General features: G+C 38.5%; 2 protein-coding genes across 2 annotated transcripts in view; both read right to left on the bottom strand.

The window, feature by feature from the left end:
* Positions 1-1,935, bottom strand: part of FAM162B (family with sequence similarity 162 member B) — an 8,632-nt gene extending 6,697 nt beyond the window's left edge. The window contains exons 1-2 of the mRNA XM_065911683.1: positions 1,133-1,935; positions 885-996 (exon numbers count right to left, since the gene is read on the bottom strand). Of these exons, the coding sequence (XP_065767755.1) occupies positions 885-996; positions 1,133-1,544 (524 nt within the window). The 5' untranslated portion in view covers positions 1,545-1,935. The remainder of the gene's footprint in view (positions 1-884; positions 997-1,132) is intronic.
* A 22,477-nt stretch (positions 1,936-24,412) lies between these two features.
* On the bottom strand, positions 24,413-45,999 carry GPRC6A (G protein-coupled receptor class C group 6 member A). The gene is given in 16 exon segments (XM_065911400.1): positions 24,413-24,761; positions 24,763-25,477; positions 26,293-26,416; positions 29,405-29,487; positions 29,490-29,576; positions 29,847-29,886; positions 37,548-37,702; positions 37,944-38,130; positions 40,506-40,543; positions 40,546-40,569; positions 41,392-41,431; positions 41,433-41,481; positions 41,483-41,596; positions 41,598-41,627; positions 44,263-44,460; positions 45,905-45,999. Coding segments are annotated over 16 exon segments (2,328 nt in total).
* Between the last annotated feature and the right edge of the window lie 26,090 nt (positions 46,000-72,089).

The raw sequence follows: 72,089 nt of genomic DNA, 5'->3' as shown, positions 1-72,089 counted from the left end.
AGTCTCACTTTTTTCTGAGATCAGTTTAAAAAGTGGTAAATTGGTTTTATCCTTAGTTTCCTTCCTTCCCCTTTTAACCACTCCCTTGTAAGGTGCAGGGAAGATTTCTGGGCTTTATGCATAAACTGAAGTTGTAGAAAAAAATGCTTTTTAAGGGTGACCTTTACTTTGTTTTTGTTTTCGTAAAAGATTACATTTATCCTGGAGTTGAAGTTGTCAGCTTAGGTTTTATCAAGGGAACGTCTGTCCTGAGTATGGGATGAGGAGGCCAGAGACACAGATGCGCCCTGGCTCCTAGTCCTAGAAAACCCACGCTCAGATAGCTGCAAAACCGCGTACACCAGGCATCTCCCGCCCCAGAAGAGGAGGTCACACGGATGTGGCTTCTTCCCAGAGACTCTCCGGCCACCCCACGAGTCATGATCCCTCCTTGGGTGGATCACGGAGCCGCAACTCCTCCCCTCCCCAGCCCAGGCCAGGGCCCCGCCGCCTCTCAGCCACCCGGCTGTATGCGAGGACCCTGGTTTTTGTTTGGCCTAAGGCCGCCACTGCCTCCCGGCCCCGGAGCTCGCCGAGGGCGGGTATCTGAGCGACGGTGGAAGCACCCACTGAACTTCGGGATTTCCACCCGATTTCAACAATCTCCCCACAAGCTTAGCTTGGCTCCCACAGTCCAGTGAAGGAGCTTGGCATTTGGCCGCACTAGGGGCGCGTGAGTAATTCCCTTAGAGTGGTAGGTGACACTGTGAAGACCAGTGTGGCTCTGCACACCTCTCCCGACCTCTGTGCGCGCAGGTCGGGAAGTGGGTGGACCCCGAGCCTTCCAGGCCTGGGGCGGACCCTCCAGGGCGCCCTCACCCCGGCCCGGCACGGGCCACACTTACGGAATCCGAGGCGGGATATCCTCCATCGCTTTGAAACGCCCGGTCCACAGCAAGATTCTTTTGTCGAATTGCGACGGCTTGTGCTCGGCGGGGACCCTATGGACCTTGCCGGCTGCGAAGGCGACAGGGACATACAGAGGGACGGAGAGACCGACTGCCCAGTGATCGGGGCGCGCTCACACCTCCACCCCCCTGCCTCAGCGCTCCAGGGACCCGTCCCTCCCGGGTCGTTCCCAGCCCCTGCTCACCAGAACCTGGGGGCTCCGAGCCGCCGGGGCTCCCGCCACTGGAGTATTGGGGGCGACCCCGGGGCCAGAGAGACGCGACCGGCCGCCGCTCGGCTTCTGGGGGCGCTCCCGGGGCGCAGCAGGGGATGCGCCCCAGGCGGAGGCGCAGGAGGCTCCCGACGGTGGCCAGCATGCTGCTGAGCTCTGATCCCGCGCCCTCAGCCCAGCCGGGGCCGGCGCTCCCGGGACCCCTGCCGCCCCGCCCCGCGCCGCTCCCAGGGGAGCCCCGGATGCGCAGCTGGAGTCTGACGTGCGCACCCTGGGCTCCGGGTCCCCGCCCCCCCCGGCGACCCCCGACCCGGGCGTCCCGACCCTGGGGCTGAGTCGGTCCCCCGGCGCGCCGCGGACGACTTTCCTCCCGAAGCAGCTCCATGCCTTTTAAAGGCAATTCTTGGTATTGAGTAGAAGCGTGTTTCCATCACACCTTTTTTTTTTTTTTTAATTTCACTGGTGCTTAAGAGAATAAATTTAACCTCTCTCTCCTCCAGGGAAAGCCAACAGTCAGGCCTTCAAGTGCAGGTCGTTTCAGATGTTTACCAAGTGAGTGTAAGGGCTTTCAACAAACTTTTGACTTTCCCATGAGGCGATTTTTTGAAGTTAGCTCTTCACCTCACCCTCCACTCCCATACTTTTCTCTTTTCCAGACAAAACAACCTCAGTTTCTACAGTTTTTGTCCACCTCTTCATTTCTTAGACTGCAAACTCTCCAGACACTCTTCAAAACGAGCTATTCTACATTTCTACCATCGTTCCCTCTCAAAAAGAGGGGAGAATCCTCTATTCTTTGGCATCTAAATGTGGATAGGAACTCAGAAAAAAGGGCTTGTAGGAAAACTGTCAAGTCTAAAGAAATATACTTTGTGTCCTCATATTCCCTGGTGGCTCAGAGGATAAAAAATCTGCCAGCTATGAGGAAAACCTGGGTTCCCTGGGTAGGGGAGATCCCCTGGAGAAGGGAATGGCAACCCACTCCAGTATTCTTGCCTGGAGAATTCCATGGATAAAGGAGCCTGGGAGGCTACAGTTCATGCGATCGCAAAGAGCCAGGCAGGACTGAGCGACTAACATAACAACACACAGGGACCACAGACCCCATCCAAGTTAAAGTGCTCCCCCGGAGGGAGCCCCAGGCCAGTCCACCCTCTCTTTTTCTGTCTCTGAGGTTTTTCTGAACCCAGACACTGAGCTATTTTTAGTTCGGTCTCCAGATACTTCTTTCCTTCCTAACTAGAAGTGTCCAGCGCTTGAGGGCAATATCTCTGTAACTCTGCATCTTTCACATAATGAAGATATTCATATCTCAATAAAGAAACATGCATTGAGAGATGTGATAATGCAAAGAACCATGAACTTTGCCGTCACACCAAGGTTTAAACCCCTAATTTGTGATTTAAGAGTTGCACAATTATTAGCAAATCATTTAAGTCATTCGTCTTGGTCTCATTTGTAAAATAAGAATGGCTTCCTTTCAAGTTCATTCATGCAACAACTATTAAAAAAAAAAAAAAACAAAAAACAACCTGTGCTATGCCAGCTACTCCTCAGAGCCGGCCATAGAGCAGTGAACAATGTCCAGTGAGGATTAGCATATGAACAGGGGGAAGAAAACAGGATGAGAAAAAGTAAGCAGACATGAGGTAGAATCTGTTTAGAGAGGATGGTTAAGGATACCCTTCTAAATGTCCCTGGCACATTAATAAACTTTCAAAGATGTTTCTTTCCCTTCACATTCTTTAACTAGTTCCCAAACACAAGCGCATTTTAATTCATGAAATCCCTTGTAGGGAACTGTAGGAGGCTATGAGCTCCCTGAGGGTATAGCCCAAACACTGGCTCTTAATAGATACTTAATTTTAATCTTACATAAATGAAAAAATTAATGTGAACCTTCAATAATAAAATGGACTGCATCTGGGCTAGTTTAAGAAGAGACTGGATACTTAGGACATGCTGCGTGATAAACAGAATGAATTCCTACCTGAAAAATTATGTTGCCATAGGTAATACTTGATGGTTGCAGGTATATGCCACTTGAAAATTCTCCCATTATTCAGATGTGTTGTTTCTTCCTTTATTATTTTATTTTTCTTCACGTCACTGAGAATATCCATAGAGCTAGAGAAAAACATCTCTGTGAATCAGCTGGTCATTAATAGTTCACCAAGAAATATTAAACTAGTTAAATAAGTTTATTTCCCTGGAGAGAACCAAATGTCAGGCATCGACACATGGTTTTCTATCTCAGGCTTCTCTAGCATTGCAGAACCACAGGGCAAGAGAATCATGGCTTATGTCATGAGAGAAAGAACAGTTTGCTTTCTCTTCTCTGGTCCTGATGGGATTAAAACACCACTTTTTGGCACTGTTCTCCATTTTTAAAAAGTTACAGCTGCATGAGAGATATTTTCTTTAGCTCTAGAATTGGGATAACCAAACAAAAACATAAACAAACAAACTCAGATCAACTCCCAGTAGAAAGACATGTCATTTGTATTTCTTTCTTTCTTTTAAACCAGAGCAGTTCATTTCTTCATTCCACAGATGTTCATTGAGTGTCTCCTGTGCACTGAATACTGTTCTGGGCTCTGAGGTCATGGCATAGCAGGTAAGCATACAGAATTTTTTGTTTCTTATAGAGCTTATTATTAATCCGTGGTGCTTTCAGTTTACTCATTCCATATAATATTATTTCTCAGTCCAATGGTTCATCTAACTTGCATGTACTGTTTTCAGTTTTGCTCCTTCAGAGCTTGTTTGGATTAGTATATGACACCACCCTGATGGCAGAAAGTGAAGAGGAACTAAAGAACCTCTTGATAAAAGTGAAAGAAGAGAGTGGAAAAAGTTGGCTTACAGCTCAACATTCAGAAAACTAAGATCATGGCATCTGGTCCCATCACTTCATGGGAAATAGATGGGGAAACAGTGGAAACAGTGTCAAACTTTATTTTTGGGGGGCTCCAAAATCACTGCAGATGGTGATTGCAGCCATGAAATTAAAAGACGCTTACTCCTTGGAAGCAAAGTTATGACCAACCTAAACAGCATATTAAAAAGCAGAGACATTACTTTGCCAACAAAGGTCCGTCTAGTCAGGGCTATGGTTTTTCCATTGGTCATGTATGGACGTGAGAGTTGGACTGTGAAGAAAGCTGAGCGCCGAAGAGTTGATGCTTTTGAACTGTGGTGTTGGAGAAGACTCTTGAGAGTCTCTTGGACTTCAAGGAGATGCAGCCAGTCCATCCTAAAGGAGATCAGTCCTGGGTGTTCATTGGAAGGACTGATGCTGAAGCTGAAGCTACAATACTTTGACCACCTGATGTGAAGAGTTAACTCATTGGAAAAGACCCTGATGCTGGGAGGAATTGGGGGCAGGAGGAGAAGTGGACGACAGAGGATGAGATGGCTGGATGGCATCACTGACTCAATGGACATGGGTTTGAATAAACTCCGGGAGCTGGTGATGGACAAGGAGGCCTGGCATGCTGCTGTTCATGGGGTCGTGAAGAGTCGGACACGACTGAGCAACTGAACTGAACTGATTTTCCCATTTCCTACAGTTAATTTACTTACTTCTGTTATAGATAGATATATAACTTTTAAGAGTAAAGTTATTACATAAAGTAAGTGGAAAGTGTGGGTAATTTTAAATTATTATCATTTTTTATTATTGAAAGCTAGTATGTGCTCAGTACTGGGCTAAGGCAGGAAATGCAAAGACTGCTGCAGTCCTGGAGAAGTTCCCAGCTTGGCTGAGACGGTAGTCCCTCATCAGGAAATGCCTTGCTCCCAAAGGAGGAGCTGGGAGGGACTTTAACTAATCTGTTTCCAATCCCCTACTGGTCCCTCTGTAGGGAAAGTTCTAAAGTGACAGTTTCCTGGATGACCCAGATTACAGTGGTCTCCAGTGGTTCAGGCAGCCTTCCCAAGTGGGTGGTCCAGGTAAGTGTCGGATTACCTGCTCTGTACTAAGTATATGCTGAGGACACCAGCCAAAGTTCAAAATGAGATCTCGAAAACCAAAAAGATATATGTACTTCTCTTCATGTGATTCCTTTTAATTCCCATGTTCATTGCTGCAGTTCAGTCCTTTATTCTCTGTCAATCATCTTATTGTAAGGACCTCCAAAGCATCTTCCCCATGTCTGGTCAGTTCCATCTCCAGTCCTTTCTCTGCCTAGTTGCCGGAAATAGTTTTCTAAAACATGGATGTTACTGTGTAAACCTTTCATGGTGCCAATTTCTTCCCTATTCCTTTTCTAATCCTGCTCCGCACATCCCGATCCCCAGACTACAAAAAGGACCTTGAAAAAACTTATAGCGAGGCAGGGAGGGCTCTTTTAAAGTCTTCTGCTTTGATATTTTGCATAGTTTGATTCAAATCTATGCCCTTGTCATATCCCTAGACATTTAAAATGTCACTAAGCCCAGGTAGGTAGATTACATTGAATTACTCTGTGCTAATAGTGATGCACAACAGCAATCAAGTAACATCATGGTTTAGTTCCGGCTTACATAGCTGGGTAGGCACGATACTCATCAGCGCACGGCTGAGTTCTGACTGGCTGAGTTGCTTAGTCCCATTGTTCTAAACATTAGTCTGAGAAATACATTCAGAAGAAATCAGGCTGCATTAGCTGCTTTTGCACCAATCAAAGCCTTTTATATTTTCAGTAATACCTAGCTTGTATTTTTTTCCAGAAATAGCAAATTTGAGATATAAGCATATTTATGAAGTACTATTTATCCAAACTGTCCCCTAGGACAGTGAAGAGGCATCTGTAGTGATCATGTCTCTCACTTTCTTTGGCTGAAAGGTTATTTTTGTAGCCTACTTGAATGTCTCTAAAGACGGAGGTTCATGACATTGTACAGGAGACAGGGATCAAGACCATCCCTGTGGAAAAGAGATGCAAAAAGACAAAAAGGCTGTCTGAGGAGGCCTTACAAATAGCTGTGAAAAGAAGAGAAGCAAAAAGCAAAGGAGAAAAGGGAAGATATTCCCATTTGAATGCAGAGTTCCAAAGAATAGCCAGGAGAGATGAGAAAGCCTTCCTCAGCAATCAATGCAAAGAAATAGAGGAAAACAACAGAATAGGAAAGACTAGCGATCTCTTCAAGAAAATTAGAGATAGCAAGGGAAAATTTCAGGCAAAGATGGGTTCAGTAAAGGACAGAAATGGTATGGACCTAACAGAAGCGAAGATATAAAGAAGAGGTGGCAAGAATACACAGAAGAACTGTACAAAAAAGATCTTCACGACCCAGATAATCATGATGGTGTGATCACTCACCTAGAGCCAGACATCCTGGAATGTGAAGTCAAGTGGGCCTTAGAAAGCATCACTACGAACAAAGCTAGTGGAGGTGATGGAATTCTAGTTGAGCTATTTCAAATCCTAAAAGATGATGCTGTGAAAGTGCTGCACTCAGTATGCCAGCAAATTTGGAAAACTCAGCAGTGGCCACATGCCAGGAGACATTATGGAAGGTCCCACCCTTGACGAGGTCATGAAGAAAGTACCGGGAAGGCAAGGCCATCTGGGATCCCATGCATGATGAGGTCATGAAGAAAATACCTGACAGGCAAGGCCGTCTAGGATAAGGGACCCTCCAGATTGGCCTCGGCCTCTACCCCACTCTGTATCCTCCCCACTTTTCTGCTGTTGTTCTAGTTTGCCCTGCTGCGAATTCTTGTGTTGCCTGCTGAGAGCTCTCCTGCTCCTCTTTCACTGAATAAAGAACAACTTAAAACCCTAACTAATAAATCTCCTGGACGGTGGTACCCTATGAAGGGGCCGGGGATGAAGGAAATGCTTCAATTCAATCCCTTTTGCTGGCATTCTGGCTTGTTTGATAAATGTGTGCTCTCGTTGCAAAAAATGCTCATGATTGTTCTAAATATCCTAAGCACAGCACGCTAACAAAAGAAACTATTAAGCATAGGCCCATTCACAGGGTGAGAAAAGCTCCACAAATGTTATAGCCACAAATGTGCCTAATAGAAAATACTTCAGATAGAGATTAGCTGGCAACTTCTTGCAGGTGGTTAACTTTTAGACTAAGAGCCTGTTTTGTGCTATATCTGCTGTTTTTGCAATCCTTTGCATTTCTGTTCTGTAAAAATGTAATCCTATCTAGTCACCATGGAGATGACATCTAATAGAAAGAAAATAGATTAACCACAAAATAGACAGGGTCGGCTACTGAAGTTGCTTAAAGTTGCACCAGGTGCAAGCCATAAATTGTCAACAGGCCTGAAGGCTAAAAGATATTACACATAGAGATTAACCATAAAAAAGGCCCTAATAGGCACAGAGCCCTTTCGGGGGTGAAGAAGCCCTATTAGAGAATACAAAAAATATTGTTTTAAAAGTGGTTATTAGATCAACGTTTGATTGATGTTAATGTGCTGAGGTTGTGCAGTGGAAACTATTGTTAATATAGTTGGAGATCTAGAAAAATAAGAGTTTAGCCCTAGTGTAAAAACAATAAGATAATTGCTAATTTTAACCAGGAGTGCTAAACAGGGGCTCCCTCACTAGAGCCGCAGAGTCTTTGTGTGTTAAACTTTTTAGATAAACTTAGCCGAAAACTTCTGCAAAAAGACTGACTTTTATGTTAACAGGATTGTATTTCTATTATGTTGCGACTTGCTGTACCATGAGACTGCCACTTTTCTGTTTTCTGCTAACCTCAAGGCCAGAAAATAATGTACAAAAAATCTATGGGAAAAGACGCTCATAAACAAAAATATACAGAGTATACCTGGTTTCGTGAAGGACAAGCTGATGTAATGTTAAACTAAGTCTGTGTGCTTATCTGCCCCTTAGAAATGTACCGACTTAGGGTATAAAGGCGATGGTGAAAAATAAAGCAACTGCCAGACTCTGCTGCATATCCTGGTCTGGTCTCTCTCTCTCTCTCTCTTTCTCTCTCTCTCTCCCTCCCTCGCAGTCTTGGCCCTATCAAGGCCGGTCCTATGTGTCTTCTCTCGCCGATGCCATTCATTCTGACGGTTCCCCTGGATCCTGCTGGGGCTGGACCCCGGCAGCCACAGAACTGGAAAAGCTCAGTCTTCATTCCAATCCCTAAGAAAGGCAATCCCAAAGAATGCTCAAACTACCGCACAATTGCACTCATCTCACACGCTAGTAAAGTAATGCTCAAAATTCTCCAAGCCAGGCTTCAGCAATACGTGAACTGTGAACTTCCAGATGTTCAAGCTGGTTTCAGAAAAGGCAGAGGAACCAGAGATCAAACTGACAACATCTGCTGGATCATCGAAAAAGCAAGAGAGTTCTAGAAAAGTATCTATTTCTGCTTTATTGGCTACGCCAAAGCTTTTGACTGTGTGGATCACAATAAACTGTGGAAAATTCTGAAAGAGATGGGAATACAAGAACACCTGACCTGCCTCTTGAGAAACCTGTATGCAGGTCAGGAAGCAACAGTTAGAACTGGGCATGGAACAACAGACTGGTTCCCAATAGGAAAAGGAGTACATCAAGGCTGTATATTGTCACCCTGCTTATTTAACTTATATGCAGAGTACATCATGAGAAACGCTGGGCTGGAAGAAGCACAAGCTGGAATCAAGATTGCCAGAAAAATTATCAATAACCTCAGATACACAGATGACACCACTTTATGGCAGAAAGTGAAGAGGAACTAAAAAGCCTCTTGATGAAAGTGAAAGAGGAGAGTGAAAAAGTTGACTTAAAGCTTAACATTCAGAAAACTAAGATCATGGCATCTGGTCCCATCACCTCATGGGAAATAGATGGGGAGACAGTGGAAACAGTGTCAGACTTTATTTTTTGGAGCTCTAAAATCACTGCAGATGGTGACTGCAGCCATGAAATTAAAAGACACTTATTCCTTGGAAGGAAAGGTATGACCAACCTAGACAGCATATTAAAAAGCAGAAACATTACTTTGCCAACAAAGGTCCGTCTGGTCAGGGCTATGGTTTTTCCAGTGGTCATGTATGGATGTGAGAGTTGGACTGTGAAAAAAGCTGAGCGCCGAAAAATTGTTGCTTTTGAACTATGGTGTTGGAGAAGACTCTTGAGAGTCCCTTGGACTGCAAGGAGATGCAGCCAGTCCATCCTAAAGGAGATCAGTTCCTGGGTGTTCACTGGAAGGACTGATGCTGAAGCTGAAGCTACAATACTTTGATCACCTGATGCGAAGAGCTGACTCATTGGAAAAGACCCTGATGCTGGGAAAGATTGAGGGCAGGAGGAGAAGAGAACGACAAGATGAGATGGTTGGATGGCATCACCGACTCAATGGACACGGGTTTGGGTGGACTCTGGGAGCTGGTGATGGACAGGGAGGCCTGGCGTGCTGTGATTCATGGGGTTGCAAAGAGTTGGACACGACTGAGTGACTGAACAGAACTGAAAGACACATAAATGTCAGATTGTATATAGTTGCTAATCATTTTTGGCAGAGCAGCCTCTGGCACCCATGATCAATTTCAAACTCCAAAATTCCTAGTAACAATATTTTATAACAAAAATGAGGATTTTATGGCCCCCAACCCTGAATTTGCTACAGACTTCACTCCTTTGAGGCATAGTCATGCCTTTATGTGGTTCAAATCTGTATCTTGCAAAAGACATTTATAATGACTTGCTAGTACTTCTCCAGCTCCGGGTCCCTCATCACCCTCCTCACACATGAATAATAGGAAAGTGGTCTTGCAAAAGTAATGATGTCCACTATAAATGTATGATATAATACCTTACTTAAACAGTTATAATTGAAGTTTTTTTTTTTTCATAATCATGATGTGAATGATGCCATCTCACGTTCTCTTAAGACAACCGCCTCTTTCCCCACATGCATGTATTCAGTTCTTCAGCTTCTCCCAGCTGCTTTTCTCTCTCTTGGTTCATGTGATCATATTTTCTAGGAAATGGGGAATTGACCTATTTGAATGTTTTCCCTGTTCAGGGGTAAATAGATCAGCTTATCAGAATAATTTTCTTTTTGCTTTTCTGAACCTTTTTTCTTGGGACTACTTATACCAATTTCTAATTTCCATTGTGAAGTCTAATAATATCTAGGCATAGCTAATTAAAAGGGTAGAGTCTCAAGTGTGTTTTTTTTCATATTTCTCCTTGCACCACCATCTACAAATTCACACTAAATTATTATTTACTATTTATGATTGTGATAATGAAGATTAACAACAGAATTTGTTAAAGGTAATTGACAGGGCACTAATATTGCAAGTCATTTAAATTATCAGAGCTCTCCTACAAGAAAGCTAGGTTAAAAAAAATCAAAATCTAGGGAAATATTTTAAGGTCAAAACTAAATGGCCCAGGATTCAGAATGTTATATAGGTTAAAAATCAGCTATTATTTGTTTAGTATTCCTTCATTCTTTCACTCAACCAAAAAGTAGAGATTAAACATCTATTCTCAAAAGCTTAATACTACTAAATATCCAAGAGTTAACCCTACTAGACAATCCAAAAATAAAACATTAATAATATTTAAAAAGCTATCTCCTTGAATACCTACTTGTTATTGGAATTCCCATGTGTATTTTGACTAAATGGCAGTTCTAAAACAAAAAAAAATTATGACACTGACAGGCTGAAACGTATTGATTCAATAACAAAGTTTTGTTTAGATCATGAAAAAAAAAAGTTAAACAGGAACAGAGACAGAGGTACCTGAATGTTAAATACTCTTTACTTCTATTACAAACATCATGTTCTGAATTTGAATTGTTTCCTGGCTTCCTCTAGTAGTCATCTAAAATCTTGAAAACTGGTTCATAAAAAGCTAGACTGCTCTAAGAGGCCATTAAAACACTTACTAGTTGTGTAAGCATTTTATTTTATTTAAAAATTGAGTTATAAGGCCAGAAGGGAGTGACATGATATATTTAAAGTACTTAAAGGGGGGGAAAACTATAATCCTATGATCTAGGATACTTTACCCAGGAAGGTTGTAATTCAGAATTGAAGGGGAGAGAAAGCTTCTCAGGCAGAAAAAACTAAGTGTTCATCAATCCTAAACCAACTTTATAGAAGTGTTAAAAAGAGCTTCTTCAAATGAAAAAAGAAAGACTACAACAAGAAATGCTGAGTGAATGAATAAATGATGGGAAAGTTTTAAAAATTTTTGTGAAGATTTTGTTCATATGTGTTATAGTTTGACTTTTTAGGAAACAAAGCAATTTCTATAACCAGTTTTCTCCAAAGAAAAAAATGTTAAAAAGTTGAAAATAAGGGATTATTGCCCTGACAAAATGATAAATTGCAATTTTTTTGAGTCAATTTTAAAGCAAATTCTTTGCTCCTAAGGATATATCTTTACGTTACCACTTCTTAAATACTTTATTTGGTAAACTAACAAAATACGTATTTTCATTTAATGCTTGTTAGTATTGAATGAAACAAACATAAATATAAGTGTTTATCACGAAGTGGTTCTAAAATCATTCCATGAGGGTCCTAGTTCCCATTATGCTATTGACCATAAATAAGCAGTAAAAATGTGACTGCCCACTAGGTGGCAGCAGAATTCCAAATTGTTTTGAGAATAAACGTGTGGCTCATAAACGTGTCCTCGCTCAGTTGTGTCCGACTCTTTGTGACCCCATGGACTGTAGCCTACGAGGCTCCTCCAAGCAAGAGTACTGGAGTGGGTTGCCATTTCCTCCTCCAAGGAATACACACCTACAAAATAAAGTCTTCTTAAATTCTCATGATAGGTATGAAAAGGATGAGTTCTGTCCCTGCCCTCAGCTAGCTCACAATCTGCATTCTGCAGCTGTATATGTACTTTCTGGGGTTTTTTTTTTTTTACCCCTTTTCCCTTTTTGTAGCTAAAAATTCTAAATACAGACTATTCTCAAATATCAGAAAAGAAACTGAGTTTACTGTAGGCTTTTTTTGCCAGTGTGGATTCTGAGCAACCAAGTGGTTATGTGAGGTGCCTGGAAGCAAATTATAAGATTTGTGTGCCATGAACCCAGCCCCCAAAGGTTAATCGAATAGACATTTTTTGATAGCTTTTCCATTAAAAATGTATTTGGTTTCAGGCATTGCTTTTTTTCATGATTTTTCTCAGCCTCCAGACAATTAAACTAGCATTTATGATTAGAAAGCAGCTGTGCTTTAGGGCATTCAGTTCACGGTTATTATATTTACTTTTATAGTCTACTTTTGCTCTAACTAGTGGCAGTAGAATTGCAAGTTGATGGGAACAATCTCATTCTTTTCATCTGTATATTTCATTGTATTCCATTACATTATTTAACTACATTATATATTATTAAAGTCCTATTAAAGGTAACATAAAATTGTCCATATTCTCACATCCCAAACACAAATATTTTCTGTTTCTTATGCTTCCTTAAAGTACTGTGCTCAGTCACTTAGTCATACCTGGCTCTTTGTAACCCCATGGACCATAGCCTGCCAGGCTCCACCAATCATGGGATTCTCCAGGCAAGAATATTGGAGTGGGTTGCCATTTTCTTCCTCTAGGACATCTTCCTAACCCAGGGATTGAAACCGTTTCTCTTATGTCTCCTGCATCAGCAGGAAGATCTACATTTATACACAGTTCTAATTACAGTATCCATTATATCTAAAATTTTTCACTTACTAGATGATAAATCATTTCCATTTTGCAGCCTAATCTTTATCTTTTTATGCAGCATCTTAAAATTTAGCTATAAAGATATATTATAATTTATTTTAATTTATGTGGTAGACATAGGTTGTTTCTAACTTTCAGTTCAGTTTAGTTCAGTCACTCAGTCATGTCCGACTCTTTGCGACCCCATGAACCGCAGCACGCCAGGCCTCCCTGTCCATCACCAACTCCCAGAGTCCACCCAGACCCATGTCCATTGAGTCGGTGATGCCATCCAACCATCTCATCTTGTCGTTCCCTTCTCCTGCCCTCAATCTTTCCCAGCATCAGGGTCTTTTCCAATGAGTCAGCTCTTCACATCAGGTGGCCAAAGTATTGGAGTTTCAGCTTCAACATCAGTCCTTCCAATGAACACCCAGGACTGATCTCCTTTAGGGTGGACTGGTTGGATCTCCTTGCAGTCCAAGGGACTCTCAAGAGTCTTCTCCAACACCACAGTTCAAAAGAATCAATTCTTCGGCGCTCAGCTTTCTTTATAGTCCAACCCTCACATCCATACATGACCACTGGAAAAACCATAGCCTTGACTAGAGGGACCTTTGTTGACAAAATAATGTCTCTGCTTTTTAATATGCTGTCTAGGTTGGTCATAACTTTCCTTCCAAGGAGTGTCTTAATTTCATGGCTGCAGTCACCATCTGCAGTGATTTTGGAGCCCCAGAAATCTGGACGGTAGATGGACACTGGATGGCGGTAGGCCGAGGCTTTCCCACCCACTGAAAGTCAGTGACAGGTTTCTAACTTTACCTGTTGTAATTAGTTATAGAATATATGTTGTCCTGGATAGGCTTTAGTTCAGATATTTTGTAGAATTCTATCTGTAAATATGTACTCTCATATTTTTCAAAATGTATTCTGAATTTGATTCCCAGCACCTGTCAAGAATCATGTAAATGTGTGTGTGTGTGTGTGTGTGCGCGCGTGTGTGTACGTGTGCACCAAGAGTTTTACTCTGGGAAGTTGACTTAAGGAAACAGTTCACACAAACAAAAATGTCCAAGTAATACAATGTTATGATATTTCTTCAGACTTTACTTAAGTTCTGGGAATGTTATCATGACTTTATTTTTTGTAAGTAATGCTTTACCTTTTTTTTCACTTTTCTATAACCAAATAATTGACAGAGAGTCCATTCAAGGTGTAAGTTTTAGATCTAAATCAATTTTCTCTAAACTGCTCTTCAATATCCCTCTCTGTCTATTATATAATAATCACTTCCTTAGAATTATGTGATTCTCATTTAACTGCCTGCTTAACTGTAATATACAAATGGGTTAATTTGAATTTTAAAGTTCTAATTTACTTACGCTTGTTTTTGTTTCAATATTTCATCATTTAATTATTGTTACTTTATCTGGAAGCACAACTGACTCCTGGTACTTCTCCCACCTTTATCATTCTTATTCTCTTTTAGAATATTCTCTGCCGTTTATTTTCCATTTTTATTATACAAAATAGCTTTTTATGATTTTCATTGCAATAACATGAAAAAAGTGAATGGGATAAATTGAGAAATTATTTTTATTAAAATTTTTATTCTGAAATAAAGCATGCTTATTGTAATGAAAATTCATACGGTAATAAAGCATAACAAATGAAAGTCTACTCGACCAAGTATTCTTTAGGGAAAACTAGTGTTTTCAGTTAGATTCTTATCTTTCCAATCTTTATATATATTATATATGCAAAAAATTTACTATTCTGCAACTGATTTTCAACATTCAGAATGGGAGGCAGGACTTTTAATACCTGTTCATATAAACTTACTTCACTTTTTCAAGTGGCTGAACAGTCATTTATTGAACAGACGTACCATTATTTATTTAGTGAATTCTTTATAGACATTTAACTTATTTGAAGTTTAAAAAAATTTGGTTTTGGTATTAAAAAAATTGAAGTTTTTAAAATAAATTTATCCTTATATGGTTTTTTACAAGGAATATCTTGTCAATAAGTATATTTCTGTGTAGTTGAGAGTTTATCTCTGAGGTATGAATGTTCTAGTGGGAGAATTGTTAAGTCAGAAACTGTTTTTTAATTGTGATAGATACTGACAAATTGACCTTCAAAAAGTTGTCCTGAATTACTGTTTCATCTACAGTATATAATAATTCCTATTTCCAAACTAGTAAATTTAACACGATTTGAAGGTTCCAAGTATCTTTTCCTGGTTGAGTAAACACTGTGTTCAACACACACTTTCCTCTTGTTCTGTATCTGGTTTTGATTGACTCACTGGAGAAACAGGTTTATGATTCTAACCTGATACTTGGATGTCTGTAAGGTCATTTAATGTATCCCCTTAAAAGTTTAAACATTTTTAGGTCAAAGGCATGAAAAAAGTGTTGATACACAACTCTGGAAAACTTTTCTGCTTGTAGTTTGCAGAATACATGGATTTGTATGGTCTAGCAGCAAGTTGGAGTGTCTGAATTCACATCAGTTTGGACACTAAATAGCTGTAGACTTCAGGCAAGATGCTTGATCTTACTGTTCCATGATTTTCTCCTTGGTAATAGTTACCAACTTCACAAGATTGTTGTGAAAATCAGTAATAACAGTGATGAGGATAGTAATAATATTTTTGAATAGTGATTTGTAGCTTTCAAAACGCATTAATGGTGCATTATCTCTTTAGATCTTTATTTATGCTGTGCTCTGCTTAGTCACTCAGTCTTGTCCACTCTCTGCAACCCCATGGATTGTAGCCCACCAGGCTCCTTTGTCCATGGTGGCTCTCCAGGCAAGAATACTGGAGTGGGTAGCCATGCCCTCCTCCAGGGGATCTTCCCGACCCAGGGATCGAACCCAGGTCTCCCACACTGAAGGCGGATTCTTTACCATCTGAGCCACCACGAAAGCCCCAAAATACTGGAATGGGTAGCCTATCCCTTCTCCAGGGGAACTTACCAACCCAGGGATCGAACCAGGGTCTCCTGAACTGTAGGCAGAGTCTTTACCAGCTGAGCTGCCAGGAAAGATCTTTATAGTAACCCTGTATGGCAGGTGGAACTTGCATTTTTATCATCATTTTCTCACATAAGAAAAGTAAGGCACAGTGTCAAGGAATGTTTCTTTGAGAAGCTAATCTTACTACACAAAGGTAATATCAAGGGCAAGGACACTTACATAAATATTCCTAGCAAAGAGTTTCAGGGGCTCCTGTGTGTGTGTGGCCTTTCTTCGAGTGTTCCTAAGGATGTTTACTATGAGCAGACCAGTCTGTGACCAACAGTTCTCCTTCTGCTTTTCCCACCAAAACTCTTTGAATATAGCTATGGAGAAAAGTTTAACTACTAGAAAATAGAAATATGTGTGTGTGATTTATAAACATGTACGTGATAAAAGCACTATGAATTATTAGACAGCCATTGCTTTTGTATAGCAATTCACTCACCTATGCCCAAATGGAAATAGAATAGGCAAGTTTCCTCTTGTTTCTTCCACCACTGGAAGCCTTGCTTCTGCATCTAATTTGCGCCTTCTGTTTTCTCAGCTTCCACTAGAGCTTCATTACAAGCACTGATTTGCAGCCTTGCACACACTAGGTTATTAGGAATAGCCCCAGAGCATAATATACAGTGGCTCTTAGAGGAGAACCAGAAAAGGGCCCTCTCTCAGGTGGCTTTGCAGAATGATTTGTCATCTTCTTCCCCATCCTGGAGGACGTGTATGTAAATGTGCATTTTTATTTCTTTCTGAGGAGTAGGAGCAGATACTTGAAAGAAAAGAAAGTCTTGACATTAACAGATTCATGAGCTAGAGTTCCAAAATTTGGCTTATACTTTTAAAATCTACTGATCCAGTAAATGCTTTTATACTCCCCTTGATTCAAATCTTAAAGTTCATTATGAGTGGAATGATTAATTTTTCTCCCTAACTTGAACTGTGTCACTAATAAATAATTCTCTTGGAATATTATATTTCCTATGAAATCAGACTTCTAGTTCAATGTGTATTTCTCACTTGGGTTGTAAACACATTCTATGATTTAGCTGCATTATTTAGCTCTTTTTCCAGGAAAGATTAGCCTATGAGCATATATCTGATACTGCTTTATTTGGGGATACAGATGGGAAATAAGTAAGCAAGATTAGAGATAAATAATTATAGAATAGGTTTGAAGAGTGGCCCGCTTATTTTTTCAATTGATTCCCAGATATAGCTATTGAGAGTCTTCTAGGTGGCACAAATTCTTGATACCAAAGTCGATGAGATAATATCCTTGTGCTGAAGGAATTCACATATTAATCTAGTCAGAGCTATAGAATTTTAGATTGGAAAGGGAAGTTTGAAATCAATTTATTCCATGTCTTGCATTTTACAGATGAGAACATGTAACCAGTTATGTGAAACACAAGTGTTTTAGTCATGATTCTTTAGTTTCTATTAGTAGACATCCAAGAAAAATAAACTGAAGAAAACAGGAAATTTTATTTGCTTTCTTAGCCCATAATCTAAAGAGAGTTCAGCTTTAGGTACTGCTATATCAAGGTGTTCAAATGTTGGTCTTCCTCTCCTCTTCTTCCCCTCTACCTGCTTCCCACTTCTGTATCACTTTTCATTTTGAACTCATTTTCTTCTGTCTCAAACAAGTTTCCTTCATGTGACGGGAAAGGTGAAGGGTGATAGCCCAATCGTTCACAAACTGAAGTCAAGGAGGGCCTTTCTGTCTCCTTCCCAGGGCAGAGAGGACCCAGGACTCTGGTGGCTGGCTCAGTCAAGATGCTTTCCAGCCTTGCAGTGCCCCAGGATTGACAGTCCTTTCAGTGTCACATGGAGTAGACAGCTCCTCAAAGAATTATGAAAAGGGATGGAGACTTGGAACACAGCAGATGCAGAAGGAGCTGAGACCAGAAAACAAGCGTTGGAGACTATGAACTTCCCAACAGGACCGCAGGTTATGCCTGCCGAGGGCGCTGGTGTCCACTTCCCTTGTCTGCCAAGATGCCCAGAGCTAAGTTTAGCACAAAAGCAATCCCTACTCCTAGCTTCAGTTTCAGCTATTATTTGCCTTTCTAGAATGCCTTTCTATCATTTGCCTTCTAGAATGTTTATTTTAAGAATTCTATTCTATGTATTTTCCTTTAAAAAAAATACACTTCAGATCTCTTTTTGGAAATAGGTGGTTGCAAATATAATAAATAACTCGCACCCTTCAACACTTCACTTGTGCTTTTTACCGACATGGGCATCTCTTACTATCAGTTCTTATGTCTATCCAGTGGAATGTAAGGACTAATATCCTGGATTCCATTAGTTTTATGTTGGTAACATGCAGAATTTGACCTCCAGGTTTTGTTTATCGAAAGTATTTACAATTGATAGCTCTTTAGAAGGGAAATAATCTAACAGACCCACTGGTTAACTACTGACTAGATTTCACACTGTCAGCTTGTACATCTTACAGTCCTGCCTTCTATTTCTAACAAGCAAGAAACAGATCAAGTTCACATATTTATGGATGTGATTTGCAAAAATGAGAAGATCTTTGATTAATTTGTTTTAGGTCTGGCATTCTCAAAATTTTATTTTCCTATAATCTGATTTTAGCTGGAAACATAATACCAGGTACCAGAAAAATTATATAAGAGCAGAAATTATGAAATGCAAGAAATGTCAATTGAGATTTTCCTCCAAATAGCTCTTAATGTATACATCTGTTTGTGTGTTTTGTCTTCCAGTACTTGACATTGATTTTGTAGTTGGCCACTCATTAAAGCAGACAAGCAGCCCATACATGAATTTATTAGGCTGTTTGTGTTTCTTGCATATTCTCTAAGCATAAGTAATTCAGGGCTGAAAAAGCAGTGCCAGGGTGTTGGGGACCAAGTCTTCCTCAGACTTGTTGCTTTACCGTCTTCAACTTGCAGATTCTATCTCATGGTCTGAGATCATGGCTCCATTGCTGCATAGAAGTAGCAAGAAGGGAAAAGAACATGGGAGAGTGCATATCCTTCCCTTTTAATGTCACAAGGGAAGTGTCACTTACTTCCATGTTTCATTGCTCACATGCTTATTCTCCACCTTATTTTAAGCCATCTTTTGAAGGTTATGCAATTCATTGTTTTTTGCTCTGTGTCTAATTTTGTTGACCATGGCAGTGAAGGGCCTATCTGAAGATTTGGTTTAAAGATAGCTCAAGAACTGTGGAGAAAGTTGGGAACACAAACATTGAGTTATTGTGCTGACCAAAATGTAAGGAAAATTGGTGAGAACATTAAAATTGCTCATTTAACATTTATTGAATGCCAGTTTCAGAGGTGGCCTTATACCAAACCCAGAGTGCACAATTACACTTGGACCTTGCTCTTGAGATCCTCACAACCTGGGCTGATAGGCTTCCGATTTCATCCTGCCAATAAAAGTGGTGGTACCATGTGTATTATTTCCCCACCCCTGCATTTTAGCAATAAAATATATTAGTGTGTCTCCACAAATAGAGTAAGGAGATGATTATATGGGTCCTTTTTTGAGTGTTCATTTGCTTATTTTTATTTTCTTAGTAGTAGTAGTATTAGTCACTCAGTCATGTCCAACTCTTTCCAACCCCAAAGACTGTAGCCCACCCGGCTCCCCTGTCCATGGGATTCTCCAGGCTAGAATACTGGAGTGGGTAGCCATTCCCTTCTCTAGGGGAATCTTCCCAACCCAGGGATCAAACCCAGGTCTCTTGCATTGCAGGCAGATTCTTTACAGTCCGAGCTACCAGGGAAGAAATACTAAATTTATTTTCTCATTTTTATAATATTTGTATTCTGTCTTTATAATAAAAAATAAGCCTTTTATGACAAAATAGTAAGAAAATCATTGAATTTATACCCAGTTGAATTCTGAAACCTCAAAAGTTAACAGAAAAATGAAAGGTACAATAGTCATTCATTTAGTTGTTCATTTTACATGGAAGCAAGGAGGTAGCTTTGGGTTTAAAGGATTCAGAACTTAATTTCATGGGTTGAATAGCATTTTCTAGTGGAATAACTGTTGAAAGCTTTGTAACTGTAGTAAAACTCACAACTCCTCGGAAACAATATTTCTTTTATCGTTCTGTTGGCACAACAGTGCTGAGATTTCTGTTTTGTGTGATTACACTTAAGAATCTGAAAGCAAAAAAAAAAAAAATAATAAAAAAAAAAAAAAAAAAAAGAATCTGAAAGCATTCCCACAGCTTTGTTCCCATGTCAGTAGGAGAAACTGTGTTCATGTCAACAGTGTGTTCATGTCAACTGTGTTCATGTCAACAATGAGTCAATGAAATGACAAACAGAATACTCATTTCTTAACACTTTCAAGTACATCAGAATATTTAATACCTTTAACAATTTTATGAGATATTATCACCATATTGTATGTAAATACACTTAAGCTAAGCAGTCACCTAGGATTAATATCTTTGTTCTTTTCATTTGCTTATTTATTTATTTATCTTAATGTTTAGTCCATACTGAGATAAAACTGTGGAAGATCTTGCTTAGCAAGGTGGAGGAATTTAATTCTGAAGGCAATAGGAGGTTATTCAGTTTTCTGAATAGGAAAATGATAATATTGGAATAAACTTGTTAGAGGTTGATCTGTAATGAGGTATTCTGTGTATCAGAAGGAGAATCTTGGGGTAGGTAGCTAGTATGGAATTTTCCAACAAGAGAGAGATAAAGTCATAAGGGCTTAAATTGTGATGACGACAGCAGGAATAGCAGAGAGGAAAGGTCAGCTGAAAGAGCTCTTTCTAAAGAAGAATTGATTGCAAAATGATGAAAACACTAGAACATAAACTCCTCAAGAGGTGAGAACTTGTTTGTCTTTTATCATTTCTATTTTCCCCTTGCATAGAATGGTATGCTTGTGTATAGTAAAACATTTGATAAATGTTAGTAGAATAAATTAGAATAAAAACAGATGAATGCAATAAAATGTAATATGTGCTTTGACAGAAGCAGAAAGTCTTGGTAGAAGAGGAGATGGTTGAGTTGTATCTGATGGACCAGTGAGGAGGACAGAGGGGTGGAGAAGACAATAAGGCAGCGTGAAGAGGTGGGCTCTGAGCTGTGGGAACAGACAATCTCCAGCAGTTGGCCATTTCCCAAGGAAAGGCAGTAGACATTACCTACATGTTGGAGCTGGACTTGTAGAATTTGAGCATCTGGATAAGGAGTTTTGACTAACTGCAGTAAAGCAAAGAGGTTTTTAATATAGAAATGTGTGTATCAGAAATGATTGAAAGGTTTAGTGAGTCCTTCTCTATGTTTAGAATAAAACATTGAGAGACCAGAGTCAATTTGAAGGCTATTGCAATAATCTATGTAAGAAGTGATGAAGGTCTAGGTTAAGGAACTAAGGACAGGGGTAGAGATCTTGGGGCAAGATTTTGAAAAAATGCAGGAATTAGAAAATAAAAGACAGGAACTTCCCTGGCTGTCCAGTGGTTAAGACTTTGCCTTCTGGTGTCTCAGACAGTAAAGAATCTGCCTGCAATGCAGGAGACCCGGGTTCAATCCCTGAGCCAGGATGATTCCCCTGGAGAAGGGAACGACAACCCACTCCTGTATTCTTGCCTGAAGAATTCCATGGACAGAAGAGCCTGGTGGATCACCCTCCATGGGGTGGCAACGAGTCGGGCACAATTGAGCAGCTGACACTTACTTACTTCCTATGTAGGGTGTGTGCGTTTGTCTTTGGTCGTGGAGATAATATTCCCACCTGCTTCACAGCCAAAAAACCAAAACATAAAACAGAAACGATATTGTAACAAATTCAATAAAGACTTAAAAAATACATAGATGATGGATTAAAAATGGAGAAGAATGAAGGAAATAGTGAAGTTAAAGGTGACGAGGATGAATTCCAGGGTTCCACCTAGTCCAGTGGTGGTACAACAGGCTGAGAAATGGAAAACAGGAGGAGGACGAGTTAGGAGAAGGAAATAATGGGATAATAAATAAATAAATAATAATAAATTTTAGGCATACTGACTTTGAAGTGTTAGAGTGACAAACCGGTACTTTGATTAGAGAATGACCTGGACTAGAGAGTTTGGCGAGTTATCTGTATCAAAGTTAAGACATGAAGATGGATAATATTGTAGTGAGAAAGGCTGTTGAAAGAAGCGAGATTCATACTGAGGGAGGAACTCTGGGGAATAAACACATGTAGAGTCAAAAGGAGGAAGACATATCAGCAATGGAGACCAAATCTGAATGGTCAGGGATGTCAGAGTAGAACCAAAAGAGCCTTTGCATTAGATTGAGGAATAATTGAAAGCTTTAAAAAAAAAAAAAAAAAAACAACTATGGCAGTCATGAAGAAAGAGAATTTCAAGTAGGAGGAATTATACCACAAATGCCACTAAAATTCAAAGGAGATACTTAAAAATGACCATTGAATTTGATAGATTAAAAAGCCTCATTTTTCTGAGATCTTTTTTGCAGAGCAGTGCAACTATAAGCCAGATTTTAGTGGTCTCAGAGTTAATGGATCGCAAGTCATTTATGACACTATTCCCTCAAGCATTCAGTTAGGGAAAGGAGGGAGATATTATTTTGTACATTTATCTATTTTATAAGGATGGAAATGATGTGAACATGCATCCAAATCCTTATCACCATCCTGACCTATTCCCTGAGCTCAGAGTCTTGTATGCATGTAAATTCCTGTTACATCTTGAGATGACTCCAGGCACCTCCAATATTAGACTCCAGGAAAGTCCAATATTCTTCATTTACTTTAAACTAGTCTTTCTCCTGTATTCTATGCCACCCTTCAATAAACCAAGCTAGAAGCCTATTACCTTAACCTTCAACTACTACTCCAAAATAAATTCCCACCTCCTATGTAGCTTGAACACACACACACACACACACACACACACACACACACACCCCACATGCTTCTTTCTGTTTCCTAGCAAAGATCTTAATCCTCTGTTAACTAGACTCCATCCATCACCTTGTGTCAGAGTGATCTGCCTTAAACACGACTGTTCTGTGCATACTTTTTTTCTATTGTGATAAAATATATATAACATAAATTTGAACTTCCCTGGAGGCTCAATCAGTAAGGAATCTGCCTGTAATCCAGGAGACCCAGGTTCGAGCCCTGGGTTGGGAAGATCCCCTGGAGAAGGAAACGGCAACCTACTCCAGTAATTTTGCCTGAAGAATTCCAAGGACAGAGGACCCTGGCGGGCTATGGTCTAAACTTAGTGACTAAACCACCAACATAAATTTACTGTTCTGACAATTTTAAGTACACTATTTAGTGGCATGAAGTACATTCAAATTGCTAGAACAGGGCTTTGAACTTGTTATCTTTCTTTGATGATCACCTTCTACCCACAAGATAAAGACCTAAGGTTTTCATAAAAGAACTCTGGTCTGTGACATTAATTTATAATTTCATCTTTACATATGGCTGAAGACTTCTCTCCAGTCCTACGAAATGACTGTCCTTCCCTGAGTACATACTCTTGATACATTTTCTGCTGCTGTTTCCCCCCTTTATCTGGAACAGCTTTCTGTACTTTCTTTGATTATCCATGACTCTTACTCATCTTTCAGGACTTCAGCTAAATATCACATTCTTTATTTAACTTTCTTTAAAACCCTCCCATTATTCCCCCGGTGACTAAGTGCTACTTCACTGTGTGATTATAGTGCCCTACTCACATTACAACCATCAATCACAACCGCTCTGAATTGATTGATGCTTTCAGAAAGACTCTTAAGAGTCCCTTGGATGCAAGGAGTTTAAACCAGTCAATCCTAAAGAAATTGAACTCTGAATATTCATTGGAAGGACTGATGCTGAAGCTGAATCTCCAATACTTTAGCCTCCTGATGCAAAGAGCCTATTCTTTAGAAAAGACACTGATGCTGGGAAAGATTGAAGGCAGGAAGAGAAGGGGTCGACAGAGGACAAGATGGTTGGATGGTATCACCGACTCAATGGACCTGAGTTTGAGCAAGCTCCAGGAGATGATGAAGGATAGGGAAGCCTGGCATGGTACAGTCCATGGGGTCACAAAGAGTCAGACGTGACTGAGCGGCTGAACAATGATTTTGTGACTGTTTTCCCCAGGATTTTGAGCTCTTTAAAGTCAGAAATGATGCCTCAATCCTTTTTGTACCTTTGTATTTAGCATATCACCTGAACATGGTAACTGCTCAACTTCTTGTTTAACTGACCTTATTTGATCAACTGCCTGTTCAGTAGACAAGGCTAGAAGGTAAAGATGCTCAAGAGAGGAGGAGAACCCATACAAAGAGGTTTGAGAAGAGGTTATAGAGAATGGAATAAGGATGAGGCATTACGGGTTGATTTCGGTAGAAAAGATACCTTTGACTCTGTGCCTAAAAGGAAGGAGTTTCGGGTTGAGGGCTCTATTTTCTTTGTTTGATTGTTTCTTTGATTGGTTGAACAGGGGGAAATTCGGTGCAGGGAGTAGTAGTGAAGAAACATAGTGTGTATTTGTTCAGAAAGAAATGTACATCTTAAATGCAAATGTACATCTTAGAAAACATTTTGTTCTGAAACATACCATGTCTTAAGGACTCATTCATATACTTGAGATTCTTTTTTGAGGCAAAGCTTTAGATCTGCACGTAGCATTTTCTCTGCATGTGTGTGCAAAGCCTTGTACCTGAAGATCTCTACTTTTCTGCTGAACTGCAGACTCACCAGCAGAGCTGGGGTTGGTTATTGTGACGTTGCTGTGGCTCATGGCAAGGCTGCCTTCCCTGTGGGAAGAGTAACTGTAAACCATCTTGAGAAAGACAGATTTTGTGTTAGTCTCTTGCTTAGAAAGAATAGCATAGCATTTGGGGAAGAGCATGCAACATAGGATCCCGTAGTTAGATATTAAAATAACGATAATCTCCACAGCCAGCAAATATTTGCCAAACGTAGTAGATGGGGATAAAGGTGATCCAAGCTATGAAGTGAATAAGCATGCCAAATGTTATGAATTTGGCCTCATTGTAATTGTCAGGTAATTTCCTGCCTTTGAAGGCACAAATGAAGCACCTGAAGGCCGGGATGGCAGTATAGACCAGCATGGAGCCAAATGCAAGGATGGACCCCTCTTCACATTCGAAGATAATGGCTCTGAGCAATGAAACATTTTGTCCCACAGCAGGGGCTGCAAAGATGAGCTGGATGGTGCAAGTGAAAATGATGGGGATGGGTTTATAGAAGCACTTCAGGAAGTTCTGCAGCTTGGGATCAAAGCTGAAGGCCAGCAGAATTTTCAGGGTCTTCATCAGAATGCGGGAGATGCAGAGAGTAAAGCTCACGCCAAGTAGTGTCTGCCTGGTTTTACACGTGAAGCTTTGTGGTTCTCTAATGAAAAAACCTGAGCCGGCAAAATTGAGGAAATGACAGAAGCGGATTACGTAGCAGACCATCAATTCCCCGGATGATTTCACAATGGGTGTGTTCAGGTTTCTTGTAAATATTATGGCAATGGGCAGAGCAAAGAGGATTCCCAGCGGAGAGAGGGCCAGGAGCAAGAAAGCCAAGGAGTCATTCCAGTCAAGGCGCTCCGCTTCCTTTTCAAAGTACATTGTGCGCCCTATAGGGGCCCAGTGAGTTTCGTTGTTGCATAAAAGGCAATGATCCGTATCTAAAAGACACAGCAGATTTGGTTACACTGCAAATATTTAAACCAGGTGATTGTCCCCAGTGCTACAAATGAGACTCTTCAGTGAGAGTTCTGACTGGAAAATGGATATAGGTAATTGTCACATTGGTTACTTATTAAAATAAAGCATGCACATGACCCAGGAAGGTGAGAAAGAAAGGGTGACAGTGAGGGAACAGGAAGAGTGGAAGAGAAAAAGAGAAGAATTCATCTGGGCTATGAGTCTTTAGAAAATTAATATAATCAAGATAGATGCTAGCCTCTTATGAACTTGCTATTATAGGTGGCAGTTCAGGGACTATAAGAATAAGAGCTTTGGTACCAGACATATTTCAAACCCTTTCTCTATCCCTTATGGATCCTGTAATCTTGAACAACCTGATTGAACTAGTGCCTCTTGGTAGGAATAACGAGATCTCTAGGATATGCACACCTCTGGGTTTTCATCATACTCAGTTTAGTTAATTCAGCATTTATTTGTCTATAGTTATTCTGCCTCAGTTACAAATCAGACACGTCTGTGTGGGATACATAGACAAAAATTGACAGAGAACTTGCATTATTTTAAGAGGTGCTGGGAGAGGAAGTTCAATAAAGGAACAACATCTTCCCTTGGAAGTGAAGTTACTTTTCCATCTGTTAGGTATTGAGTGTTCATTTGCTGTAGAAGCCTAAAACACTTTTTATTTTTTGAAATGAAAAAAATAAACCAAATAGAATTCATATTAAAAAATCAGCTTAAAGAGAAATGGTTCAGGTGTATCACTATGCATGTTGTAGGGAGTGTAATTAATTACCTGTCTGATTGTTATAGTGATTTTCAGGACAGGTCACATATTCATAGCAGCAAGTATGTTGACTTTTTGTGGTTTTCTTCATTTGCCCAGGACTGCATTCCTTGGAGAATTTAGATTGAATTTTCTGCAAAGTAAAAAGAAATTCCAAATAAGTTTTAAAAAGATTTATCCTAACTATAATATCTCTGATTTAATTTAAAGATTTATTTACAAAACAGTATTTTGGTCTTTTTTTCTTCATAGTGTAAAGGAATTATCTTGTCATCTGGAGGAATTTCAACAACTTTAAAAAATAGAAAGTATTTCAGATAGTGAAACTGCTCGGGAAGAATATGGTTTTTGTCATATGAATAACTTTTGTAAGCAAATAAGGAAATTAACTCTTTCTAAAAGTCACTAGCAGACATAAAAATGTGTAGTGGTGGAACTAATGGAGGAAATGATGTTTTGGAAATTTTCAATCCTGTGCTATATAAAGAGCTCAACTATTTAAGAATCATTAGACTTTTATATACTTTGCTGTTGTTAGTCACTCAGTTGTGTCCGACTCTTTGTAACCCCATGGACTGTAGCCTGCCAGGTTCCTCTGTCCCTGGGATTCTCCAGGCAAGAACAGTGGGGTGGGCTGCCATTTCCTTCTCCAATGCATGAAAGTGAAAAGTGAAAGTGAAGTTGCTCAGTCATGTCCGACTCTCAGCGACCCCATTGACTGCAGCCCATCAGGCTCCTCTGTCCATAGGATTTTCCAGGCAAGAGTACTGGAGTGGGGTGCCATTGCCTTCTCCATTTATATACTTTAGATGAAGATTATTAATCATGGCGTCCAAGAAGCATGCCCGGTCTAATCTTGAAAAACAAAATACTGGAAAAATTATAATTTAAAACCATTAAAGTATTAGTTTAAAAATAGCCCTTGATATATAAATAAAATATAATATTTAATTCATCTGTTTCTTTTTTTTTTTCCCTCCATTCCTAATCCCTTTCTCATGGCTCATCTTGTGAGATAAATTTTTTTTTTTCTCACTCTTACCCTTGGGAAGCCAAAGCTGAACAAATAAATGAGACTTTCTCTAGAGTGTCTTAACAGCTATTCCTAGCCTGGAAAATGAAGCCTGTGGCTAACTAGTCTTTTCTTTGGGACATGAAAATGATCTGAGTGAGAGAGAAAAGTAGCCAAGGTTAGCAGCTCTGGGTTCACAGATGCTGGCTTTCTTGTATTCACTAGAGCTATGTCTGATCTGGGTTTTCAGCAGGCAGGATATCTGCCCTGTGGATTCCCCAGGGAAGACTTAGTCCAGAGTATCCACACTCCTAAAGGATGCTCAGAAGACACAAAAGGATTGAACTATGAGATAAAGCTGAACATCATTACAGGGATAAAAGTGAAACCTTGCTTCCCAGCTGTACAGTTTTTTCTCTCTCCCCACATAAAAGACAGCAATAAGAAAATGAGTCTGGGTGAGGGGTGACTGGAGCTTGGATCGGGGTGGTGGTTGCAATGGAGTAGAGGACAGAAGTGTAGACTGTGGATTTTGAAATTGTAACCTGGAATGGCGGTGATGTGTGACAGAAAGAGAAGTGACAAGGATCCCACTAGGTATTTTTCATAAGCAGCTAGGAGAAATGAGTTACCATTTATTGGGATGGAAGTAGGTTTTGGAGGTTAGTCTTGGAGATAATCAGTTAAGATGAAAAACTATTAGACCCCCATGTAGAGATGCCAGAATAGACAGTTGTATATTTACTTGAGTTGAAATTCAGAAGATAAAAATGTGGGAGTCATCTGCCTTCTATATAATGACATTGTTTAAGGGCGTGGATGAGATCACTAAGGAAAAGTGCAGACAGAAAAGAAGAACAGGGAACTTCCCTAGTGGTCCTGTGGTTAAGACTCGGTACTTTCAGTTTATAAGGCACAGGTTTGATCCCTGGTCTGGGAACTAAGATCCCACATGCCACAGGGTGTAGCCAAAATACAAAAATTTTTTTAAAGGAGCAGTTCTGAGTTCTGGGCCCACCAATATTCAGAGGGAGCAGGAATGGTAAGAAAAGGGCAAAGGAGACTGAGAAGTTATGGCCAGAGACAGAGGAAGAAAACCCAGGGAGTCTGCTGTCGTGGAAGCAAATAAAGAAAGCGTTTCATGGAGGGGAGAATAATTAGCCAGTAAGCGAAGTAAGGTGATGTTTGTGTTTATTAACCAGAGAGAAATAATTTTGATGGACTGAAAAGAATTTAAAAGAATTATTGGAGGTGAGAAATTGAGGCCAGTGAATATATTCAACTTTTTGAAGGAATTTTGCCATAAAGGGAAACAGGAATGGGCAGTATACGAAGGAGGAAGATGGAGATCAATAGAGTTCTTTGGATTTTTTTTTCTTAAGATGGAAGGAAGAGCAACTTATTTGTATCACCATTTAGATAGCATAGAAGAGAAAATACTTGAGGGTGCAGAAGAGAGTGGAGAATTACCAGAGAAACATCTCTGAGCAAGTAAAAGGCGCTGGGATTTAGAGGAGCTGACCTTGGCTCGGAGCATGGACAGTCCATGAACAGTGCCATATGGAAAGCAGCAACGCAGCACAGATGCGGTGGAGGCAGTCCATCCCTTTTGATTGTCTCACTCTGTCAGTCAAATAGGAAGCAGAGTCCACTGTGAAGATGGGAAAGGTGTGTTGGAGTGGAAGGACAGAAAAGAAAGTATAAATAACCATCTAGGATGGTAGACAAACCAATGGGCTAGGATAATTTCCCAACAGCATTTAGAACCCAGTGGAAGTTAGAGATCATGAAATTTAAGTGAGACCAGTTAGCAAAGTAGGTGGGGTTTTTTTTGTTTTTGTTTTTGCCAAGATCAGCTGTATCGGTTAGACAAAGTTTAATATAATCAGGATTATACTTTGGTCCAATGAATGATGAATAGAGAGATGGGCAAGGAAACTGAGGCTGTGTACGAGGCAGTAATATACAAGTTGACCTTGGAATTTAAGGAGGGAAGTTGGGAACATTGAACAGGCAGTAGGGCCACTGAAGGGTCTGGTGGGGACAAGGACTTTTGCAGCTGAAGCATCAGTTGATTTGAGTCCTATGAAGCAGCCAATACAAAATTACCTTAAGATTCCTATGCTCATTTTTTGTTTCTTGATTTGTGGCAATGAAGACGTCATTCTTCAGGTTATATTGTGCCATCTTGTGAAAGTCATGTGGCCATTGATCTCCCTCCAGAGCACAATATTGTATCCAGTATTTATAGCTCCATGGGCATCAAAATGAAATGAACTCCCTCCATCCATGAATTGGATAAGGCAATGGCACCCCACTCCAGTACCCTTGCCTAGAAAATCCCATGGATGGAGGAACCTGGTGGGCTCCTCCAGAGTCAGACACGACTGAGCGACTTCACTTTCACTTTTCACTTTCATGCATTGGAGCAGGAAATGGCAACCCACTCCAGTGTTCTTGCCTGGAGAATCCCAGGGACGGGGGAGCCTGGTGGGCCGCCGTCTATGGGGTCGCACAGAGTCGGACACGACTGAAGCGACTTAGCAGCAGCAGCCCTCTATGAATGTGACATTTTTCAGTACAGCAAGTAACTATGAAAAATTAAAACAGAAATAAAGACTGATAGAAATATTTTAAGTGTACCAATTATCCCAATTATAACACTGCCTTGCAAGGAATATCACTTAAAAATTATAAAAAAGGACATTCTGGGTCTATAAGTGTGAGAACTACTTGAGAACTAGTAGTTCTTAACTACTAGGCAACAATTTGAGAATTGTTGAGAATTTCTGACGTCTTGCTCTGTAAATTTGAGAAAGCAAGTTAAGGTTTATGGAGGTAGATTCTCTTACTTACAGAACTGAAATCTGAACACCTTTATGTATTCCACTTTGCATAATTTCAGAATGGGCCTTCTAGAGCAGATGCCACTCTAATTTTGGTCCCAAATTTCATTAGTGGTGTGATCTTGACATTTACAACTTCTTTCTAGGCCTCAGTTGAGATAAATGTAATTATTCTAGGTGGCTGCAGCATAAGGAGTCTGCCTGCCAATGCAGGAGACGTAAGAGATGCGAGTTCACTCCCTGGATTGGGTGGTTCCCCTGGAAAAGGAGATGACAACCCACTCCAGTATTCTTGCCTGGAAAACCCCATGGACAGAGGAGCCTGGCAGGCTACAGTCCATAGGGTCGCAAAAGAATTGGACATGACCAAGCAACTGAGCACACACACACATGTATATGAACACTTTAGCCTAGTGTCAGGAACAGATTAATAACAGATTGTTAATAGGTTAATAAAGATTAACTTAATACTTTTAAGTACCTATAATTAGCTAACAGGGATGTTGTGCAAATAAATGAAAATGCTTTGAGTCTATCAAGTAATAAAGTCACCTGACATTCATATGCTACTTTCTAATACTCAAATCTGTGATGCCCTTTTACTCCATAACAACTCAGTGAAGCACACTTAGCAGGGATCATCTTCCTTTCTCAGAGGAGGACCCCAGCCAGGGAGTGAAAGACCCTCTCTGAAGACACATCTTGACTTTAGTTATGGGGTCTTTCTGTTGCACCTAATGATATATTAGTTTAAATTCTCCTCACTGTGTTTTTCTTTTTTTTTTTCTCCTTCTGACTCAAAGCCATAATCAAGGTGCCATTTGGAGGCAGGGAAATTCATCCTTTCATTCTAGAGTCACTCTCATCCTGGGTCTTTGACCTGGGTCTCAGCAGGTGGTCCAAGCCAGGAGTTGTCATGCTCACCAACCCCGAAATGAAGGTTGAGGCGACAGAGTCGCAAACCCAGAGAGTTCAGTAACAAACGCACCCTGTTCTTGGGTGCATCCCTATCTGAGAAGTGCATGGTGGACCTAATGTAACTTTCTAGGTCTTCCCAGATGTCTTCATGGTAAAGAATCCACCTGCAAAGCAGGAGACTCGGGTTCAGTCCCTGGGTCAGGAAGATCCCCTGAAGAAGGAAATGGCAACCCGCTCCATTCTTGCCTGAGAAATCCCATGGACAGAGGAGTCAGGCAGGTTGCAGTCCACGGGGTCACAGAAGTGTCGGACACAACTGAGCAGAGTAACCGCTAGTGACCTCCCTCTGAGTCCATACTCATTAGGTGGGAGGTGGGGAATCTTGCTATCACCAGTGGTTTTTAAGTCTGTTTCAGTAAGAGGGTATAGTCATTGTTGTTCAGCTGCTAAGTCATGTCTGACTCTTTTGCAACCCAATGGACTGTAGCCCGCCAGGCTCCTCTGTCCATGGATTTCCCAGGCAAGAATACTGGAGCGGGTTGCCATTTCCTCCTCCAGAGGATCTTCCCAACCCAGGGATCAAACCCAGGTCTCCTGCAACGCAGGTGAATTCTTAACCACTGAGCCGCTGGGGACGCCCCAGAGTACAGTGAAGAGACCTCTAAATTCTATTTCCAATTTAGTTCAGAAAATGATTTTTTTAACCTGAGAAGAAAGAAATATAATGAAAAATTACTCTTCTTATTATTCAGTTTCTACAGTGAGAACTTGTATGCAGTACAGCTAGAACAGAAATGTTTTACTGACCAATGAGGCAGCCATATCGAACTTGTGGTGCAGGAGAGAATACTAGACTGAGAAGGAGGAGAACATTTGAGTTCCGGCTCCACCGTTAATGTGATATATAATCATGGCTAAGCAAATACCATCACATCTGTACCTGTGATGCTTCTGTGGTTTTTGTTGGGTGCAAAATCTATGGAACAAGGCAGAAGTTATGCTACTTGAATAGAGTTATTCTTCCTCTGTCTTTTCTCAGTTAATCTTTTATGAGTGTTTCCTTCCTTCAGTTTTTTCCCCTTTTGGCAAATACAGTGTAAGAAAATCAAGTTGTATTTTAAGTGAATATATTAGCTACAATAGTCAGGTCAATGACCAAATATAACTTTAGCAAAATCTTTACACATGTGTATTGATTTTATTATATGTCTTTGCAGACTTATATTCTTTTAATTAATTCAAATTTAATTAGTATTACTTTAAAGAAGCAGAATATCAGATCTAACATAGTGGAATTAACCCAAAAAATCTTATTGCAGCAGTTGCCTGGAAGAAAAAAAAAATATGGAAGGAAAAAAATAGGCAAAAAAATCCCAGCTTTTAGTGTTCCCAACTCTACCTGTATATTGATTTTTCTTCCATTCCTTCCTTAAGCAATATACACATGTAAGCCCTAGTATCTTAGTTCTTTAGTGAGCAAATCCTCTTCCATTCTCTTGTTTGAACTGTAATTTCCACCAGCGTTTTTCCTGTATTTAATTAGATTTTACAGGGTAAATTTCTGACACATATATGTTCTGTAAATAATGATAACATTGTATGATGTAAATAAACTGGCACAATTCCACATTTGTTCTTATAGGAAAGAGGATGGAAACAAAACAGTGCATTCATTACTTGTTAAATGGAACGTTTGCTGTGGATTAAATTCTGAACACTAATGCTATGGTTATTAAGCTGTTAAAGATTTCTTCCATTCAGAATTTCTTTGTTTTTCATTATGACTCTGACCCTCATGTTAAATTGACCCAAAAATATTTAGAGAGTAGGAGTTGCATTTCCATGATTATATAATTCACCTCAGTTTGGTAATGACCTATTTTTGAGAACACAAGGTCAGGAGGCCACTCCCATTAAGCTGCTGTGGTTGATGTTGTTTTCCATGTCCTCAGCCGCTCTGCCGTCTGCTGCAACTCTGTAAGTGAGTGGTGCTTATGAAAAGAGATATCTACGTGACTCAAGCAGAGACTTGCAGAGGAAGCACCCTTACATCTCTCTGTGGTACCCAACCTATGTCTTTTACTTGTGTAAAGTTTTCCATGGTGTAGCAAAAGCACATGACTAAGACTGGGAGAGTTTTGCTGCTAACTCTATGGCTATTGATGGGCCCCAGATCATTACAATTGAGATCCCCCCATCTTTAAACTGCTGCAAGTCTCAATCACCAGTAACACCTCCTCTTGCCAGTTCTTTCGGATGAAGTGTAGTGAACATGAATCTGTGGATCTACCGTAATATTTAAAGATTAAAGATGAGGTATGTTAATGCTTAGTTTGTGAAGTGAAGTGAAAGTTGCTCAGTCGTGTCCAACTCTTTGCGACCCCATGGACTGTATAGTCCATGGAATTCTCCAGGTCAGAATACTGGAGTGGGTAGCCTTTCCCTTCTCCAGGGGATCGTCTCAACCCAGGGATCGAACCCAGGTCTCCCATAGAATCTGCAGGCAGATTCTTTACCAGCTGAACCACAAGGGAAGCCCAAGAATACTGGAATGGGTAGCCTATCCCCTCTCCAGTGGATCTTCCCAACCCAGAAATTGAACTGGAGTCTCCTGCACTGTGGGCAGATTCTTTACCAACTGATCTGTGAGGGAAGCCCCAGTGCTTAGTTTAGTAAGCCTGAAAAATTATTAGTTATTATTGTCCTCATTACTTCACAATCTTTCCCGTCTAGTCCCAGGGTGTCCTCTGACTTCCAGACCATTACACTTGAATATCTTATAAGTTCTTCAAATTCAACGTGTCCAAAATGGAATGCCTAATGTTTCTTCTCTCTACCAGACCTTCACTTTTCTCTGCATTTTCAACTCAGTAAATGGCACCAGTTGCCAAAATTTAGAATCATTTGCAGCATCTTTGCTTTTCTCTGTCATTCTTTCTCTTTCATTTCTTTCTCTGTCAATCTATCTCCAAAAACTCTTCTTCTTTTTTCTTAAGTGTATACCGCTTCATCCTCATTGTCACATTCTTAGTACCTGTAATACTTAAACCAGAAGTATAAGGCATACTTATTGTATGCCTGGATTAACAAACTTTCTCTGTCTAGTCTTGTGTTCATCTAATCAATGCACATTGCAGTAGAAATACCATTTCTACAATGGTAGGTCACATCACTCTTCTGTCTAAAAATAGCTCTAATCGGCTCCCCTTTGCTCTCTCAAGTCCAAACCTTGAAACATAGCTTGCAGACTTTTCATTGAAAGGGTGGTCGTTGTACCAGCAATAATCAGAATCATCTGAGAGGTTGTTACAAGTGCAGACTTTCAGGTCCCCCTCTGGAACTACTGAATTAGCATCAACATGATAATAAGATTACCAGGTAATTAACACTCCGTCAGAGTTTGAGATGCTCTGATTGTCAGGCCCTAGTGATGGATGCTTCACTAACCCTCCACTCTGTAATTTCCACAAAAGACTCCAATTCTGTGGCGATACTTTCTGATCCCTGAAGATGCCACGCTTTCTCTCTCTGTGACTTTGCTGAAGTGTTTCTGTCCTGCCTAGCACCCACTCATCTCTCATATTCACCAGGGATGTCATGATCTTTGGAGAATATTCTCTGCCATCTTGTATTTATATGAAACATTGTGATGCATTATTCTTCACTGTAATCAGCTCCTTAATTCTTTGACCATTTACTCCTCTAGACACATGCCTCCTTCAAAGAGAGAATTATCTCGTTGCCCATAATATTTTCAAATTTAAACACCATGTCCGGAACACTGAGACATCCAATAAATATTTGCCAAATAATTGTGTGAATAGTAGTTTGACTCTTATACATTCTCTTGTCCCACATACATCACTCACTACCTTGTATCTGATCCAGAGTAAAGGAAAACAAAAATGGAAACCATAATCACTATTGGGGACAAGCAGGTAATAGTTCTCACACACATCTGAGGAGCATAAAAAAATCTGTTGCGGTAAAACAAATATGATTGCGCTCTCCTTGAATACTGCTCACAGATATCACCAAATGTGGAGCCAAAGTAAGGATTATACTCAAATACTATAGAAAACTAGCTCCTTTGAAGTTACTTGAATCTAAAATCACTCAGACAGTATTATTTAAGGATTAGTGAATTTTGCCAGGGGACAAAATAATTGTGAGGAATATATCCTTGATTAGTGACCCTAAATATTGCTGATCTTTTCAATTTAATATCTACATGGAGATTTCTTCCTAAAAAGACAATCGTTTGCATTATTGTATTTGTCCTATTGGATCTGGCAGGGACTTGGCTCACTGGTGATCAAAGGAACAAGGCGCTCCTCTGCTCCTCATTTCCAGGCTGTTTCTGTCTGTTTCTGGACTACTATGTCCCAGGGGGTGAATAAAGAATGACCCCAGGCTCCCAGTGTTTAAATAAAACATTTTAGAAGAGCTGCTTCAATTATACTTTCTCAAGATCTTTCCTCAGAATGTTTGAGACTTATTCCTGATTTAAAATACTTTCCCAGAGGATAAGTAGCTATTGCTATTTGTATTTCTTTTTTCTTACGAGTCTCTTTATAGCTCCTCCCCTTTATCCCATCTGTCTCTAATTGTCTGTTTTCTCTCCATTACTAGCTCTTACCTCTCATTCTTAAAATTTCATCTAGTAGGTTTTATTATGTTGGTCCACTTAATGTATAGGGTTTTTTTTTTTTTAAATCAATCCATCATTAAAGTTTTTCACTACAAAAAGTATGTTTTCAAATAGCCACCTTAAAATAATTAGACATATAAATATGCATGTGTGTGTGTATATATAGTGATGTATTAATTAAAAATAAAACCCCTAATCTCTAGTCTTACCTCTTCATTAGTTTTTTTTTTTTTTTTTGGCCTTGCATTTACAAAGTGAAAACTAGTTTTAATATGAGCAACTTAAAACACCCTCTGACCATCACATGATTCATCCAAATGTAAGCTGATCACTTCAAACCTGAGCTTGTGGTTGTGGGTGTTTAAAAATGATGCAAGTGGAAACAGCTCTGGACTGATTCAACCCTGTTCTGATCACTTATGTAATCAGAAAAAAACTGGATCCTATTCCCTTTTACCTTTTTACCCTAACAAATTTAAAAGAAATAAATTTTTGGAACATGATTCTGCCTTAAGACAGACAAGTTTGAATATTGAGAAATTTGTTTTTAATGAGTTAAATTTACCATATAAAGCAGCAGTTTGCTTTTAAATGCCTTGTTTATGGACATTTGAAAGACACAGTGGATAATCTTCACTAAATAGGGCCACTCTAATTAGAGTTTCTACAAACTAATGAAGAGAAGAAAGAGAAAGACTTCTTTTACACAATTAGTGGTTCATTTAAACCTGAGGTAACATAGGACTTGTTATAATAACATTCTTTTGAAGAAGACTGGAGTCCTAATAACATTCTTTTAAATAAGACTGGAGTCCTAGAAAGACTGCCCTAAGAAAGAGTCCTAATTGGAGGTGTTGGGTTGTTATCACCCAAAGGGTGTGGAGTCAGAAGACCCAGACTAGAGTCTAGTACTTTTGGCTTTAGTTTCCTTACCCACAATATTTAACAATAATAAAAGGGATTATTAAACATACCTGGTCTTGTGTTGTTAAGAACATCAAAAGAGATAATTCATATGAAATTTTGAAAAACTACAAGATCAGATATAAATCCACAAGCTAAAGGAATATAGCACCATCAGCAGAATCTTCTTGGAAAATAAGATAATACAACTTTGGTGGAAAAGACTAGAAGGTGAAGGTAAAATAACTCTGTTACGCTTAAGAACAAAGAACTAATAATAGAAATGAAGGTTATTCAACACTGATAGTATCTATTTATAGAAGGAATAAAATTTAGAGCACTTTATAGCAATATTGCAAATTAAAGGAAAGAAAGAAATGATGGTAGGGGAATTTTCTTGTATGTGTGAGTTACTACCTCCCATGGTTGAAAGTCACTGGGGTTCTGATAGCCTCAAGCTTGTCACAGATTCTGACTGGCATAACTAAAGGCCAGCACTGCTAGCTGAATACTGTGAACAAGTCCCAGTTCAGTGTAATCCCACAGGAAGTCAGTTCTCAGGAAGACGTTCCTCTCTGTGTCCTCAGAGGCCAAAGTGCCCTGAGAATAGTTGGAGATGCATCAACTCAGATCACTGTCTTTAGTATGTGCACAAGCAGACAAGAGCATGGCCTATTCATTTAAGTGTTTGTTGTTATCGCTGGGAAACGCATACAGATTTTGAAGAAGGAAATGGAAAAAGGACACATTCCCTCTTCTAAAGGTAAACCCCACAACTTTGCCAATCCTTTTAACAATCAGGAATGGTAGCAATCTTGGTGGGTGTTGACCAGCTATAGCTAGCAATCCAGGTCTTATTTATATTCCTTTCAATGGCTTTACTGAAGAGATTGAAAACACGGAATTGACTCAGAAATACCACAGTGACATTAACCTCGGCTTCTGCTATGATTCTCTCAAGTGTCTGATTGATCCTGACCAAAAATACCAATAATTTGATGGCATTATCTGAGAGGAAGGCTGGGAGAGCTTCTCTGAAGACTATGCACACATTATTTGCTGCTGTCTGAACTGCAAATGAGATCAGTCCTGAGTTTTCACTGGAAGGACTGATGCTGAAGCTGAAACTCCAATACTTTGGCCACCTCATGTGAAGAGTTGACTCATTGGAAAAGACCCTGATGCTGGGAGGGATTGGGGGCAGGAGGAGAAGGGGACGACAGAGGATGAGATGGCTGGATGGCATCACCCACTTGATGGACATGAGTTTGAGTAATCTCCGGGAGTTGGCGATGGAGAGGGAGGACACGACTGAGCAACTGAACTGAACTGAACTGCAAAAGTGTTGAGAGTCCATAGTCATCATCTGTGGTTAGGATGCCAATCCAATTCCGTCCAGATTTCTGAATCAGGTGGGCCATTGCTTTAGTTTGGTAGAAATCACTGGGCATTGTCCATAAAAATGAAGGAAACTGAATTTTGTCACTTAGGGTTTCTGCAGTAGATTCATAACTCACCTGGAAATGGACAGAATATTTTAGTTATGGTGTTGATGAGCTGCAGGTGGCTATTCATAGTAGATGTTCTTCTCTTTAATTTCTGTGAGTTTCCATAAAGTTTTCTAAATTCTTCGATCCTTTCTATCCTTCCGCTTCAACAAACTACTTTATAAATAGCTTAAATCATGATAGTTAGGACCTGATAATTGTTGAGTCATTGCGTCTCACTTGTTTTGCCTGTGTATAGTATAAGCAAGGGCTCAGGCTCTATATTATAACTCTGTCTACATGCCTATATTTATTTATATCTATCTTGTATCTCAGGTCAGGACTACCAGTGGATATTATTTAAATACCTAGAAATAAATACGGGAAAATGCAACCAGTCAAATAAGCACCATGACTTTTGGGACTCCTTGTTTGTTCAAAATTTGTATAAATGGCAACTTTGATGACTTGTATTCTATATAAATCATCCAGACAAAGAATCATCTATCCAGGGGTCAGCAAACCTTTTTCTGTAAAGGACCAAATGTAAAATATTTTAAGTTTTGTTGGTCACATATGGTCTCTGTCATATATTATGTTTGTATTTTTTTGTAACAACCTTTCAAAAAATATGTAAAAATTGTTCTTAGCTTGAGAACTCAAGACCTTGAGAGCCACATTTGATCCACAGGCTATATAGTTTTCTGACTCCTAATCCACTCAAATGAGCAGTAGCATTTTGGAAAATCTCCCTACTGTGTGCAAAGTTTTGCCTAATTTCCAGCTTTGTTGATTTTATTCTAGGGAGAGTGATTACCTTCCACAGCTGCCATTGCACCATGCCACTTGCTCCGTGAATTTTTTTTCTTTTCTTTTTTACTATTTATAGCAGCTACTGGTACGAGAGGAAAGACAATACATTTTAAAGTCAGACAAACTGTTAGAATCCTGACTGCAATAAATTTGACAAAGTTAGTTAACATTTCTTTCCCTGTGAAATGACAGGATTCTTGTGAAGACTGAAGGAGAAAGTGTAAATGATTTAAATGGATATTGGCACACAGTGGACATTCATTCACTAAACCTTAATTGCCTCAGGAGACATTGCTATGCTCACCTTCACTCTGCTACCCGGGCTTCTGTAAAATCTGTGTTACCATGGAGAATCCTGTCTACTATTATGCTATCATGGAAATTACATTTTTACATTAAACAACCATTGTTAAAAATATTCTACTTTTCTTGTCACCTAACTAGTTTTATACATAGTCTAGAAATTTGGGGCCAAAGCCTTATCTCTGAGATATTTGGGGGAATAGTTCTTTTTTATTTTTTTCATTTAAACTTTTCATTATCAACTTTACTAGGCTACAATATAAGGGAACTCTCAGAGTCTTATAGGGATATACACACTTATTTAGTCTGGCTCCAGAAAGTTATATAATTTGAATTCTTATGCATGTTTATTATATTATTCATATATTTATTTTATCTGTTCACTTCTATCAGATGGTGACTTCTTGATAATCTGACCATAAGCATTGTTTAACTTTTGGCTTCTAATCTTCCTTGAGTTTAGAAAGCAGTGATCGACTGAGTTACAGAGTGATGTGATATGAAGGTTGGTTCAAATTAAAGTCAGGGGTACTTGTTTGAGTAATGCATAGGAACTTAGTACAGGGCTCTCAAACACGTGCTTTGGTCTTTCAGAGACAATGTTGCTTACTTTCTGGTAAGGCCTTACGTTATAGGAAGCTCAGTAATTCCACAGTCTCTGCACAAAACCCTTCCATAATACTCAGAATGAAATACCAGGCACACCATGGCTTACAGGATGCTCCATGGCCTGGCCCCTACACGTCTCTGTGAATGCATCCCTTACTCTGTACCTTTCTGCTCAGACTGATCTAGCCCTGTTGACCTTTTGTTTTTCTTCGGACTTTTCAGCTTTGCACTTATTGTTTTCTCAGCCTAGATACTTTCCACTCCTCCCCCATCTTCTCTTGGCTGTCTCTTCTCATTCAGGTTTCAGGCTAAACATCATTTCCTTGAGAGTATTCCTTGACTTCTGGGCCCCTTTACCTCTCACTTCCTTTTCAGTGTTCTTCGTGGCATCTAACTGATGTAACTTTAGAAACAAGACAGTCGAGTTGCTTAGAGGCATCAGTCTTATCTAAATCACGCTAAAAACTGCCAGAAACTAGACCTGACAGATTGAGGGTTAACTACTCCTTCGTGCTTTGATCACTATAGTATCCATATTAGGGCACATCCTTTATTTTTTTCTGAAGAGAAAGAAAAGTTAAAGTAGAAGTATCTCCCCAACTAGTTTCCTAGATTACCCTGATCCTTTCAGGATGAAGAATATGATCACACCCAACTGATGGTCATAGAACAAAACCCACCTGTGGCATGAGCTGTAAACTCAACATCCAGGAGACAGCATGGTTATTTCTGAGTAGCCAGCACCTATGACAGCTTTCCGGGAGAAATATCAATAACCTCAGATATGCAGATGGCACCACCCTTATGGCAGAAAGTGAAGATGAACTAAAAAGCTTCTTGATGAAAGTGAAAGAGGAGACTGAAAAAGTTGGCTTAAAGCTCAACATTCAGAAAACTAAGATCATGGCATCTGGTCCCATCACCTCATGGGAAATAGATGGGGAGACAGTGGAAACCGTGATAGACTTTATTGTTTTAGGCTCCAAAATCACTGCAGATGGTGATTGCAGCCATGAAATTAAAAGATGCTTACTCCTTGGAAGGAAAGTTATGACCAACCTAGATAGCACATTAAAAAGCAGAGACATTACTCTGCCAACAAAGGTCTGTCTGGTCAAGGCTATGGTTTTTCCAGTGGTCATGTATGGATGTGAGAGTGGGACTGTGAAGAAAGCTGAGCGCCAAGAAGTTGATGCTTTTGAACTGTGGTGTTGGAGAAGACTCTTGAGAGTCCCTTGGACTGCAAGGAGATCCAACCAGTCCATTCTAAAGGAGATCAGTTCTGGGTGTTCATTGGAAGGACTGATGCTGGAGCTGAAACTCCAATACTTTTGCCACCTCATGGGAAGAGTTGACTCATTGGGAAAGACCCTGATTCTAGGAGGGATTGGGGGCAGGAGGAGAAGGGGGCGACAGAGGATAAGATGGCTGGATGGCATCACCAACTCGATGGGCATGAGTTTGAGTAAACTCCGGGAGTTGGTGATGGACAGGGAGGCCTGGCGTGCTGTGATTCATGGGGTAATGAAGAGTCAGACACAACTGAGCGACTGAACTGAACTGAACTGATGACAGCCTTAACCCTTGGCATGTAGCTGGAATAGTGTGGAGCACTTAAGCTCCACAATTTCTCTGGAGCTGTTGAACTTAGAAAGACCTCAGAGCAGCTGCCATTGTCACTGTGACATCTGCACAGGTGTCATAGATCTCTTGCCCTAGTTGGACTCCAGACAATAGTGTTGAATTATTGATCATCTCAGTGCTGTGTATCAAGAGTTTGAAGAAAAGTTGATATTTCAAAGCTATTGAGAAACAAGTGCTTTTGAAATTAGAACATAACTCTTCTTCAGACATGATAATATGCAATTTTATCCCAATTTCTGCTTTATGATAGACAATTCCTGAATCAGTGAAGCTTACCTCTCGAAGTATCTAAACTTTATTTATTTAAAAGCAGGTTTTGATGGAAACCTTTCTCAAGAGTATATGGGGGACTTCCCCAGCAGTCTAGTGTTTCTAATGCTGCATGGCACAACCAAAAAAAATTTTTTTAATGTATATAGGAACCCACAGCTTCTTGAATGGAGCCAGTGTGACAGGAGTTAACCTTTTCTTGATTATTCAGGATGATTTTGAACACTCAATTTTGTATTCTACAGTATGAAGATGTATCTAATATCTGTTCCTTTTTGTAGTTAGATGTCAGCATTTTATTGCTATTCAAGAATCTGCTCTTGTAGACTCACTTCCCCATTTTTTAGTTTTGTAATGCTAAGCTATTGTGGTTGGAAACCAGATGAATAGGGGTCTTAAAAATTACTTATAAAACAGGCTCTGGGTAAAAGCCCAGTAGCTTTCTCCTGGATAACATGCAATATTTTACTTCTAAGGCATGGATATTTCCTAATTTAGTGGATTTTTCCAGTTGACTTCTGGACTTGTAATTATTCCAGAGCACTGAATTATTTGATTACTGACATACTGTTAAATTTACTTCACCCACCACATATACAAAAGGTTATAAACAGTGCCTAATATATAGGAAGAATTCAAGACATTTTTTTTTAATAAGTAAAAAGGAATATTGTTCAGGGTTTTGATATTTTCAAGTTTCTTTTAATTCACTTAGTTATGATAAATTAAATAATATTTGGGTAATGCTGTTTGTCCCTACAGCTATCTAAATATGAAGTTTGGCAACAAGCTTTAAGTTTTTAAAGAAAGAAACAAAAGAGAGAGAGGTTAAAGTAATGAGTTGTCTGGCAAATAAAATGCATAATATTTTCAAAGTGTTAGCTCCATGAAAGTCTGAATCTCTTTAGTTCACCTCAGTATCACTCATGCCAAAATAGGGCCGAGGTAATGTAGGCATTTAATAATAGTTGTTCAGAGTTGAGTGAATACCATTTCTTTCAAGGAGTGACAATAAGACCAAAGGGTGTTCAGTGATCTTTTTTTTGGGATAAATTTTTTTAGACAAAATGACAAAAAAATCATTTTCTGTCCTTATTAGTTGGCCTATGATTGTGGCCTTAAATCTACAGTCATTCTTTGGGTGCCAACTTCATGCTCTGAAAAATCCTCATTGATTTTTTTTGCAGTGTTCTCTGGTATTCTTGATAATCAATGATTAAGATGACAGTAGCTCGAGATGTCCAACTTCTGGGGAGAATGTCAGGAAGAAATATTAGAGTGACATGGAATCACATTTTACCTGAAAGCATTCATGTAGGACATGCTAAATACTTTTGATTTTAAACAAATGGATAATTGCTGGGGGGGACGGATGAGGGAAGAGATGGTTAGGGAGTTTGGGGTGGATGTGTACACACTGCTGTATTTAAAATGGATGAACAACAAGGACCTACTGTACAGCACATGGAACTCTGTTCAATGTTATGTGGCAGCTTGGATGGGAGTTTGGGGGAGAATGGATCCATGTATATGTATGACTGAGTCCCTTTTGCTATTCATCTGAAACTATCACAACATTGCTAATGAGCTATACCCCAATACAAAATAAAAAGGTTTTTTTTTTAAAAAAAAAAAAAGAAAGATGAAAAGACAAGATTAAATTTACATCCAAAAATATCAAGATAAAAGAATCAAGATTTGAGAGTTAGCAGGAAGCACTGGAATCACATTGCCGGAGCAGCAGAAGCTGATGTCACCTGCCTTTAAAAGTTATCCAGGCTGTTGTTTTACAGAAAAGAAAAATCAGAAACTAGAACTCAAAGAGCTTAAATGATGTGCCTAAATCTACAAAATCACTTTGTCCCCAAACTGAAATTAGAATTCAAATAGTCTGCTCCGCTGAAAGAAAGCTATCTGCAATATCCTCCATTCAGCTTTACTTTTCTATAATACACCATGACAAATGTCTGTTCTATAGTCCAGCTTTCACAATATAAAGTGTTCACAAATGAACATTCTGAGTTGAAGTAAGGTCTTAATTTATTATGAAAGAATTAGATTATTTCAAGAATGAAATAAGTACAGTGTTGACAAAAACAGTGTAGAGAAAAATTTTAAGTGCAGTCTATTTTAAAGAATTAGGATTCATGTTTGGAACAACCTGCATTTGTGGGTGATAGAAATATAAATGTGCTATGTGTGCATGTAGTGGACAGGCTACCTATTGTGTCTTCTCATTGGTTTCCTCGTGACTGTAGGGGTTATTCTTTTTAGACAAAATCCAAATAAATACATTAATGGGAAGCAGTCATAGCCTCTGTACTTGGAGGCTGATTATACATATAGTACTAATATATTTTTCTTTTAAGGAAGAATAGCAAAGCTTAACTATATGCAACTTAGAAGTATATGAGTTGAAATTTTATTAAAATAATTTAGATGTTAATACAAGTAAACATTTACATGCCCTAGTCTCACGGTGCAAGCTCGAAATCTAAATGTGTTCTCTGAGGCTTCACTCACCTGGCACATTTCTGGATTTCTGGGCTTCTAGGGTATTCTTCTGAGGACAGCATTTTTTCATGAATGGCAAACAAACCTCCAATCATGATGTGTCCTGGCGAAGTGGCAGCCACAAAGTCATCAGGGGTCTGGCAAGGCTGAGAAGTAGCAAAAACAATCACAAAACAGGTGATCAGTACTATCAGCAGTGCTGTGTTTCTGTCTCAATTGCCCACTTCTTGAGAGTTCTTAGGAATCTCTGAGCTCACAGATGGCAGTAACATGATTCCTATTTCACCTGTAAACACATATACAGCATGGGACACTGTCAAGGGCCAGAAACACCCAGTGTTCAGATATCTGATGATGGTCCAAACAGTTCTTCACCAATAAGAACATATCAGACCCTCTCACACCCCATTGTTGATGTGCGATAGTGCTAACACAAAGTAAAAGTCGATAGAATTGTATAATGTGTGTGTTTATACACAGTTCCTCACTGTGATAGCATCTTTTATTCCTCTGACGTGTCAAGGGCTTTGAGTCATGTTGGCATTTCTTTTGAAGTGGGATATACAATCTTCAAGAGGAAGCAGTTCGGGAACATTTTCTCACGTTGGAAAAGGACAATTATGCATTTTCAAAGGTATCACATTCAAGGCACAAAAGCTGCAAAGCAGTTTATTAAGAAAAAATAGCATCCCAAATTTATTTTCCCAGAAAAACTCTATGTAAAAAATGAAATTCAGTTAAATTTAGGTATTTGTGACTTTCTGTTTAATCTAAGTTGGAAAATCTATTTCTCTTAAGGAGCCTTACTAAGGTAGAAAAACAGAAAGTTTCAAAAGACTTCATGCTATAAAACTCAGTGTCATGTGGCAGAAAGTGCTCAGATTTTGGAAACTGACAGATTGGCTGACTCTGCCTACTACTTAGCATGTGACCATGAACAAATTACTGAGCTTTTCTGGACAATAATTTTCTCATATATAAAATAGATAAGATCCTCTGTCTCATGGATATGTTCTGAAACTTGAGCTGAATCGATTTGTAAAGCTCCTAGATTCTAGTAGGCACTCAATAATCGGCTCCTGTTTTAATCCATCAGGGATGCTATCACAGAAATACTGTAAACTGGGTGGGTTAGAATCAACAAACACTTATTCACACAGTACTGAAGGTTGTGAAGTCCAAGATCATGGCGCAGGCAGATTCAGTGTTTGCTGAGAGCTTCCATAAACCTCACTTGGCAGAAAGGGCAAGGCAGCTTTCTCAAGGCTGCTTTCATATAGGCCCTAATCCAACTGGGAGGGCTCTGCTCTCATGACCTAATCACCTCCTGAAGGCCCCACCTCCTAATACCATCACCTTTAGGCTTAGGTTTTAACATCTGAATTTTGGGAGGATATAAACATTCAGAACTTAGCAGTCCTCTCCTGTCCCTTCCTAAAACCAAAGTGAAAGTTATTAATTCCTAAATGTGGAGTGCTTTCCACAATCAGCTAAGTAAATCATTGTTCAAAGGTTTTTCTCAAATATCTTAAATGCATGCCTGGTGGAAATGATGATGTTTGTGATAGAACCATTAGCTGGCTATAGTCTCCCTAGAATGTAAATCCATTACTAAGTTCAGCATAAGGAAAGATAAAGGTATATTAATTACTTAAGAATTTCACTGGACATGTTATCTTCATTGTTGTAGTTTCCATTACTATCAAGATTTAATTTTGGACCAGGGACAAAAGTTTTAGCCATCATGTTGAATCTACAGCTACTATATATTTTATGCAATTTTAAAAGAGTTTAAAATGACAATAATAATTACTACTATTCCAAAAATTTTTTTTAATTAACTGCTTCTGAAAGATAAAAATTGGAAAAAAACTTTCCAGTGAGATGAATTGCTGATGACACTAGCTTGCTCCTCCTCTGATCTCAAGGTTCTATATTTCTTTGAAATTTTCTTTATGTGAAGACATATCTGGCTAATATTATTTAAAGGTGATAGCACAGAAGTGATAGCACTAGTCACGTAATTCTCATAAAGACACCATAACCCTGCTTGGACAAGTACAGTAAGGGATAAAGGTGCTTTGCACTATCATTAGTTTATAGCACTTTAATAGGGTGAGTTGCTGCAGCCCAGTAAGCTAATCTGAGCTACAGTGGTTACTAGATATGATCAGCATTTTAGATGGGCTATTACTATTATTGCCCACTTGCAAAAATCAGATTATCAAGGCATATGACGTTTAAGCAGCATTGGATGCTAGAGGGATAACACTGTATCGTACATCACAAAGCACAGCAAACTTCAGCTAGAGGTAAAATTAGATGGCCGAGGCCTAAATCACCAATGGAACTAGTTAGCTGCTTAGCTAAGTAATTGATTTCCTTTAGTTGGATTTCCGGGTTTCCCTGATAGCTCAGTTGGTATAGAATCCACCTGCAATACGGGAGACCCCGGTTGGATTTCTGGGTTGGGAAGATTCACTGGAGAAGGGATAGGCCACCCATTCCAGAATTCTTGGGCTTCCCTTTGGTTCAGCTGGTAAAGAATCCACCTGCGACGCAGGAGACCTGGGTTCAATCCCTGGGTTGGGAAGATCCCCTGGAGAAGGGAAAGACTACCCTTTTCAGTATTCTGGCCTGGAGAATTCCATGGACTGTATAATCCATGGACTGCAGTCCATGGGGTTGCAAAGAGTTGGACAAGACTCAGCGATTTCAGATACGTAAGTATTTGAATTTCAAATTTTGAAAGTATTTAAAAATGGATTTCAAATATATAATTTTAGAGTTGGTTCTTAAGAAGCTTATAAAATAATTGAGTCAAATTTTGGTGGTGTTGCAGTTTTTCATCTGCCAGTTCTTTTGTTCCTCTTTGTTTACTTAGCTTGTCTGTATTCCATCATTGTGTAATCCTCACTGAATTGTCAGTTATCCCTGCAATACTTCTGCTCCATCATACCCCATCTGCTGTACCTCTGCCTGTAATTGAAATTTCTCTCCTAGCATTTTGTTTGTGTGTGGTATATAGATTTAGCATTAGAAAGCTAGTGTTCTTTAATGTTCAACATAGGGGACATTATCCTACTCAGGTCACCCTAGTATATCTATGAAAATCTGTGAATCCCTTAAAACTGTATAAAAATTTTGAGTGGACATGCATGTATGTATTTTTTTGGGCGGAGGGGAGAGCAGGCAGTGCTTTTATCAGATTCTCAGAGCCTGTTTCCCACAAAGTTAAGCGCTACTGTCTATTAGAACTGATTGGAGCCTTGCTTCCCAGGAAACAAGGGAATGTTTTCCAAGATAATGATACTGCCTTTGTTGTTATCCATTTGTACCTCCAATCATTCTCACTAATCTTCCACTAACAACTTCATCATTTTCTTGATATCCAGTTGTCATTTAAAACCACCAGTCAAAAGACCCACAAAGTACTTCTCATCAGTTGCAAAGCAGATCACAACTACATCACCAACCTAAGAAAACCTACTTACCTTACTGACCACAAAATGAAGGGAAGGATTGCTGTTTCCCAGTGAAGTTAAGCAGCGGAAACAGTCTATACTGTTTCATTAGTTCAAAACAGAACAAACCTTTTTCTGAGTGTTCATTTTGCAAAGCTATTTTCATTTTTTTTTTTTTTTTTTTTTGCCAATCTTGCAAAACTGCTGCTACTAAAATAAATATTTTGTTATAATTTTAGGGAGTGTGTGTGTTCCCCTCTCTCTCTTAAATGGAGAACTTTAGTAATTTAGGCTGCCATTGAGATCTACCTTTCACAGTCTTACATGGAATGGTGATATAGTATTTCATCATCTTCTCTTTTAACTCTTATATACTGTTCCAGTTATACAAATACTTTTTTCACCCAGCTCAGTCCTAATTGTAAATTAGGGAACGAAATAAAAATCCCAAATGATTAGCCTCAGTATCCAATCACTGTCTCAGCCTTCTTTTTATGTATTAATTGAATCTCCCAAACTTATCTTCAGTGGAGTTATAAAAAAGTTTTAAGGCTTTCATCTTTTGTCTAAGTTGCACATGCTTGAAAGCCATTTTCAGGATCAAGCTAAGTTATAGATTCCTTGAAAAAAACAAATTTGCTGAATCACTACTTTCAAGTTGTTGATACAATTGGCTGATTGAATGTTTCACTTTTCAGTTTTTTGATGTGCACATATATAGTCCAAGACAAACGCTAAGCTTTCTTTTCTCTATGATGAATAAATAATGCTTAATTTATAAAATAAACTTTCTTCAGAAATTTCTAAACTGTGTTCCTGTATCCCCACATTCCCTAATAAATATTCTGCACACAATACTTATGCTAGTGATAAACCTATTCCTTCTTAACCAGGTTACCCTGTTGAGTTCAAAGTTGAAAAAGTCTAGAGATCACTTTTTGTTACCCAACTGATGTTGATACTAGAGTATTTTCAGCCTGTTTGTATTTGGTTTTGGCTTTAAATGTGTAAGCTCCTTAGAGAACTTATTCATTTTCCTCACAGCATTTATTAATATCTCTCACCATTAGTTATTTGTTTACTGTCTACCTCCTCCATTATATTTTAAAACTCTACAAGGATAGAGATTATGTCCATAAGGTTACTTGACTGTATCCAGTATCTTATAGAGGGCCCAGCATATGGTAGACACTCAATAACAAGCTGTTGGACAAATGAATGAATACTTTGAAACAGGACAAAAATGGATGGCTACAGTTTAGACTGCTGTTCTTGACTGGGTGCACGTAGCTTTAGGAATCTACAGCACCCATGGAAACTCTGAAAGCTGAATGTTGGTGAATCCCACAAAAGGTAGCTAAAAAACTAAAAATAGAAACTCCCAAGTTCACATTGGTTTTCTCTGGTTTGTGATCGCAAAAGGAAGATTTGTATTGAAGTCAATGATACCTGCTCCCCTATTTATTCATTCTCCACCTTCCACTTCTAATGAGCTGAAATAGTAAGCACCTGGCTGATTGTAGCCCCAACAGACTGTTCACTACTGACCTGTTATTTGTTTTCAACATACTCCATCAGTTTTGCAGTTCACATTGTGAGTGTCACATGTGAGTGTTTTAAGGATAAATAACTTTTTATATGTGCTACACATGCAGCTGTTCAATTCAAATCACTAACAGGAACAGGCCGAAGTAAGTGATAAATAACTAGACAAGAAACTCAGAACTCTGTCATATGAAGAGCTCATCAGTGAAAAAACGGCAAAGTTGCTCAGGAATGGGGGTGTTTCCCTTTCTAGGTTCCTTATCCACATAGGCAGAAGTAATGGGGTTGGGAGTTTGAGCGGGAATAGGACCCAGTGCAAGAGACAAGCTCAGCTCTTCCTCCCTTGAGATTCCAGATAATCAACAGATTTAATCCCTCAAACAAAGGCAGACAAATTTGGTTAAACCAGGTTGGTGAATTATTGCAGATCTAGCTGCTTCTGTTGGCAAGCAGTCACTGAAGGGTTTTTTCAAAGTTTATTTACAGAAAGAGATAACAGAACTATTGAAAACAAACAGGTAAAAATCTTCTCTGTTATGATTACAAAAGACAGTGAAACAGATATCTTACTAAGAAAGATAGCAATTGTACTTATGACTGCTATATAGAATCCTCGCTGGTTAGATTGACCAGCATTGTTTAGCTCTTTGAATCCATTCAGTTTGTCCTCAAACATTGTAGAAGTAGATGTATATAATTCTTTAAATGTATAAAGTGGAAAATGAGAGTTGGAAACAAGAATAAAATTGAACCATAAACATTTGTGTACTGATAGACTACTGTCCATTTCTATCAAAGGTAAACTGACTATGTAGCAACTCAATGCTTTAGGAGAAATGTAGAGAGAGCTTGGATCAGTCATACTTACAATTCTATTCTCAGGTATAATTTATCTAAAACAGTCTCAGTTGCCTGGCAATTGACCAAAGTTACTTTTCATTTATTTGTACATTCTTTCCTTTCTTGGTTAAAAGGCATATTAAATTGTGCCTACGCTATATTCATATTCAATAAATACTTATTTTTTTTTATTAGTTGGAGGCAATAAATACTTATTAAGTGTCTTCTATGTCTCTAGCATAGATGCTGGAGAAACAAAAGTGAACAAAACAGAAAAAGAAATCCATCCCTCGTGAGGCTTACCCTCTAATGGAGAAGGCCAATAATTACAGAAAATGTATGTTTTATGATGCATTAGAAGGTATTAAGAAGGTTGTAAAGAATAAAGAAGCAGAGAGGGAGATAGAAAGTTCCAGAGTTGGTAAGGCAAGTTGGTCATTCAAGGGCTTGCTGAGAAGATGAGACATTTGAACAAAGATTTTAAAAAGGTGAGGGAGAGGAGCCTGTGGATATGGGAGGAAAGAGTGATCCAGTTACAAAGGCTTGAAGAGGGAGACTTCCCTGGCAGCTTAGTGGTTAAGACTTCACCTTGCAGTGCATGTAGTCTGATCCTTGCTCGGGGAACTAAGATCCCACATGATTTGTGGTCAAAAAACCAAAACATAAAACAGAAGCAATAAAGATTAAAAAAAAAATGAAGTTGAATAGAGCATCCAGAATAGCAAAGAGTAGCATTTGGAGTAAGGGGAGTAAGGAGGAGGGCAGTAAGAGATGAATTAGAGAAATGACTGGGGACCATATCTGAGGGCCTTATAGATCATTGTAAGGACTTTGACTTTAAATGAGAAGTTATTGAAAGGTTTTGAATAGTAGAGTGATATATATCTTCATTTACATTTTTTAGACCACTTCATTGCTTTTTCATGTTCTTTTTAAAAGCTTTTATTAGAGTATAGTTGCTTTACAATGTTGTGTTACCTGACATAAGTTTTTAAAGGGTCAGCTTGTTTCTGTGTTGAGAGTAGATCGGAAGAGAGTTGGTAGTCATTACAATAATTTAGGCAAGATGATGGTGACTCTGGTGAGTCTAGTAGTAGCAAAGTAAGTCAGAAGTAGTCAAGTTCTGGATGTATTTAAAAACCACAGCCAACAGAAGTTGCTGATTTACTTAGAAAAATTGCCAACTCTAAAATTCAAATGTTTTTCTTTTTTCAATTTCCATTACAGCTACACTAAGCATGCAGGTATAGATTCAGGAAGTCAAATTATTTGGCTATAGAACCTATATTTTGAAATAGGTAAATGTTCAAGAAAAACTACATAATATTTCTCTATATTTTGTACTATCACTATTTTTCCTAAAATATTCAATAAAATGGGATACAAGATAAAACACAGTTTGTATTTTTCTCTTACTAAGTACGTGGTAAATATTATTTTTAATGAGGTGTGGCTTAAACATTTATGTTGAACTTCATGGTTATGTCTTGGTGTTTACCTAACAATAGCATAATATGTCCATCTTGGAAAATGCAAAAGATCAAACATTTGGCTTCAAAGACAGTAAAGGACAAACAGGAAAAGAATAATCATGGACATTTTTCAACTTTTGAACTCTGTCACTCTCCCTTACTTACTGTGTTTCCACACTTCACTTTCATGTTCAGTTTAAAACTACTAGAACTTGCTTTAGTAAACAAGAGATGATAAAAGCATTTTCTTTGGATTATGAAGTAAACCAAAAATTTTAACTCCACTTAAGAAAATAATATTGCAGGAGATACAAGAAAAACAAAACACTTATGAGTTACAATTTCAATGAATGATAGAATGCTAGCAAGAGAGGTGTCTGATGACTTCCTAGTTTGGGTACTAGGAAGATCTGAGAGAGAATTTTATGTGAGCAACTAGAGGAAGAGAAAAAATAAAATCTCCAGGTCAATGTTTCCCAGATTTGCTTAGGATGTTAATAGTTGTCCTTTGATAAAAGAATTTTTTATTTAATTAAATAGGAAACTTTGGGTCAGACTAGGCATATCCCCCCAAATCCCTTGTCCCAGCCAAGGTCTCTGATTTCTCAGCCTTTACCCTAGAGAGGTACAGACACATGGAGATATCATCTATAAAACGCAACTGCTAAGTGCTTTGTCCATTTGAAAATAGGGTTGTACGTGTTTCTTAAGGGTTCTTTATAAATTCTGCTACACATATGAATTAAAATTATTTTCTAACACTCTATATCTTGTCTTCCCAAACCTCTCTCCATTGTTATTCCCTAGGGTATTAGAGAAAAATAATGTCCCATTTAGGTTAGAATGACAAGTTCAAGGAAACAATTTTATAGGTAAATCAGGAAAAGATGGTTCTTTTGTTGCTAAACTGGAAGTTTCCATAAATGCCAACTTCAAAAATGAAGTCTCATTTTCCATAAATGCCACATGAGATTGAAGCTGCAGTTTCATTTGAATGCTGTAGTTTGGCACTGGGGGAGATATTTGCTGGTTTCACTTCATCTTTAGGATATTTAGTCAGAACTGACTCCCAGGATAAAACATAGACCATCAGTTGTCAATGCAGGAGATGTAAGAGGCGCAGGTTCAATCCCTGGGTGGGGAAGATCCCCGGGTGAGGAAGAAGAGATCTTCTTCACTATTTTTGCCAGGAGAATCCCATGGACAGAGGAGCCTGAAGGGCTACAGTCCACAGCGTCACAAAGAGTGGAAGAGTCAGACACGACTGAAGCGACTTAGCACACACGCAGGATTGCAAGCAAAACATAAGAATCAGTGAAGGCAGAGATGAAATTCTGTCTCCACCATCTAATAGTTGAATGTTGAATGAAACTAGTTAAGTAACTTAATTCCTCAGTTCTCTTATCTGTGAACAGAGCTAATAATATCGACCTCCTAGGGTTGCTATGAGAATTTGTTCTTCACTTGCTCAGTTGTGTCTGATTCTTTGCAACCCCATGGACTGCAGCATGCCAGGCTTTCCTGTCCTTCACCATCTCCCAGAGCTTGCTCAAACTAATGTCCATTGAGTCAGTGATGCCATCCAACCATTTCATCCTCTGTCGTCCCCTTCTCCTCCTGCCTTTAATTTTTCCAAGCATCAGGGTCTTTTCTAATGAGTCAGCTCTTTGCATCAAATGGCCCAAGTATTGAAGCTTTAACTTCAGCATCAGTCTTTCCAATGAATATTCAGGACTGATTTCCTTTAGGACTGATCTCCTTGCAGTCCAAGGGACTCTCAAGAGTCTTCTCCAACACCACAATGCAAAAGCATCAATTCTCTTGATGCTCAGCCTTCTTACCAAATCTGAAGAGCACCTAATTTAGCACCTGGCACCTGTAGTTGCTGAATAGCTACTATTAGTGAAAGAAGTAGAGTCAGATTCTATCCTAGTATTTTTGATATGTAGATCAGACACAGGTACTTATTCTTTATTTCTATTTTATAATCCACTCTCAAAGTACTGGGTCCAAAATTGTGATGAGGCATTGATTTAAAGTTAACTAAGCAGCCCAGAGGCAAGAGACTGACCTTTCAGTGACTGTACCTTCCCCCAGGAGCTCTAGAGTTCATATTCTAGGCTGAACCCAATTTTTTTTTTTTTATGGTTATTTTGAATACTTGAAAAAGTTATTTGTAAATTTTGAAAAAAAATTTCATTAAAAAGAGATTTATAATACAGTAGGGAAGTTCTTTATTCATAGGCTTTTTTTTTTAATAAGTCAGGAACAAAGCTTGTGACATCCTAGAAAAATATTGTTCAACATCCCCACCTACTGGTAACTCTAAATAATATTATTTAATTAGTGAAAACTGAAAATTCTTACTTTTATAGATATAAAGTACTGCTACTAATAATAAGGATTAACATATACTGAGCACTTTAAGGACTTGGAGAACCTATCAAGAATTTTACGAAAGGGTAAATGACAGAATAATAAACTATGTTTTGGATTGAGTCAATATAACCTAAGGAAGAAATAATAATTTTCAACATTATAATTAGGCAAGAGGACAAATCACTGACTCAATCCAAAGCAGGATTTTGGGTCCACATTATCTTAGGTGTATAAGATCACACAGCCTCATTTATGACACAGAGGTCATTTATAACCTCTCAGCCTCCAGTTTGTTCCCCAGGTGTACCCATGCTGTACTGTGACATTTATTTTCTCATACAGATTAAAAACAAAGAAAGGAAAAAAGTTTCTGGATAGACACTTTCAAAAAGACTTTTAAAATTTTTTATCAGAGACAAGTCTTCAAGCCAATACTTTCATTTGATAGGGTTGAACTTGTGGGAGAAAAAGATTTAAAGATGAAGCCCCAAAGTCAAGAGAACATGAAGTATTTGCCTTTTAAAGTTGATTTGAAAAAAATGTATGATAATACTCCATCCTGATTAGAATAAGATCTCATAGACTGGGGGAAATGGGAGATAGGGAAAGAGATTGTGATGCAGACAATGAGACCCTGTAACTTGGCCTGAGCCTGGTGCTGTAAGGGGATGATACATTTTGGAATTTGGGAAGAGAGGGAGTGTATTTTACAAGTGAGAGGAATGTAAGTAATCTGTGGTCACAGAATGGACTGTAGTGCTTGTGATACATTTTTTGGCACTCTTGCCACCAAGAGATGGCATGTGAGATCCATGGCCCCTCTCCTTGAATCTTGGCTGCTTCTAGAATTTCTTTGATCGATACAACATCACAGAAGTGACATGAGGCAAATTTCCAGGCCCAAGTGTTTAGAAATGGGCACTGCTTGATTCTTGGAATAGTCTGGGAGCTCTGAGACTCCATGTAAGAATCCCACACTGATATTACCCTATATGTATAATTGTTCTTTTCATGGTGATTCTATGGTTAGATACAAGCACCGGATTTCTTAACAAAGTGTTTTAGTGTATCTGTTGAATATCTATTTTGAAATGCATATTGCTTATTATTAATTATCTTTCTTTAGTTCACTCTTTATATTGAAGCCAGTGCATTATATTGATTAAATATGTGTGTACTTGTCTATTAATTTCTCTAGTAAAGTGAGCATTACAAAATATTTCTTATAACAATGGGATGTGGAGGTGTGGGTTTATAGGGCTGATTACCACTAGTATAAGTGTGTGCGACCCAGACCCTTTGCTGGTAGGAGGTCTAGCAAGCTTGCTATTGTACTGATAAGACTGTGAGCCTTTAAATCAAGTCAGGCTGGATTCGCTCCTGATTCCTTATTTACTAACCATGAGACCTCAGGCAAGTGACTTAAATTTTTTGAATCTCAGTTTTTTCATCTGTGAAAAACTCATGTTTTTACCTATCTCATCAAATCAGTGAGGATAAAACCATATAACAAAGTACTTAACATAGCGGTCACCCCATTCGTGCTTGGTATGCATGTGTGTGTGTGCTAAGTTGCTTCAGTTGTGTCCGACTCTTTGCGACTCTATGGACTGTAGCCCCCCAGGATCCTCAGTCCATGGGATTCTTTAGGCAAGGATACTGGAGTGGGTTCCCGTGTCCTCCTCCAGGGAATCTTCTCAACCCAGGGATTGAATCCAGCTCTCCTGTGTCTTCTGCATCGCAGGCAGATTCTTCACCACTGAGGCACAAAGGAAGCCCTGGTATGCAATGCAGTATTATTAAAACTCCCAAAGTTTATTAATCCCTATAATGAATACTGAATACCAATTATAAGCAAAGTGCTATATACTGTTAATGATATAGATATTGATAAATGTTTTGTACTTTTTCTTTCATTCCCGAGGAACTTGTATCTCCATTCTGGCTTAAAAGATTCAATGTGCTATCCTTCTACTTTGTGTTTTTTTCCAAGTACAAACAATTCTACCCCTTTCAGTTTATCCTAGTTATTTCTTCTAGGTCTTTAATTTCCATTCAAATATATCAAAATCTTAGTTTGGAGATTTTTTTGGATTTCCTTTTCTCTCATTCTCCATAGTCTCATTAGCATTTCTTATTTCCCTGCTGGACATCAGGACTGCACACAGGTGAATGTGAGGTTCATCTCTCTATGTCATCAGCCTGTGTCCAGAAGAGATCATTCTGTTGGGTGAGGCTAGGCAGCCTGCTTCCTCAGCAAGCCTGGGTGTGTCCTCTTAATGCAAGAATCAAAGTGCATCCCTGAGAAGGAGGGAGCCTTGCTCCCTACAAAAGGGTAGGGTTTTTCCCAAAACTACCCCTACAGAAAGGGCTTCATGCCTGCTGCTCATAGAATGAAGCAGTGAAAACATCATATCCTTCCATTCTCTGGCACAATGAATCTGAAAACATCAGAATGTCATGAATTTGAAAGTTAAGATTTCACAATCTTAACTTTTAAGTTAAACTCAGGATTACATTATCCATGACATGTATTCATATTCCTACAAATTTTCATTTTCTAACTTACAAATTTTCATTTTCTAACTTAAAAATTTGGGCTCATTCCCATCATAGTGGATGATAAAATAATTGAAAGTCTAGCTTATGCCTGCTGTTGGCACCATGGAATTACTTTTTCACTCTATAGGCTTGTAATTATCAACATTCCGGAACAGGGTCAAAACAGAAATCATCCTTACCATGACCCTGACTCTACTCAAGTCCATCTTTTTACCTTAATCACTTCCTGTCTCAAATATTGGGATTTCTTTTTTTATTTATGGTCTTCTTTGATCCTTTTATTTCTAACTAAGTGAATGCTGAAGGCAGCTGGTAATTCATAGATTATTTAATGGAAACTCTTTGTAGGAGAATTTTCCATTAGTTTAATTCTCCTTACGTGATCCTCCACCAAGTCATATAATGACCTTGATGATTTGCCTAGAATCTCTGGAGGGACCAATTGACTTTTATGTCTCCTATGTCTCCCTTCAAAATTAACTCATGGTTAGAAACAGATAATCAACCACCTTTTCAATAGTTAGAGTAGCTATGCTGTGAGGGTGAAGTGGCTATTTATTCTCTTCCTAAAAGTGAAGCTTATTTCGCATTTACTCTAAGTTTGTGACTAGGTTTAATATACACTTTGGTTTTACATCGGATTTTATGTTGCCTTACTCGTTAATGAATTAAGTTCCTAGAGATGTGAGCAAACAGAAATTACAGATAAATCAACCTAAGATGTGTAATGGTATGTAATTATTTGTTTTCCATGTTAGTGCAAATGTTACTGTAGTGTACTTTACTACTGTGCCATTTAATTTTTTAAGTTGTCTTATTTTCAAAGTGGTAGATTTTCTAATTTACTTTTATGCATACAATTAATGTTGAAAGATGTCTTGCTAAAATTCAACATAGTTGACTTACCCTGTAAATGGATACACATTTTTAGTACTACAGAATTTAGGAAAATGATCCATAAGGCTTTGCATTTGAAATATTAATCACCTGATGTTTTTAGCTGTTTTGATTTTATAAAGTTAATATCAAAGCCACTTTTCTGCTTCTCTTTCTCTTACTAACTCCTCCTCTCCTTCACCTTTATTTTTTTTAACCTGAAATGCATGCATGTTTCTTTTTTTGTTTGCCAACATGATTAGCAGTTTTCATCCAAGGATAAACATGGGCTCTATCACCTTTATATATATCTTGCATTTTTAACATTGTAGTTTCTATTTCTTTATTTTATGTAGAATAGTAAAAATTCTCTTGAAATTTCACTTCACATCATCTGTGCATGTGTGCTAGGTTGCTTCAATCATGTCTGACTCTGCAATCCCATGGACTGTAACCCACCAAGCTCTTCTGTCCATGGGATTCTCCAGGCAAGAATTCTAGAGTGGATTTCCATTTTCTCCTCTAGGGGATCTTCTCAACCCAGAGATCAAACCTGTGTCTCTTACATATCCTGCATTGGCAGGTGGGTTGTTTACTGTTAGTGCCACATGGGAAATCCTCACATATCTATATATGGTTTATCAAAAAGATAATATACATTACATGCTTTCTGATACAATAATTTTTTCCATTTTTTATTTAAATATTTAAATATTAAAATTTTTTTCAATGTTGTATTGGTTTCTGCCATACAACAAAGCAAATCAGCCATAATTATGCATACATCTCCTCCCTCCTCAGCTTCCTTCCACTACCCTCATCCCATCCCTCCAGGTCATCACAGAGAGTCAGACTGGGCTTCCTGTGCTACAGCAACATCTCACCAGCTTTCCATCTTTCCATCTTACATCTGATAATGTGTATATATATATATAGATGCTACTTTCTCCGTTCATCCCACTCTCTCCCCTCTGACTGTGTTCACAAGTCCATTGTCTATATGTATCTCCATTCCTTCCCTGCAACTAGATTGATCAGTACCACCTTTGTAGATTTCATATATATGTGTTAGTATACTATATTTGTATTTCTCTTTCTGATTTACTTCACTCTTTATAACAAGCTCTAGGTTCATCCATCTCATTAGAACTGACTCAAATTCATTCTTTTTTATGGCTGAGTAAAGTTCTATTGTCTATATGTACCATATCGTCTTTATCCATTCATCTGTTGATGGACATCTTGGTTGTTTCCATGTCCCGGCTATTATAAACAATGCTGTTATGAACATTGAGGTACATGTGTCTTCTTTGATTATGGTTTTCTCAGGGTATATGCCTAGTGGTAGGGTTGCTGGGTCATATGGCTGATTTATTCCTAGTTTTTTTTTTTTAAAGGAATCTCCATACTCTTCTCCATTATGGCTGTATCAGTTTACATTCCCACCAACAGTGTAGGAGGGTTCCCTTTCCTCCACATCCTCTCCAGCATTTATTGTTTGTAGATTTTTTTGAAGATGGCCTTTCTGACTGGTGTGAGATGATACATCATTGTAGTTTTGATTTGCATTTCTCTAATAATTAGTGATGTTGAGTGTCTTTTTATATGTTTATTAGTCATCTGTATGTCTTCTTCGGAGAAATGTCTGTTTAGGTCTTCTGCCCATTTTGTGACTGGGCTGTTTGTTTTCCTAATATTGAGCTGTATGAGCTGCTCATATATTCTAGAGATTAATCCTTATCAGTTGTTTCATTTGCAATTCTTTTCTCGCATTCTGAGGGCTGTCTTAATTTTGTTTATTTCCTTGACTTCCTACTTTTGCATTCCAGTTCCCTGTAATGAAAAGGACATCTTTTTTGGGTGTTAGTTCTAGAAGGTATTGTAGGTCTTCATAGAACCGTTCAACTTCAGCTTCTTCAGCGTTACTGGTCAGGGCATAGACTTGGATTACTGTGACATTGAATGGTTTGCCTTGGAAACAAACAGAGATCGTTCTGTTATTTTTGAGATTGCATCCAAGTATGGCATTTCAGACTCTTTTGTTGACCATGATGGCTATTCCACTTCTTCTAAGGGATCCTGCCCACAGTAATAGATATAATGGTTATCTGAGTTAAATTCACCCATTCCAGTCCATTTTAGTTCACGGATTCCTAAAATGTCGACATTCACTCTTGCCATCTCCTGTTTGACCACTTCCAATTTGCCTTGATTTGTGGACCTAACATTCCAGGTTCCTATGCAATACTGCTCTTTACAGCATTGGACCTTACTTCTATCACCAGTCACATCCACCGCTGTGTGTTGTTTTTGCTTTGACTCCGTCTCTTCATTCTTTCTGGAGTTATTTCTCCACTGATCTCCAGTGGCATATTGGGCACCTACTGCCCTGGGGAGTTCCTCTTTCAGTGTCCTATCTTTTTGCCTTTTCATACTCTTCATGGGATTCTCAAGGCAAGAATACTAAAGTGGTTTGCCATTCCCTTCTCCAGTGGACATTTTGTCAGAACTCTCCACCATGACCAGTTCCATCTTGGGGGACCCTACAGGGCATGGTTCATAGTTTTATTGAGTTAGACAAGGCTGTGGTCCATGTGATCAGATTGGTTAGTTTTCTCTGATTGTGGTTTTCAGTCTGTCTGCTCTCTGATGGATAAGGATAAGAGGCTTATGGAAGCTTCTTGATGGGAGAGACTGACTGAGGGTGAAACTGGGTCTTATTCTGATGGGCGAGGCTGTGCTCAGTAAATCTTTAATCCAATTTTCTGTTGATGGGTGGAGCTGTGTTTCCTCCCTGTTATTTACCTGGGGCCAAATTATGGTGGAGGTAATGAAGATAATGGTGACCTCATTCAAAAGATCCCATGCCTGTACTGCTACACTCACTACCCCCAACCCTGCAGCACGCCACCACTGACCCACACCTCCGCTGCAGACTTCTGGACACTCCTGGGCAAGTCTGGGACAGTCTCTTGTGGGGTCACTGCTCCTTTCTCCTGGGTCCTAGTTCACACAAAGTTCTGTTTGTGCCCTCCAAGAGTCTATTTCACCAGTCCTGTGTAAGTTCTGGCAGCTCCATGGTGGGATTAATGGCAACCTCCTCCAAGAGGGCTTATGCCATACCCAAGTCTGCTGCATCCAGAGCCCCTGTGCCTGCAACAGTCCACTGCTGACCCATACCCCCACAGCAGATGCTCAAATGCCATTCTGTCTCTGTGGGTCTCTGGGTCCTGGTGCATGGAAGGTTTGTTTGAGCTCTCTGAGCATCTCTGGTGGGAATGAGATTTGATTCTAAACACAAATTCGCCCCTCCTGCCATCTTACTGGGGCTTCTCCTTAGCCCCTGGACATGGGGTATCTCCTCAAAGTTGCTCCATTACTGCACAGCCTCCACTCCAGTGCTTACCATCTTGCTGGGGCTTCTCTGACCTTGGATGTGGGATAAACAACAGTGGGGTTAACAACAGTATGTGAGCCGTGAACTTCCAGATGTTCAAGCTGGATTTAGAAAAGGCAGAGGAACCAGAGATCAAATTGCCAACATCCTCTGGATCATTGAAAAAGCAAGAGAATTCCAGAAAAACATCTATTTCTGCTTTATTGACTATGTCAAAGCCTTTGACTGTGTGGATCACAACAAACTGGAAAATTCTTCAAGAGATGGGAATACCAGACCACCTGACCTGCTTCTTGAGAAATCTGTATGCAGGTCAGGAAGCAACAGTTAGAACTGGACATGGAACAACAGACTGGTCGAAATAGGGAAAGGAGTATGTCAAGGCTATATATTGTCACCCTGCTTATTTAACTTATATGCAGAGTACATCATAAGAAACACAGGGCTGGAGGAAGCACAAGATGGAATCAAGATTGCAAGGAGAAATATCAATAACCTCAGATATGCAGATGACACCACCCCTATGGCAGAAAGTGAGGAAGAACAAAAGAGCCTCTTGATGAAAGTCAAAGAGGAGAGTGAAAAAGTTGGCTTAAAACTCAACATTCAGAAAACTAAGATCATGGTATCTGGTCCCATCACTTCATGGCAAATAGATGGGGAAACAGTGGAAACAGTGACAGACTTTATTTTGGGGAGCTTCAAAATCACTGCAGATAATGACTGCAGCTATGAAATTAAAAGATGTTTACTCCTTGGAAGGAAAGTTATGACCAGCCTAGACAGCATATTAAAAAACAGAGACATTACTTTGCCAACAAAGGTCCATCTAGTCAAAGCTATGGTTTCTCCAGTAGTCATGTATGGATGTGAGAGTTGGACTATAAAGAAAGTTGATCATCGAAGAATTGATGCTTTTGAACTGTGGTGTTAGAGAAGACTTGAGAGTCCCTTGGACTGCAAGGAGATGCAGCCAGTTCATCCTAAAGGAGATCAGTCCTGGGTGTTCATTGGAAGGACTGATGCTGAAGCTGAAACTTCAATACTTTGGCCACGTGATGCTAAGAGCTGACTCATTTGAAAAGACCCTGATGCTGGGAAAGATTGAAAGCAGGAGGAAACGGGGACGACAGAGGATGAGATGATTGGATGGCATCACCGACTCAATGGACATGAGTTTGGGTAAACTCCGGGGATTGGTGATGGACAGGGAGGCCTGGCGTGCTGCAATCTGTGGGGTTGCAAAGAGTCAGACACGACTGAGCGACTGAACTGAACTGATTGTTTCCTTTGCTGTGCAAAAGCTTTTAAGTTTAATTAGGTCCACTTGTTTATTTTTGTTTTTATTTCCATTACTCTAGGAGGAGGGTCACAGAGGATTGCTGTGATTTATGATGAGAAGCATACCACTTGTGTTTTCCTCTAAGAGCTTTATAGCGTCTGACGTTACACTTAAGTCTTTAATCCATTTGAGTTTATTTTTGTGTATGGTGTTTGGAAGTGTTCTAGTTTCCTTCTTTTGCACGTAGTTGTCCAGTTTTCCCAGCACCACTTATTGAAGAGGCTGTCTTTTCTCCATTGTATATTCTTGGCTCCTTTGTCAAAGTACCCATAAGTGTAAAAGTTTATCTCTGGGCTTTCTCTCTCATCCCATTGGTCTCTATTTCTGGTTTGTGCCAACACCATACTCTCCTGATGGCTGTAACTTTGTAGTACAGTCTGAAGTCAGGAAGGTCAATTCCTTCAGCTCCATTATGTCTTTGTCAAGATTGCTTTGGCTATTTGGGGTCTTTTGTGTTTCCACGCAAATTGTGAAAATTTTGTTCTAATTCTGTGAAAAATATTATTGACAGTTTGATAGGGATTGCCTTGAATCTGTAGATTGCTTTGGAGAATATAGTGATTTTCACAACATTGATTCTTTTGATCCAAGAACATTTTCTATCTCTCCATGTGCTTGTGTCATCTGTGATTTCTTTCATCAATGTCTTACAGTTTTTCTGCATATAGGTCTTTTGTCTCTTTGGGTAGGTTTATTCCTAGGTATTTTATTCTTTTTGTTTCAATGGTGAATGGATTGTTCCCTTCTCTTTCTAATTTTTCACTGTTGTTGTATAGGAGTGCACAGGATTTCTGTGTATTAATTTTATATCCTGTGACTTCACTATTTTCCTTGATTAACTAGCAATTTTCTGGTGGAATGTTTAGGATTTTCTATGTATAGTATCATGTCATCTGCTAATTGTGAGAGTTTTACTACTTCTTTTCCAAACTGGATTCCTTTTATTTCTTTTTCTTCTCTGATTGTCATGGCTAGGACTTCAAAAACTATGTTAAATAATAGTGGTGAGTGGGTACCTTGTCTTATTCCTGATTTTAGAGGAAATGCTTTCAGTTTTTCACCATCGAGAATAATGTTTGCTGTGAGTTTGTCTTATATGGCCTTTATTATGCTGAGGTAGGTTCCTTCTATGGCTACTTTCTGAAGAGTTTTTATCATAAATGGGCTTTGAATTTTGTGAAGGCTTTCTCTGCATCTTTTGAGATGATCATATAGTTTTTACCTTTTAGTTTGTTGATGGGGTTGATTTGCATATATTGAAGAATCCTTGTATCCCTGGGATAAATCCTACTTGATCATGGTGTATGACCTCTTTAATGTGTTGTTGGATTCTGTTTGTTAGAATTTTGTTGAGGATTTTTGCATCTATGTTCATCAGGGATATTGGCCTGTAATTTTCTTTTTCGATGATATCTTTCTTCTGGTGGCTCAGACAGTAAAGAATCTGTCTGCAATGCAGGAGACTCAGGTTCAATCCTTGGGTCAGGAATATTCTCTGGAGAAGGGAATGGCTACCTGGTCCAGTATTCTTGCCTGGCAGGCTACACTTTATGGGGTTGCAAAGAGTTGGACATGACTGAGCAACTAACACACCTGTCTGGTTGAGGTATCAGGGTGATGGTGGCCTTGTAGGATGAGTTTGGAGTTTTCATTCCTTTGCAATTTTCTGGAAGAGTTTAAGCAGGGTAGGTATTATTTCTTCTCAAAATTTGGTAGAATTTGCCTGTGAAGCCATCTGGTCCTGGACTTTTCTTTGTTGGAAGATTTTTTATCAGTTTTGATTTAAGTGCTTATGATTGGCCTGGCCTGTTCATGATTTCTGTTTTTTCCTTGTTCAGTTTTGGAAGGTTGTCCTTTTCTAAGAACTTGTCCATTTCTTCCAGGTTTTTATAATAGCTATTAAATTATTTCATTCAAAAGTAAATTATGTTTTCTAATAATCAAGAAAAATACTCCACATGTAGTATTCTATTCATTTAATATCATTCACTAGTTGACTATGGAAATGAAGAAATTATCCCATGACTTCATAAGGAGCTAGAGAAAGATCTAGCAACTTCTTGGTACTAACTTTTCTATTCTTCAAAGCAGAGAACATGCAGGCAATGCCAGGCATTGGTAACAGTGTATAGTGATATACATGCTAACAGAGAGACTGATGGCTGTTCCCAACAGAGTGCCCCCAAGGGAAAGTATTGATTCCCCTCAGTCTCTTTTAGGGCATTCAGAGTCTCTTGTCTGCTTACTTCTGCCTGTGAGAAGACTCATCTGTTTACCCCAGTGTGTTGGATATAACATTATCATTTTCTACACGTACCATGGTGTGAAAAAAACAGAAAAGCACTGTTGACACTATTGAGAGATTGTGATCACCTTCTTATTCCTCAGCCTCCATATGTGTTATTATTATTATATTATTGTTCCTCCATATGTGTTCCCTTCTCCATTCTGCAACTCTCTCCTCCATATTGCCATTCTAAATGAGCCGATGCTAAATCAAATCCAGTTGACAGATCCTTTGTTATGTCTCTAAGGTTTTAGACTGTGGCTTAGGTTAAGAGATATTTTCCTCCCTCATATCTTCACAAAGCAAATTTTCCTTGTCTTGATGTGAGAAATTTATGACACTATGTTGATAAATCTGTTTCATGCAGTGATTCCCTGGTTATCTACATATTTCACATGTACTTCAGATAATTCTGGTACAGATGGTCCAACTTCAAGAAGTGCCATTTTAAATCTTACATTAGGTCTAACAACCTACCACTTCTTTTGACCTAATGTTTACTTACTTATTACACTACCCCATCCTTATTTATCCTTTACTGGCACCCAAAAGCAATATGTCATGGAAAGAGTAACATTTACTCAGCTCCTCGAATTGATAGATTGTCCTGTAAAGATGATGTATTGGTCTCAAAAGCTTTCAAACAGAGTGAGGGATGAGGAATAAATATATTGTACACACAGTCTTAGAACCACAACTTGCAGTTCATAGGCATAGTATCCATTCCACTCAGTGACAAGTTACAAAATTAGTGGTTTAAGCAAAACTAATCTTGTTTAACTTGAGGAAATTAAATGAGTTCTGAAAAGAGTTATTGATTTCAGTATTACATTAAAAAGCAATGTGTTTCATCAAAAGTACTAGTGATTATTAGTCAAATGATGATATACAATAAAGTTATTGTAATCAATATATTCACATGTTAATTTTATAAAATACAAAAATGGAAACGCTGAGAAAAAATAAAAGCTACAATCTTCAATATTCATGGAATAGAAATTCTAAGTAAAGGAATCATTTAGCTTGTATGTCACAATGGGCAATGATACACAGAAAGTATACTTAGTTTACTAAGTATACCATCGAACTAAGTATACTATTGATTTTTTTTAAATATAAGGACAAAATTATGATAAATCATATATCCTACCTTAAATTTTAGATCATCTAATTTCTTCAAAATTGTCCATGACAGTATATATAACATGACTGAAAATTCATACTTACAATGTAATCTTTTAATTATTTGCCTTGTTTTGATGAGAATATTAGGTTAGTCCATTTCTGGTTTTGCCCATTTCTCCCAAGTAAGCACTGATATGACATGGCTTACTGTCTTCACTTTTGGATTTTTTTGAATTAAAGTCCAGTTGATTCCCAATATTGTGTTAGTTTCAGGTGTACGGCAAAGTGATTCAGAAATATATATATATATCTGAATACATATATTTTTCAAATTCTTTTCCAGGTGTGTTATTACAAGATATTGAATATACCTCCCTGTGATTTACAGTAGGTCCTTGTTTTTCCATTTTATATATAGTAGCTTGTATCTGTAGTAGTATATCTAGTACTCTGTATATATATATATACAGTGGTATATATATATAGCGATATAGTAGTCTGTATCTGTTTACAGCTTGGGTTAATCCCAAACTCCTAATTTATCTCTCCTTCCCCCTTTTCCCTTTTGGTAATTATAAGTTTGTTTTGTGTGTCTGTGAGTCTGTTTCTGTTTTGTAAATAAGCTTGTTTGTATCATTTTTTTTTTTAAGATTCCACATATATCATGATATTTATCTTTCTCTGCCCAACTTATTTCTCTTACTGTGATCATCTCTACATCCATCCATGTTGCTGTAAATGGCATTATTTTATTCTTTTTTTATGGTTAGTGATATTCCACTATGTATACATATGCACACACATACATACACACACCACATCTTCTTTATCCATTCATCTGTTGATGGGTGCTTAGGTTGTTTCTGTGTCTGGGCTATGAGTAAATAATGCTGCTATTAACATTGGGGTATGTTATCTTTTCAAATTGATTTTCATCTTCTCTGGATATAGGCCCAGGAGTGAGATTACTGGATCATATGGTAACTCTATTATTAGTTTTTTAAGGAACCTCCATACTGTTCTCCATAGTGGCTTCACCAACTTACTTTCCCACCAACTGTGTAAAAGGTTTCCCTTTTCTCCACACCCTCCCCAGTGTTTATTATTTGTAGACTTTTTGACAATGCCTATTCTGACTGATGTGAGGTGATACCTCATTGCAGTTTTGATTTGCATGTCTCCAATTATAATAGAAATTTTGAGCATCTTTTCATGTACCCATTGTCCATCTGTTTATCTTCTTCAGAGAAATGCCTATTTAGGTTTTCTGTCCATTTCTTGATTGGATTACTTGGTTTTCTTGTTATTGAGCTTTATGGGCTGTTTGTATATTTTGGAATTTGAGCCCCTGTCTTTCACATCGTTTGTGAGTTTTTTTTCCCATTCTGTAGGTTGTCTTTTTGTTTTGTTTATTGTTTATTTGGTTGTGCAAAAGCTTATAAGTTTGATTAGGTCCCATTTGTTTATTTTTTCTTTTATTTTTTTTGCCCTGGGGGACTGTATTATCTTCATCTTACATACTACACATTATATTTTGAAATTAAATGTTGACAAAATAACTTATATTTTTACATAATTTATTTATCTGAAATAATAGGCACTTCAGCCACAAGGCCACTAGGAAAATGTGTGGTAAGTATAATACTGTCACCAAAAGTTTTCAAATGAATAGAGTTTGTTTAGCTCTCAAACATGCTTAATTTTTTCAGAAGGTTTAGTGTGCACACATGTTTTTCTGCATATATCCATAGAGTGTGTCTCTGTACAGACTCTTCACTTTGAAGAAGCAAGTGCACAATTTGCTGGGTTAGAAGGAGATGTGCCTGTGAAAATTATATTCCACTTGTAGGCAGAAACTTTACAGAGCTGTTTTACTGTACTGGGAACTCCATGTTGTTTCTCTGGAAAATGGGATGCGTATGTAGATCTCTCTGTGTGTTTACCCACCAGTGTGAATTTCCTTAAAAAGTCAAGTAAAAAAATAAAATATGTATAGTTTGCACATGTAGACTTATAAGGTAATGACTATTTTTCATTTGGTGTTTTTGTGTATATTTTTGAATTTAATCTTTATTTGAACTCTTTGAAGTAAGTTTTATTACTCAAAATCTCCCTCACCTTTGAGTTCTATTCTTCCTCATCTTAAAAAAAAAATACACACAAACCCAAACCCCATGAAAACCAAACAATAAAAATTTGTCAACATATACTTGCCAAATTTCTTTTCCCATGAGCTGCTGCTACTTCTAACATGTCTAAAAGTTCAACCAACTTTTTTCAATATGCAGGGCTATAACTGATCCATCATTGAATCAGTGAGTTTTTGATGTGTAACAAACCACCCCAAACTTTACTGGCTTAAAGCCACAATTGTTTATTAGTGCACAAATTTATAGGTCAGCAATTTGGGTTGAGCTCAGCTGGGCTGGACTTTATTGAGACTCACCCATGAAGCTGCACTCAACTGGCAAGTCAGCTGGAGACTAGTTACCTCAGAATGGCTTCTTTTAGATCACTCACATGTCTAGCAGTTGGTTCTCGTTATTAGTTAATTCTGGGTGTCACTGGAGTGATGGGTCTGACGTGTCTCCAGCAAGCTAGCTTGGGTTTGGCAACATGGTGGTGTTTCAAGGTTTCAGCATCATCAAGAGAAGTGGAGATTCAATATATATTAAGTGCTTTTCAAGACTCTTGTTTGCATGTTTGCTAATAGAGATGTTCAGACTCAGCATAGGAGGGGATTTCCCAAAGGCATGGATGGAGAATTCATGAATCATTAGGAGCTAATACTGTAAAAAATCTATCACCATCACCATGTATGCATCCTCAATATGTTCTTGAATCACTCCTTTCTTTTCTGTTTTCACTGCCATTTTCCTAGTCCAGACCTTTGTTTTATCACCTGGAGTAGCAATCCTCATATCAGACAAAATGGACCTTAAAATAAAGAATATTACAAGACATAAGGAAGGGCCCTACATAATGATCAAGGGATCAATCCAAGAGGAAGATATAAGAATTGTAAATATTTATGCACCCAACATAGGAGCACCTCAAAACATAAGACAAGCACTAACAGACATAAAATGAGAAATTAACAGTAACATGATAACAGTAAGGGACTTTAACACCCCACTTACACCAATGGAGAGATCATCAAAACAGAAAGTTAATAAGGAAACACAAGTCTTAAATGACACATTAGATGAGATGGTCTCATTGATATCCTCAGGACATTCCATCCAAATGCAGAATAATACAACTTCATCTCAAGTGCACATGGAACATTCTCCAGGATAGACCACATCTTGTGTCACAAATCAAATCTCAGTAAATTTAAGAAAATTGAAATCATATCAAGCATCTTCCCTGACCACAATGCTATGAGACTAGATGTCAATTACAAGGAAAAAAACTGTAATAAACACAAATACATGGAGATTAAACAACATGTTTCTAAATAACCAACAAGTTAATGAAGAAATCAAAAGGGAAATCAAAAAATTTCTAGAAACAAATGACAATGAAAACATGACAACTCAAAACGTATGGGATACAGTGAAAGCAGTTCTAAGAGGGAAGTCTATAGCAATACAATCCTACTTCAAGAATCAAGAAAAACATCAAATAGACAACCTAACTTCACACCTAAAACAACTGGAAAAAGAAGAAGAACAACAAAAAAAACCCCAAAATTAGTAGAAGGAAAGAAACCATAAAGGTCTGAGCAGAGATAAAAAAGAAATGAAAGAAAAAATAACAAAGATTAATAAAACCAAAAGCTGGTTCTTTGAGAAGATAAACAAAGTTGACAAACCTTTAGCCAGACTCATCAAGAAAAAAAAGAGAGAAGAATCAAATCAACAAAATTAGAAATGAAAAAGGAGAGGTTACAACAGACAATGCAGAAATACAAAGGATTATAAGAGACTATTGTGAACAACTTTATGGCAATAAAATTGATAACCTGGAAGAATGGACAGATTCTTAGAAAAGTTCAATTTTCCAAGACTGAACCAGGAAGAAATAGAAATTATTAACAACCCAATGAAGCTGCGATCAAAAATCTCCCAAAAAACAAAAGCCCAGGACCAGATGGCTTCATAGGAGAATTCTAGCAAACATTTAGAGAAGAGCTAATGCCTATCCTTGTAAAACTCTTTCAAAAAACTGCAGAGGAAGGAACACTTCCAAACTCATCCTATGAGGCCACCATCACCCTGATGTGAAAATCAGACAAAGACAACACAAAAAAAGAAAACTACAGGCAAATATCACTGATTAACATAGATGCAAAAATCCTCAACAAAATTTTAGCAAACAGAATTCAGTAAAACATCAAGAAGCTCATACACCATGATCAAGTTGGGTTTATTCCCTGCAAGGATTCTTCAATATACACAAATCAATCAATGTGATACACCATATTAACAAGTTGAAAGATAAAAACCATATGATAATCTCAATGGATACAGAAAAAGCCTTTGACAAAATTCAACACCCATTTATGATCAAAACTCTTCAAAAAATGGGCACACAAGGAACCTACCTCAACATAGTTAAGGCAATATATGATAAGCATATAGCAAACATTATTCTCAGTAGTGAAAAACTGAAAGCATTCCACCTACGATCAGGAACAAGACAAGAGTGTCCACTTTTGCCACTATTATTCAACATAGTTCTGGAAGTCCTAGTTACAGGAATCAGAGAAGAAAAGGAAAAGGAATCTAGATCGGAAAAGAAGTAAAGCTCTCACTCTTTGCAGATGACATGATACTGTACATAAAAAACCCTAAAGATAGTATCAGAAAATTATTAGAGCTAATCAGTGATTTTAGCAAAGTTGCAGGATACAAAATCAATACACAAATCATTTGCATTTCTATATACTAATAACAAAAAATCAGAAAGAGAAATTAAGGAATCGATCCCATTCACCATTGCAACAAAAAGAATAAAAGATCTAGGAATAAACTTACCTAAGGAGACAAAATAATTGTATACAGAAAATTATAAGACATTAATGAAAGAAATCAAAGATGACGTAAACAAATGGAGAGATATTCCATGTTCCTGGGTATGAAGAATCAATATTACAAAAATGACTATACAACCAAACACAATCTACTGATTCAATGAGATCCCTATCAAATTACCAATGGCATTTTTCACAGAACTAGAACAAAAACTTTCACAATTCTTATGGAAACACAAAAGATGCCGAATAGCCAAAGCAGTTTTGAGAAAGAAGAATGGAACTGGAGGAATCAACCTTCCTGACTTCAGATTATACTACAAAGCTACAGTCATCAAGACAGAATGGTATGGCACAAAAACATAGACCAAAGGAAAAAGACAGAAAGCCAAGAAATAAACTGATGTACCTATGGGTACCTTATTTTTGACAAAGGAGGCAAGAATATACAATGGGGCAAAGACAGCCTCTTCAATAAATGGTGCTGGGAAACCTGGACAGCTTCATGTAAAAGAATGAAATTAAAACACTTCCTAACACCATACACAAAGAAACTCAAAATGGATTAAAGACTTAAATGTGAGACCAGAAACTATAAAATTCTTAGAGGAAAATATAGGCAGAACACTCGATGACATAAATCAAAACAAGATCCTCTATGACCCACCTCCTAGAGTAACAGAAATAAAAACAAAAGTAAATAAGTGGGACCTTATTAAACATAAAAGCTTTTGCACAGCAAAGGAAACTATAAGCAAGGTGAAGACAACCCTCAGAATGGGAGATAATAATAGCAAATGAAGCAACTGACAAAGGATTAATTTCCAAAATATACAAGCAGCTCATACAACTCCATACCAGAAAAACAAACAACCCAATCAAAAAGTGAGAAAAAGACCTAAACAGACATTTCTCCAAAGAAGACATACAGATGGCTAACAGACACATGAAAAGATGCTCAACATTGCTCATTATTAGAGAATGGAAATCAAAACTACAATGAGATATCACCTCACACTAGTCAGAATGGCCATCACCAAAAAGTCTACACACAATAAATGCTGGAGAGGGTGTGGAGAAAAGGGAATGCTCTTGCATTGTTGGTGGGAATGTAAACTGATACAACTACTATGGAAGATGGTATGGAAATTCCTTAAAAAATGAGGAATGAAACCACCATATGACCCAGCAATCCCACTCCTAGGTATATACCCTGAGGAAGTCAGAGTTGAAAGAAATACTTGTATCCCATTGTTCATTGCAGCACTATTTACAACAGCTAGAACATGGAAGCAACCTAGATGTCCTTTGATAGATGAATGGATAAAGAAGTTGTGGTCCACATACACAATGGACTATTACTCAGCCATAAAAAGGAACGCATCTGAGTCAGTTCTAATGAGGTGGATGGACCTAGAATCTATTATACAGAGTGAAGTAAGTCAGAAAGAGAAAGATAAATATCATATTCTAACATATATATATATGGAATCTAGAAAGATGGTACTGAAGCATTTGTTTACAGGGCAACAATGGAGAAACAGACATAGAGAAAAGACTTGTGGATAT

Source organism: Muntiacus reevesi, chromosome 19, assembly GCF_963930625.1.
Source record: "Muntiacus reevesi chromosome 19, mMunRee1.1, whole genome shotgun sequence".
Taxonomy (NCBI): Eukaryota; Metazoa; Chordata; class Mammalia; order Artiodactyla; family Cervidae; genus Muntiacus; species Muntiacus reevesi.
Note: the sequence above shows the minus strand (reverse complement) of the source record. Positions and strands in the feature narration are given on the sequence as shown.